Source organism: Triticum urartu, chromosome 7A (assembly GCF_056163025.1).
Source record: "Triticum urartu cultivar PI428250 chromosome 7A, HENAU_Tu73, whole genome shotgun sequence".
Lineage (NCBI taxonomy): Eukaryota > Viridiplantae > Streptophyta > Magnoliopsida > Poales > Poaceae > Triticum > Triticum urartu.
The window spans coordinates 39,328,941-39,401,029 of record NC_141879.1 but is presented as its reverse complement, the minus strand read 5'-3'; the positions used below and the strand labels follow the sequence as shown (position 1 = coordinate 39,401,029).

At 44.7% G+C, this 72,089-nt stretch overlaps 2 protein-coding genes and 1 long non-coding RNA gene across 7 annotated transcripts; 2 read left to right on the top strand and 1 right to left on the bottom strand.

The window, feature by feature from the left end:
* The first annotated feature begins 35,645 nt into the window (after positions 1-35,645).
* Positions 35,646-43,458, top strand: LOC125529889 (uncharacterized). 5 transcript variants are annotated; one of them, XR_007292759.2, is made up of 6 exons: positions 35,646-35,907; positions 39,265-39,463; positions 39,570-40,807; positions 40,892-40,998; positions 41,854-42,020; positions 42,371-43,458. It is a non-coding gene; the product is annotated as an uncharacterized LOC125529889 (long non-coding RNA). The 5 variants fall into 5 exon arrangements; XR_007292756.2 differs by having other exon boundaries at positions 35,647-35,907; positions 39,570-40,674; positions 42,371-43,457; XR_015610430.1 differs by lacking the exon at positions 35,646-35,907 and adding an exon at positions 39,042-39,165.
* Positions 35,926-38,897, bottom strand: LOC125529888 (wall-associated receptor kinase 17-like). The gene is made up of 3 exons (XM_087534814.1): positions 37,988-38,897; positions 37,727-37,891; positions 35,926-37,625 (listed from the first exon to the last, which is right to left on the bottom strand). The coding sequence occupies exons 1-3, from the start codon at positions 38,895-38,897 to the stop codon at positions 36,565-36,567; spliced, it is 2,136 nt and encodes a 711-aa protein (XP_087390940.1). The 3' UTR covers positions 35,926-36,564.
* Positions 43,459-61,518: 18,060 nt separating the features above from the next.
* On the top strand, positions 61,519-63,821 carry LOC125520256 (acid phosphatase 1). Its single transcript, XM_048685123.2, has 2 exons — positions 61,519-62,033; positions 63,174-63,821. Exons 1-2 carry the CDS (start codon positions 61,576-61,578, stop codon positions 63,556-63,558), a joined length of 843 nt encoding a protein of 280 aa, XP_048541080.1. The 5' UTR covers positions 61,519-61,575; the 3' UTR covers positions 63,559-63,821.
* Positions 63,822-72,089: the final 8,268 nt, after the last annotated feature.

Below are 72,089 nucleotides of genomic sequence, written 5' to 3'. Positions count from 1 at the left end.
AGTGATTGACAGAATTCTCTAGTCACCATCACCAAGTTAGTAGAACTTCGTGATGAACTATGATATGCAAGGGATAACGGAAACGATTCCCAAGCTCTTCGTAATGCGGAAATTGACGAAGGTAGAAATCGAGAAAAACATCAAGTGTTGATGGTAGACAAGACCACTAGTTTCAAGAAAAGGGCAGAGGGAAGAAGGGGAACTTCAAGAAGAACAGCAAGCAAGTTGCTGCTCAAGTGAAGAAGCCCAAGTCTAGTCCTGAGCCTGAGACTAAGTATTTCTATTGCAAAGGGACTGGTCACTGGAAGCGGAACTACCCCAAGTGATTGGCAGATAAGAAGGATGGCAAAGTGAACATAAGTATATTTGATATACATGTTATTGATGTGTACTTTACTAGTGTTTATAGCAAACCCTCAGTATTTGATACTAGTTCAGTTGCTAAGATTAGTAACTCGAAACGGGAGTTGCAGAATAAACAGAGACTAGTTAAGGGTGAAGTGACGATGTGTGTTGGAAGTGGTTCCAAGATTGATATGATCATCATCGCACACTCCCTATACTTTCGGGATTAGTGTTGAACCTAAATAAGTGTTATTTGGTGTTTGCGTTGAGCATGAATATGATTTGATCATGTTTATTGTAATACGGTTATTCATTTAAGTAAAAGAATAAATTGTTGTTCTGTTTACATGAATAAAACCTTATATGATTACACACCCAATGAAAATAGTTCATTGGATCTCGATCTTAATGATACACATATTCATAATATTGAAACCAAAAGATGCGAAGTTAATAATGATAGTGCAACTTATTTGTGGCACTGCCGTTTAGGTCATATTGGTGTAAAGCGCATGAAGAAACTCCATGCTGATGGGATTTTGGAATCACTTGATTATGAATCACTTGATGCTTGCGAACCATGCCACATGGGCAAGATGACTAAGACTCCGTTCTCCGGAGCGAGCAACTGACTTATTGGAAATAATACATACTGATGTATGCGGTCCGATGAGTGTTAAGGCTCACGGCAAGTATCGTTATTTTCTGAACTTCACAGATGATTTGAGCAGATATGGGTATATCTACTTGATGAAACATAAGTCTGAAACATTTGAAAAGTTCAAAGAATTTCAGAGTGAAGTGGAAAATCATCGTGACAAGAAAATAAAGTTTCTACGATCTGATCGCGGAGACAAATATTTGAGTTACGAGTTTGGTCTTCAATTAAAACAATGTGGAATAGTTTCACAAACTCATGCCACATGGAACACCACAAGATAATGGTGTGTCCGAACGTCATAACCGTACTTTATTGGATATAGTGCAATCTATGATGTCTCTTACCGATCTACCACTATCGTTTTGGGGTTATGCATTAGAGACAGCTGCATTCACGTTAAATAGGGCACCATCTAAATCCGTTGAGACGACACCATATGAACTATGGTTTGGCAAGAAATCTAAGCTGTCGTTTCTTAATGTTTGGGACTGCGATGCTTATGTGAAAAAGTTTCAACATGATAAGCTCGAACCCAAATCGGAGAAATATGTCTTCATAGGATACCCAAAGGAGACTGTTGGGTACACCTTCTATCACAAATCCGAAGGCAAGACTTTTGTTGCTAAAATCGGAAACTTTCTAGAGAAGGAGTTTCTCTTGAAAGGAGTTTGAGGAAAGTAGAAAACTTGATAAGGTAATTGTACCTTCTCCCTTATTGGAAATTAGTTCATCACAGAAATCTGTTCCTGTGACTACTACACCAATTAGTGAGGAAGCTAATGATGATGATCATGTAACTTCAGATCAAATTACTACCAAATCTCGTAGGTAAACCAGAGTAAGATCCGCACCAGAGTGGTACGGTAATCCTGTTCTGGAAGTCATGTTACTAGATCATGACGAACTTGCGAACTATGAGGAAGCGATGATGAGCCTAGATTCCGCGAAATGGTTTGAGGCCATGAAATCTGAGATGGGATCCATGTATGAGAACAAAGTATAGACTTTGGTTGACTTGCCCGATGATCGGGAAGCCATAGAAAATAAATGGATCTTCAAGAGGAAGACGGACGCTGATAGTAGTGTTACTATCTACAAAGCTAGAATTGTCGCAAAAGGTTTTTCGACAAGTTCAAGGTATTGACTACGATGAGATTTTCTCACTCGTATCTATGCTTAAATCTGTCCGAATCATGTTAAATCTGGCAAATGGATAAACAAAATTGCATTCCTTAATGGATTTATTAAAGAAGAGTTGTATATGATACAACCAAAAGGTTTTGTCAATCCCAAAGGTGCTAACAAAATATGCAAGCTCCAGCGATCCATCTATGGACTGGTGCAAGCATCTCGGAGTTGGAATATACGTTTTTGATAAGTTGATCAAAGCATATAGTTTTATACAGACTTGCGGTGAAGCCTGTATTTACAAGAAAGTGAGTGGGAGCACTACAGCATTTCTGATAAGTATATGTGTATGACATATTGTTGATCGGAAATAATGTAGAATTATTCTGTAAAGCATAAAGGAGTGTTTGAAAGGAGTTTTTCAAAGAAAGACTTCGGTGAAGCTGCTTACATATTGAGCATCAAGATCTATAGAGATAGATCAAGACGCTTGATAAGTTTTTTCAATAAGTACATACCTTGACAAGATTTTGAAGTAGTTCAAAAATGGAGCAGTCAGAGAAAGAGTTCTTGCCTGTATTACAAGGTGTGAAGTTGAGTAAGACTCAAAGCCCGACCACGGCAGAAGATAGAAAGAGAATGAAAGTCATTCCCTATGCCTCAGCCATAGGTTCTATAAAGTATGCCATGCTGTGTACCAGATCTATTGTATACCCTACACTGTTTTAAGCAAGGGAGTACAATAGTGATCTAAGAGTAAATCACTGGACAGCGGTCAAAATTATCCTTAGTGGAATAAGGAAATATTTCTCAATTATGGAGGTGAACAAAAAGGTTCGTCGTAAAAGGTTACGTCGATGCAAGTTTTGACACAGATCTAGATGACTCTAAGTCTCGATCTAGATACATATTGAAAGTGGGAGCAATTAGCTAGAGTAGCTCTGTGCAGAGCATTGTTGACATAAATATTTGCAAAATACTTACGGATCTGAATGTGACAGACCCGTTGACTAAAATTATCTCACAAGCAAAACATGATCACACCTTAGTACTCTTTGGGTGTTAATCACATAGCGATGTGAACTAGATTACTGACTCTAGTAAAACCCTTTGGGTGTTGATCACATATCGATGTGAACTATGGGTGTTAATCACATGGTGATGTGAACTATTGCTGTTAAATCACATGGCGATGTGAACTAGATTATTGACTCTAGTGCAAGTGGGAGACTGAAGGAAATATGCCCTAGAGGCAATAATAAAGTTATTATTTATTTCCTTATAATCATGATAAATGTTTATTATTCATGCTAGAATTGTATTAACCGGAAACATAATACATGTGTGAATACATAGACAAACAAAGTGTCACTAGTATGCCTCTACTTGACTAGCTCGTTAATCAAAGATGGTTATGTTTCCTAACCATGAACAATGAGTTGTTATTTGATTAACGGGATCACATCATTAAGAGAATGATCTGATTGACATGACCCATTCCATTAGCTTAGCACCCGATCGTTTAGTATGTTGCTATTGCTTTCTTCATGACTTATACATGTTCCTATGACTATGAGATTATGCAACTCCCGTTTACCGGAGGAACACTTTGGGTACTACCAAACGTCACAACGTAACTGGGTGATTATAAAGGAGTACTACAGGTGTCTCCAAAGGTACATGTTGGGTTGGCGTATTTCGAGATTAGGATTTGTCACTCCGATTGTCGGAGAGGTATCTCTGGGCCCTCTCGATAATGCACATCACATAAGCCTTGCAAGCATTACAACTAATATGTTAGTTGTGAGATGATGTATTACGGAACGAGTAAAGAGACTTGCCGGTAACGAGATTGAACTAGGTATTGGATACCGACGATCGAATCTCGGGCAAGTAACATACCGATGACAAAGGGAACAACGTATGTTGTTATGCGGTCTGACCGATAAAGATCTTCATAGAATATGTAGGAGCCAATATGGGCATCCAGGTCCCGCTATTGGTTATTGACCGGAGACGTGTCTCGGTCATGTCTACATTGTTCTCGAACCCGTAGGGTCCGCACGCTTAAGGTTACGATGACAGTTATATTATGAGTTTATGCATTTTGATGTACCGAAGGTTGTTCGGAGTCCCGGATGTGATCACGGACATGACGAGGAGTCTCAAAATGGTCGAGATGTAAAGATTGATATATTGGAAGCCTATGTTTGGATATCGGAAGTGTTCCGGGTGAAATCGGGATTTTACTGGAGTACCGGGAGGTTACCGGAACCCCCCGGGAGCTATATGGGCCTTAGTGGGCTTTAGTGGAAAGGAGAAAGGGGCAGCCCAAGGTGGTACGGAAATCCTGTTCTGGAAGTCATGTTACTAGACCATGACGAACTTGCGAACTATGAAGAAGCGATGGTGAGCCCAGATTCCGCAAAATGGCTTGAGGCCATGAAATCTAAGATGGGATCCATGTATGAGAACAAAGTATGGACTTTGGTTGACTTGCCCGATGATCGGCAAGCAATTGAGAATAAATGGATCTTCAAGAGGAAGACGGACACTGATAGTAGTGTTACTATCTACAAAGCTAGAATTGTCGCAAAAGGTTTTCGACAAGTTCAAGGTGTTGACTACGATGAGAGTTTCTCACTCGTATCTATGCTTAAGTCTGTCCGAATCATATTAGCAATTGCCGCATTTTATGAAATCTGGCAAATGGATAAACAAAACTGCATTCCTTAATAGATTTATTAAAGAAGAGTTGTATATGATACAACCAGAAGGTTTTGTCAATCCTAAAGGTGCTAACAAAATATGCAAGCTCCAGCGATCCATCTATGGACTGGTGCAAGCATCTCGGAGTTGGAATATACGCTTTGATAAGTTGATCAAAGCATATAGTTTTATACAAACTTGCGATGAAGCCTGTATTTACAAGAAATTGAGTGGGAGCACTACAACATTTCTGATAAGTATATGTGAATGACATATTGTTCATCGGAAATAATGTAGAATTATTCTGCAAAGCATAAAGAAGTGTTTGAAAGGAATTTTCCAAAGAAAGACCTCGGTGAAGCTGCTGACATATTGAACATCAAGATCTATAGAGATAGATCAAGACGCTTGATAAGTTTTTTTCAATGAGTACATACCTTGACAAGATTTTGAAGTAGTTCAAAATAGAACAGTCAAAGAAAGAGTTCTTGTCTGTGTTACAAGGTTTGAAATTGAGTAAGACTCAAAACCCGACCACGACAGAAGATAGAAAGAGAATGAAAGTCATTCCCTATGCCTCAGCCATAGGTTCTATAAAGTATGCCATGCTATGTACCAGATCTATTGTATACCCTACACTGATTTTGGCAAGGTAGTACAATAGTGATCTAGGAGTAGATCACTGGACAGCGGTCAAAATTATCCTTAGTGGAATAAGGATATGTTTCTCGATTATGGAGGTGACAAAAAGGTTCGTCGTAAAGGGTTAAGTCGATGCAAGTTTTGACACTAATCCAGATGACTCTAAGTCTCAATCTGGATACATATTGAAAGTGGGAGCAATTAGCTAGAGTAGCTCTGTGCAGAGCATTGTTGACATAGAAATTTGCAAAATACATATGGATCTGAATGTGGCAGACCCGTAGACTAAACTTCTCTCACAAGCAAAACATGATCACACCTTAGTACTCTTTGGGTGTTAATCGCATAGCGATGTGAACTAGATTACTGAATCTAGTAAACCCTTTGGGTGTTGGTCACATGAAGATGTGAACTAATCACATAAAGATGTGAACTATTAGTGTTATATCACATGGTGATGTGAACTAGATTATTGACTCTAGTGCAAGTGGGAGACTGAAGGAAATATGCCCTATAGGCAATAATAAAGTTATTATTTATTTCCTTATATCATGATAAATGTTTATTATTCATGCTAGAATTGTATTAACCGGAAACATAATACATGTGTGAATACATAGACAAACAGAGTGTCACTAGTATGCCTCTACTTGACTAGCTCGTTAATCAAAGATGGTTATGTTTCCTAACCATGAACAAGGAGTTGTTATTTGATTAACAGGATCACATCATTAGGTGAATAATCTGATTGACATGACCCATTCCATTAGCTTAGCACCCGATCGTTTAGTATGTTGCTATTGCTTTCTTCATGACTTATACATGTTCCTATGACTATGAGATTATGCAACTCCCGTTTGCCAGAGGAACACTTTGTGTGCTACCAGACGTCACAACGTAAATGGGTGATTATAAAGGTGCTCTACAGGTGTCTCCAAAGGTACATGTTGGGTTGGCGTATTTCGAGATTAGGATTTGTCACTCCGATTGTCGGAGAGGTATCTCTGGGCCCTCTCGGTAATGCACAACACATAAGCCTTGCAAGCATTGCAACTAATGAGTTAGTTGCGAGATGATGTATTACAGAACGAGTAAAGAGACTTGCCGGTAACAAGATTGAACTAGGTATTGAGATACCGACGATCGAACCTCGGGCAAGTAACATACCGTTGACAAAGGGAACAACGTATGTTGTTATGCGGTCTGACCGATAAAGATCTTCGTAGAATATGTAGGAGCCAATATGAGCATCCAGGTTCCGCTATTGGTTATTGACCGGAGACGTGTCTCGGTCATGTCTACATTGTTCTCGAACCCGTAGGGTCCGCACGCTTAAGGTTTCGATGACAGTTATATTATGAGTTTATGAGTTTTGATGTACCGAAGTTAGTTCGGAGTCCCGGATGTGATCACGGACATGACGAGGAGTCTCGAAATGGTCGAGACATAAAGATTGATATATTGGACGGCTATATTCGGACACCGGAAGTGTTCCGGGTGATTTCAGAGAAAACCGGAGAGCCGGAGGGTTACCGGAACCCCCCCGGGAGAAGTAATGGGCCATATGGGCCTTAGTGGAGAGAGAGAGGGGCAGCCAAAGCTGGGCCGCGCGCCTCTTCCCCCCGGGTCCGAATTGGACTAGGAGAGGGGGGCGGCGCCCCCCTTTCCCTCTCCCTCCCCACTTCTTTCCCCCTCCTAGTAGGAGTCCTACTCCTACTAGGAGGAGGACTCCTCCTTGGTGCGCCATAGAGGGCCGGCCGGCCTCCTCCCCTTGATCCTTTATATACGGGGGTAGAGGGCACCCCTTGACACACAAGTTGATCCACGTGATCATATTCTTAGCCGTGTGCGGTGCCCCCTTCCACCATAGTCCTCGATAATATTGTAGCGGTGCTTAGGCGAAGCTCTGCGACGGTAGTACATCAAGATCGTCACCACGCCGTGGTGCTGACGGAACTCTTCCCGACACTTTGCTGGATCGGAGTCCGGGGATCGTCATCGAGCTGAACGTGTGCTAGAACTCGGAGGTGCCGTAGTTTCGGTGCTTGATCGGTCGGGCCGTGGAGACGTACGACTACATCAACCAAATGCTTCTGTTGTCGATCTACAAGGGTACATAGATCACACTCTCCCCTCTCGTTGCTATGCATCACCATGATCTTGCGTGTGCGTAGGAAATTTTTTGAAATTACTACGTTCCCCATCAGTAACAGGGAAGTGCATTCGGACGGACGAGCAATTGGAAATACCAGTCACGAGGCTTCAGCACTATATCGAAGCAGCGCAGCAAGGGACGTTCGTTCCAGAGAGAGAGAACGACGAGCTCACGATGGCCCTCGCGAATCCTGAGCACCCTGGACGGACACGAGGCACGCCAGGCTCCATTCCGTGGAAGGCTGGGTTTCCGGACGCAGGCGGTTACAAATGCCCCGAGAGGAGGAAGAAAGTGGAGCAGACCCAACTGCAGGCGCTGCACGCTAGGGTACAAGCGATAGAGGAACGAGAAGCAAATCGCAGCAAACGAACTGCCGAAGCTTCCCCCGAAGCTACCCCGCCATCTCAGCGGAGAAGCAGCGTGGCTTCCACCGAGCTGCTTCAGCCGGAGCATGTCTTGACGGCTCCTGCCAGCTATCCTGTGGATGCTATCACGGAGTCTCAAAATTGTCACCTTATGACGCAATGGATTAATATGAAGGTCAAGGCGGCTGTTGGCTATGTTTTTCCTACTGAACCCGGCGCAACTTTTCACTGCCGGCCGATTCCAGAAGGATATGCTAGGGTGATGGTGGATGATATAACGGAGGGATTTGAGGACCTCCAGCTTGACCACCCTACCGGTGAAGGGGAGACTCGGCTGGGTTCTGCTCTGAAGACTCCATGCCTATGGCGGAAGGAGCTCATCAACCTTCCGAACTGGACGCCTCCGCCTCCTCTTCCTCCGGCGAGTAAGGGCACTCTGCCTCCTCCACCGCCTCCTCCTACGGCGAGTGATGATCAAGGCACTCGGCCGGCTCCTTCTCCGGCGCGTGGCGGCACTCCGCCTCCTTCTCCGCCTGCGCCGGCGCGCCCGAGCAGCCAGCCTCCTCCTTCTCCGCCTCGTCAGCAAGGGCGGAAGAGACCCGCCGCTACTCCGGCTGCTCTCGCGCGTCGTAGTCCTTCTCCTCCGCCTCATAAGCAAGTAAAGAAGACAGCCTCTTTGTCTGCTCTGCCGGCGTCTAGCAGTACAGCCAGAGGCGGGAGGACATACAGATTCGGTCCTTCTCTGAAGACTCCAGAGAAGTTACCATACGAGATGACCCCGGAGGAGAATGCGAAGATCGCGCGAACTGAAGTGAAGGACTGGTTTCAAGGGTTGAAAGCACAGAGACATCCACCTCCGAAGGTGAAGGTAAATCCGGTGAAAGCAAAGCGCACTCCGGCTGCCCTGGCAAAACCACCCAAGTCTCCGCCGAAAGGCAACTATGAGCACATTACTGGAAAGGCATTTGTCAAAGCGGAGCGGTCGGGAAGTACAGTCAGTGATCAAAGGATGAAAGAACGATGAGCTGCCCATCTCGGCAAACAAGGGAATCAATCGTGCCCCCCGCTCAAGGTGCCTAGCGACATCGTCGATCCGAGGATGGTGCCCGGTTATAGCAATCTTGGAGATTACCTGCCCGACGATGTACATTATGATTTTGTGGAGGTGCAGATACACAGATACGAGTACGGGAAGCCTCTCGTCAAAGATGAAAGATCTCTATCAACGATGATGCGAAGATTGCATGATTGCTACTTGAAAATCTGTAGAGAGTCTGGGGGGAGGAATACTTTGTATGTGAGAGTTAAAAAGGAGCATGACCTCGTTGGAATTGAACTCTTGCCTATTCCATTTGAGGAGTTCTATCAGCTTTTCAATCAATTGGCCCTCGATAAAGCAACGGTCACCTGCTACTGTCTGTAAGTAGTACTACTTCTGTCATTAAGTCTCTCTATATAGCTCAGCTCTTTCATTGCATGTATTTATAATTATCCTCACTATATTATGCAGATTGAAGATCGTCGAATTGAAGAAAAGACAAGTCGGTGATATTGGGTTCATTAACACATACCTCACAGATGCAACTGAGGTTAAGTTTCATGCCGCAGATACCGAGGCCAACTTGCTACGATCGTTGGTAATAAATGAAAACAAAGATATAATACTCTTTCCTTACAACTTCAAGTGAGTGTTACTGTCTTGTGCATATTCGATTTCCCTTATATATTAGTCAAGGTTATAGTAATGTAATTGATGAGTTATGCATGCGTGCGCAGGTACCACTATATTCTCCTAGAGATTAAGCTTGAGCAGGGAGTAGTAACTGTCTTGAACTCTAAACGAAAAGATCCCTAGGAGTATGCGGATATGACTCAAATGCTCGAGAAGTAAGTTAAATCGATCATTATCCACCATATCAGCAACTTTGTTCATTTCTGATATCAAGTAATTATTTTCTTTGTCTGGCAGGGTTTGGAGAAAATTCACCAGAAAAGCTCCGGGACTGCCGAAGAAGCTGGAATTTAGACACCCGAAAGTAAGTACTATAGTAGCATGTTCCGCGCATCTCCTAGTGATTCAAGCGCTAGTTTCATCAATACCATTTGGCATTCTTGCTTATCAGTTTGATTGACCTCTATTTCTTGTAAAGTGGTTGTGGCAGGCACAAGGGAATGATTTCTGTGGATACTACATTTGCGAGTCCATCCGCCACACGACCTGTGAGCGGGGCTACTCTGACAAACAACATGAAGTGCGTAAATAACAATATTCACAATTTTATTTTATTACCATCATTTGTGTTGAGTTTCATTCATTCATATATATATATGTATTGACCCCCTTCTTCAAATTAGATGTTTCGGATGCGGGATGAACTCCTAGCACCAGATCGCATGCGAGCAATTCAAGAGGAATTGGTGGCATTCTTTCTTGACCACGTGATCACTGAAGACGGAGAATACTATGTGGACCATGCGTCCGTAGTTTAGGAGATTATATTTATAAGAGATAATTATTGTATATATGTAGCCGGTAGTGTCGGATAGATATACGAGAACTTGTTGTTCGACCAATCTCTCGGAGAAGGAGAGGTGATCGATATCACTTCTCTCTGTATGCATATATGTTCATGACGATCTTCTGTTTCCTTCGTTTGCTTACTAGCTAGCTAGCGTGTCTAGTCCTCTCTATACGTATGTATAGTACGTAGCGTCGACCAAGCACGCACATAAGAGAGGACACTTCTCTCTATTAATTAGCTAGCTAACACAATATATGAAATGCCTAAATTAACCCCCCAAAACCCCCAACCTCCCCCCCCCCTTCAAAAAAAACAAAAATCCAAGCCACAGAAATGCTGACGTGTGGATGCCTATTGGTACCGGTTGGTACCACCAACCGGGACCAAAGGCCCTCCTGCCTGGGCTCAGCGCACAGGCCACGTGAAGGCCCATCTGTCCCGGTTCTGGTTAGAACCGGGACTAAAGGGTCAGGGTATTAGTAACGACCCTTTAGTACCGGTTCAGAAACCGGGACAAAAGACCCTTACGAACCGGGACAAAAGATCCTTATGAACCGGGACAATAGACCCGTTTTCTACTAGTGCTCCACGCAGCAATCTGGTTCCGTTCGACAACTAAATCAGCTTCCCATCGCGATTTTGGGCTGGGAGCAGTTGTTGGGTTGTCTAGGACTATACTGAGCCGGCTGGAACAAGCCCAAGACGCCTGTCGAGGGGAGATATTCCTAGCGATGCGTGGTTGTCGAGGGCTGAATCAGTTTCTTTTGCGTGGCTGAGAGAACCATTATGTTTGGCGGTGGCATTTTAGCTGTAATATGGGTGAACCTCAGATTCTTGTTTCGGTGGAGCTGGGTCTTCCTCGCTCCAGATTTTTGCACTACAACCGATAACAACTTCCTGAAGCTAGCTTCTTAGGGATATTTCGTTCGGCTCTGCTCCACTCTAGAATTTTGTGAAGCGTGGAGCGGGAGGAGATCAGAACACACCCTAAGTAGCGCAAGCCCTAACAAAAACAATCTTACATACATTGAAAAACAAAGTTAAATTCTTGAGAGTGCTGAAGTTTTGTTCCTCCAGCATCCACGGTGGCGCGCCCAGCCTAACCCAATACCTCCTCCGGGCCTCCATCAGAGTGGAGCAAATTAGTTGAAACCCACGACCTTGGATAAGCAGTGGCAGGGAAGTTGTCAATCTATGACAGACGATAGTCGCAATCTGTGTAACAAATCACCGCCCCGGTCCAGCCAACAAACTTGGCGAACACAAATCTGATAATCACCATGATGAGGCCGCGACTGGCAACCTCGGTCGAAACTATGTCGACGTGCCGAAACGCATACCCACATTGTGTGCACCCAGGACAACGCTACCTCGAAAAACCTACTAAAAAAGGACAGACCCGGAGAACCAGATCTGCGAACACACAATCTTTCACACGCTTCATCTCACCACTGTCGCTGAGAGACCAAACCCAAGCAGTACGTCCGTGATGAGAACAAATCATGGGATGCACATATGGTTAGGAAAGTGAAATGAAGATAAAAAAAATTCATCATAATTGAAACAACCACATAGCCACCTTCATGCCTCCCAGATGGGTTGCTTCTTTTTCAGTTCTAGACAACCTTATTCCGGCCGATCATTGCTGAAACTTTATTTGCCAGTGACGACCTATCCAGCTCCAGCTCCTGCCAATAAGTGCATCTATCCAGCTCCTGCCAATCTTGGTCGCTTCCTTCCCGTCTATTGTAAAAATATGTTACACTGTGCTGCATATTTGCACATAATCGTCAGATGTACAATGTCAACAGCTTGGTACAGTGGATCTAGATACATCATGCCCGAATTGGTCTATTGTTACCCTGGTTGCTAGCAGTGTGTTTTACAGTCAAATTTTTGTGATATGCGCACCACTCGGGTAGGGATCAACAGGATGGTCCGCATCTTCTTTCGGTTTCTTCTAGTGTCTCAGCTCTTCAAAGAGGCACATCAAAACTGAAGCATTGAATCTTGTTCAACACCTCGTGGTATTAAAACAACGGAAGGCAAGTGAACCAAACACAAGAATATATATAGCAAATGGTCTAGAGATATATAACAGGCCTGAGTAAGTGACGCCCAAAACCTTTGTTAAATAAATCACACAGTAAGTATGATGTTGCAGAATATTGCAACTCATTACTTGTGAAGTAGCAGTAACAAGCGTCGCCCACTCGGGCGACTCGGGCGGCGACTAGGGTTTCGAGCGCCGCCACCTACATCTCCTCTACCCCTCCTTGCCGCTACCCGAGGAGGGCGCCGGGCAAACCCGTGCGGCCACCAGTGACGGTGGCGGCGAGGCCTTCGTCGTCCCTTTCGCGGAGATCCGGATCCACGGGGCGGCGGCCCCTGCTGGTGCGGCGCCGCCGTTCGCGCCCTGGACGGTGTGCGCGGGGACTTTGCCCGGCATCCTCGACCGCTCGGGCGGTGGGGCGTCGGCGCTTGGCGGCGGTAGTTCGGGGGCCTTCGTCCTCGCCAGATCTGGAGGCCTGCTGTTCCCTCGTTCCTGCTCCTTCCCCTTTGCGCTTGATGCCGGCGGCTGCTGCTGGATCCGGTGCTTCTGGGGATGGTGGTGCAGATTGGGACCGGGGGAAACCCTAGGCCGGCTGGTTCGGCTCGACAGCGGCGTCAGCTTCGGGCGACGCATCCTTCCTGAAGGCGGTGTCGTGGTCCCTATTCTTGCCACCTCCGGTCCTCTCCCGGGTGAAAACCCAAAATCCGGCCTGGATTGGGCAACGGTGGCGCCATGGGCGTCATCCCCTCCTTGGAGGCGTTGCCTGGGGAGCTAGGATTCGGGTGTGGGTTGATGAAGGTGGGGGCTTTGGCCGTCGGCTGGCTCTCTGCAGCTGCTCGCGGCGGCTTTCCTGCTGTGCAAAGTGCCCCTTGTATCTTTAGGGCATTTCCTGTTTTTGGTGGTCGCGTCGGAGGAGCGGCGTGGCATCTGGCACGTCGACAACGGCAGGTCTTAGCGGCATGGTGCAGTGGGGGTCTCGCCGGTGGGTGATGATGGACGAGCGCAGGATGGTGGCGCTGTCTGGCGTCGTGGTGGCGTCGATGGCAGAGAGACCTGGCACGGTTCATGCAACAGTACAGCTCTGAAGATGGATTGATGGCACGTGGCTGCGGCGGCCTCATACCCGGCAAGCGTCCTGGTTGAGGAGTGCACCGGACTGGTAGGTGCCCCATACCCGGCAGGCGTCCTGGTTGGGACCTCAGGTCTTAGATGTTTAGGTTTGGCTGCGATGTCTGTTTGGTATTAGGCCCAAACTATTTGCGCCCCTTCATCAGTTGGATAGGTGTAGCGACAGCTGTTGCTTAGACGGTGGCTTTAGTCTTACTGTTATATGGCTTTGTAAGGTCTTGTGAGAATAATAATAAAGTGGCCGTATGCATCGCCCAGATGTAGAGACCGGGGGTCATCCTCCTTTTCTAAAAAAAGCAGTAACAAGCATGAGCAGTTGATCATAATGCAACAAGGGCATGTTATACTGCAGGGCACTGCTGGTGTGAGCTTAATTAATTTTTTGGGCTTGTAAATCTTTTTTACCCGTAAAAAAAAGATTTACAAGCCCAAAAAATTAATTAAGCTCCTGACCAATGTGCACGGTTAATCGGGATCTACTGATATATCACGTACTCTGAGTAAGTGTTGACGCTCAAAAGTGGCACGATCATAAAGAGTAGCTTGATATGTTCCTAGAGAAAATTGTGTTGAAAGATGTTAGTAGCAATGATGCGGATTGGATCCGTGATCTGAGGTTTATCCTCATTGCTTCACAGAAGAATTATGTCCTTGATGCACTGCTAGGTGACGGACCTATTGCAGGAGCAGATGCAGACGTTATGAACGTTTGGCTAGCTCAATATGATGACTACTTGATAGTTTAGTGCACCATGCTTAATGGCTTAGAATCGAGACTTCAAAGACGTTTTGAACGTCATGGAGCATATGAGATGTTCCAGGAGTTGAAGTTAATATTTCAAGCAAATACCCGAGTTGAGAGATATGAAGTCTCCAACAAGTTCTATAGCTAAAAGATGGAGGAGAATCTCTCAACTAGTGAGCATGTGCCCAGATTGTCTGAGTACTACAATCGCTTGAATCAAGTGGGAGTTAATCTTCCAGATAAGATAGTGATTGACAGAATTCTCTAGTCACCATCACCAAGTTAGTAGAACTTCGTGATGAACTATGATATGCAAGGGATAACGGAAACGATTCCCAAGCTCTTCGTAATGCGGAAATTGACGAAGGTAGAAATCGAGAAAAACATCAAGTGTTGATGGTAGACAAGACCACTAGTTTCAAGAAAAGGGCAGAGGGAAGAAGGGGAACTTCAAGAAGAACAGCAAGCAAGTTGCTGCTCAAGTGAAGAAGCCCAAGTCTGGTCCTGAGCCTGAGACTAAGTATTTCTATTGCAAAGGGACTGGTCACTGGAAGCGGAACTACCCCAAGTGATTGGCAGATAAGAAGGATGGCAAAGTGAACATAAGTATATTTGATATACATGTTATTGATGTGTACTTTACTAGTGTTTATAGCAACCCCTCAGTATTTGATACTAGTTCAGTTGCTAAGATTAGTAACTCGAAACGGGAGTTGCAGAATAAACAGAGACTAGTTAAGGGTGAAGTGACGATGTGTGTTGGAAGTGGTTCCAAGATTGATATGATCATCATCGCACACTCCCTATACTTTCGGGATTAGTGTTGAACCTAAATAAGTGTTATTTGGTGTTTGCGTTAAGCTTGAATATGATTTGATCATGTTTATTGTAATACAGTTATTCATTTAAGTAAGAGAATAAATTGTTGTTCTGTTTGCATGAATAAAACCTTATATGGTTACACACCCAATGAAAATAGTTCTTTGGATCTCGATCGTAGTGATACACATAATCATAATATTGAAACCAAAAGATGCAAAGTTAATAATGATAGTGCAACTTATTTGTAGCACTGCCGTTTAGGTCATATTGGTGTAAATCGCATGAAGAAACTCCATGCTGATGGGATTTTGGAATCACTTGATTATGAATCACTTGATGCTTGCGAACCATGCCTCATGGGCAAGATGACTAAGACTCCGTTCTCCGGAGCGAGCAACTGACTTATTGGAAATAATACATACTGATGTATGCGGTCCGATGAGTGTTAAGGCTCACGGCAAGTATCGTTATTTTCTGAACTTCACAGATGATTTGAGCAGATATGGGTATATCTACTTGATGAAACATAAGTCTGAAACATTTGAAAAGTTCAAAGAATTTCAGAGTGAAGTGGAAAATCATCGTGATAAGAAAATAAAGTTTCTACGATCTGATCGCGGAGACAAATATTTGAGTTACGAGTTTGGTCTTCAATTAAAACAATGTGGAATAGTTTCACAAACTCATGCCACATGGAACACCACAGCATAATGGTGTGTCCGAACGTCATAACCGTACTTTATTGGATATAGTGCAATCTATGATGTCTCTTACCGATCTACCACTATCGTTTTGGGGTTATGCATTAGAGACAGCTGCATTCACGTTAAAAGGGCACCATCTAAATCTGTTGAGACGACACCGTATGAACTGTGGTTTGGCAATAAACCAAAGTTGTCGTTTTTTAAAGTTTGGGACTGCGATGCTTATGTGAAAAAGTTTCAACCTGATAAGCTCAAACCCAAATCGGAGAAGTATGTCTTCATAGGATACCCAAAGGAGACTGTTGGGTACTGAAGGAAATATGCCCTAGAGGCAATAATAAAGTTATCATTTATTTCCTTATAATCATGATAAATGTTTATTATTCATGCTAGAATTGTATTAACCGGAAACATAATACATGTGTGAATACATAGACAAACAAAGTGTCACTAGTATGCCTCTACTTGACTAGCTCGTTAATCAAAGATGTTTATGTTTCCTAACCATGAACAATGAGTTGTTATTTGATTAACGGGATCACATCATTAAGAGAATGATCTGATTAACATGACCCATTCCATTAGCTTAGCACCCGATCGTTTAGTATGTTGCTATTGCTTTCTTCATGACTTATACATGTTCCTATGACTATGAGATTATGCAACTCCCGTTTACCGGAGGAACACTTTGGGTACTACCAAACGTCACAACGTAACTGGGTGATTATAAAGGAGTACTACAGGTGTCTCCAAAGGTACATGTTGGGTTGGCGTATTTCGAGATTAGGATTTGTCACTCCGATTGTCAGAGAGGTATCTCTGGGCCCTCTCGGTAATGCACATCACACAAGCCTTGCAAGCATTACAACTAATATGTTAGTTGTGAGATGATGTATTACGGAACGAGTAAAGAGACTTGCCGGTAACGAGATTGAACTAGGTATTGGATACCGACGATCGAATCTCGGGCAAGTAACATACCGATGACAAAGGGAACAACGTATGTTGTTATGCGGTCTGACCGATAAAGATCTTCGTAGAATATGTAGGAGCCAATATGGGCATCCAGGTCCCGCTATTGGTTATTGACCGGAGACGTGTCTCGGTCATGTCTACATTGTTCTCGAACCCGTAGGGTCCGCACGCTTAAGGTTACGATGACAGTTATATTATGAGTTTATGCATTTTGATGTACTGAAGGTTGTTCAGAGTCCCGGATGTGATCACGGACATGACGAGGAGTCTCGAAATGGTCGAGACGTAAAGATTGATATATTGGAAGCCTATGTTTGGATATCGGAAGTGTTCCGGGTGAAATCGGGATTTTACCGGAGTACCGGGAGGTTACCGGAACCCCCCGGGAGCTATATGGGCCTTAGTGGGCTTTAGTGGAAAGGAGAAAGGGGCAGCCCAAGGTGGCTGTGCGCCTCCCCCCTTCCCCTAGTCCTATTAGGACTAGGAGAGGTGGCCGGCCCCCTCTCTCTCTCTTTCCCCCCTCAAGGAATCCTATTCCAACTAGGATTGGTGGGGGGGGTCCTACTCCCAGAGGGAGTAGGACTCTCCTGGCGTGCCTCCTGTGGCCGGCCAGCCTCCCCCCTCCAGTCCTTTATATACAGAGGCAGGGCACCCCAAAGAACACACAAGTTGACCCACGTGATCTATTCCTTAGCCGTGTGCGGCGCCCCCAGCCACCATAGTCCTCGATAATACTGTAGCGGAGTTTAGGCGAAGCCCTGCTGCTGTAGTGCATCAAGATCGTCACCACGCCGTCGTGCTGATGGAACTCTTCCCCGACACTTTGCTGGATCGGAGTCCGGGGATCGTCATCGAGCTGAATGTGTGCTCGAACTCGGAGGTGTCGTAGTTTCGGTACTTGATCGGTTGGATCGTGAAGACGTATGACTACTTCCTCTGCGTTGTGTCAGCGCTTCCGCAGTCGGTCTGCATTGGGTACGTAGACAACACTCTCCCCTCTCGTTGCTATGCATCACATGATCTTGCGTGTGCGTAGGAAATTTTTTGAAATTACTATGAAACCCAACAGTGGCATCCGAGCCAGGTTATTTATGTTGATTTATATGCACGAGTAGAACACAAGTGAGTTGTGGGCGATATAAGTCATACTGCCTACCAGCATGTCATACTTTGGTTCGGCGGTATTGTTGGACGAAGCGGCCCGGACCGACATTACGCGTACGCTTACGCGAGACTGGTTCTCCCGACGTGCTTTGCACATAGGTGGCTTGCGGGTGACAGTTTCTCCAACTTTAGTTGAACCAAGTGTGGCTACGCCCGGTCCTTGCGAAGGTTAAAACGGAGTCTATTTGACAAACTATCGTTGTGGTTTTGATGCGTAGGTGAGATTGGTTCTTGCCTAAGCCCGTAGCAGCCACGTAAAACTTGCAACAACAAAGTAGAGGACGTCTAACTTGTTTTTGCAGGGCATGTTGTGATGTGATATGGTCAAGACATGATGCTAAATTTTATTGTATGAGATGATCATGTTTTGTAACCGAGTTATCAGCAACTGGCAGGAGCCATATGGTTGTCGCTTTATTGTATGCAATGCAATCGCGATGTAATGCTTTACTTTATCACTAAGCGGTAGCGATAGTCGTGGAAGCATAAGATTGGCGAGACAACAACGGTGCTACGATGGAGATCAAGGTGTCGCCGGTGACGATGGTGATCATGACGGTGCTTCGGAGATGGAGATCACAAGCACAAGATGATGATGGCCATATCATATCACTTATATTGATTGCATGTGATGTTTATCTTTTTATGCATCTTATCTTGCTTTGATTGACGGTAGCATTATAAGATGATCTCTCACTAAATTATCAAGAAGTGTTCTCCCTGAGTATGCACCGTTGCCAAAGTTCGTCGTGCCCAGACACCACGTGATGATCGGGTGTGATAAGCTCTACGTCCATCTACAACGGGTGTAAGCCAGTTTTGCACACGCAGAATACTCAGGTAAACTTGACGAGCCTAGCATATGCAGATATGGCCTCGGAACACGGAGACCGAAAGGTCGAGCGTGAATCATTAAGTAGATATGATCAACATAATGATGTTCACCATTGAAAACTACTCCATCTCACGTGATGATCGGTTATGGTTTAGTTGATTTGGATCACGTGATCACTTAGAGGATTAGAGGGATGTCTATCTAAGTGGGAGTTCTTAAGTAATCTGATTAATTGAACTTAAATTTATCATGAACTTAGTCCTGGTAGTATTTTGCAAATTATGTTGTAAATCAATAGCTTGCGTTGTTGCTTTCATATGTTTATTTTGATATGTTCCTAGAGAAAAATTGTGTTGAAAGATGTTAGTAGCAATGATGCGGATTGGATCCGTGATCTGAGGTTTATCCTCATTGCTGCACAGAAGAATTATGTCCTTGATGCACCGCTAGGTGACAGACCTGTTGCAGGAGCAGATACAGACATTATGAACGTTTGGCTAGCTCAAAATGATGACTACTTGATAGTTTAGTGCACCATGCTTAACGGCTTAGAATCGGGACTTCAAAGACGTTTTGAACGTCATGGACCATATGAGATGTTCCAGGAATTGAAATTAATATTTCAAGCAAATACCCGAGTTGAGAGATATGAAGTCTCCAACAAGTTCTATAGCTAAAAGATGGAGGAGAATCGCTCAACTAGTGAGCATGTGCCCAGATTGTCTGAGTACTACAATCGCTTGAATCAAGTGGGAGTTAATCTTCCAGATAAGATAGTGATTGACAGAATTCTCTAGTCACCATCACCAAGTTAGTAGAACTTCGTGATGAACTATGATATGCAAGGGATAACGGAAACGATTCCCAAGCTCTTCGTAATGCGGAAATTGACGAAGGTAGAAATCGAGAAAAACATCAAGTGTTGATGGTAGACAAGACCACTAGTTTCAAGAAAAGGGCAGAGGGAAGAAGGGGAACTTCAAGAAGAACAGCAAGCAAGTTGCTGCTCAAGTGAAGAAGCCCAAGTCTGGTCCTGAGCCTGAGACTAAGTATTTCTATTGCAAAGGGACTGGTCACTGGAAGCGGAACTACCCCAAGTGATTGGCAGATAAGAAGGATGGCAAAGTGAACATAAGTATATTTGATATACATGTTATTGATGTGTACTTTACTAGTGTTTATAGCAACCCCTCAGTATTTGATACTAGTTCAGTTGCTAAGATTAGTAACTCGAAACGGGAGTTGCAGAATAAACAGAGACTAGTTAAGGGTGAAGTGACGATGTGTGTTGGAAGTGGTTCCAAGATTGATATGATCATCATCGCACACTCCCTATACTTTCGGGATTAGTGTTGAACCTAAATAAGTGTTATTTGCTGTTTGCGTTGAGCATGAATATGATTTGATCATGTTTATTGTAATACGGTTATTCATTTAAGTAAAAGAATAAATTGTTGTTCTGTTTACATGAATAAAACCTTATATGGTTACACACCCAATGAAAATAGTTCATTGGACCACGATCTTAATGATACACATATTCATAATATTGAAACCAAAAGATGCGAAGTTAATAATGATAGTGCAACTTATTTGTGGCACTGCCGTTTAGGTCATATTGGTGTAAAGCGCATGAAGAAACTCCATGCTGATGGGATTTTGGAATCACTTGATTATGAATCACTTGATGCTTGCGAACCATGCCACATGGGCAAGATGACTAAGACTCCGTTCTCCGGAGCGAGCAACTGACTTATTGGAAATAATACATACTGATGTATGCGGTCCGATGAGTGTTAAGGCTCACGGCAAGTATCGTTATTTTCTGAACTTCACAGATGATTTGAGCAGATATGGGTATATCTACTTGATGAAACATAAGTCTGAAACATTTGAAAAGTTCAAAGAATTTCAGAGTGAAGTGGAAAATCATCGTGACAAGAAAATAAAGTTTCTACGATCTGATCGCAGAGACAAATATTTGAGTTACGAGTTTGGTCTTCAATTAAAACAATGTGGAATAGTTTCACAAACTCATGCCACATGGAACACCACAGCATAATGGTGTGTCCGAACGTCATAACCGTACTTTATTGGATATAGTGCAATCTATGATGTCTCTTACCGATCTACCACTATCGTTTTGGGGTTATGCATTAGAGACAGCTGCATTCACGTTAAATAGGGCACCATCTAAATCCGTTGAGACGACACCATATGAACTATGGTTTGGCAAGAAATCTAAGCTGTCGTTTCTTAAAGTTTGGGACTGCGATGCTTATGTGAAAAAGTTTCAACATGATAAGCTCGAACCCAAATCGGAGAAATATGTCTTCATAGGATACCCAAAGGAGACTGTTGGGTACACCTTCTATCACAAATCCGAAGGCAAGACTTTTGTTGCTAAAATCGGAAACTTTCTAGAGAAGGAGTTTCTCTCGAAAGGAGTTTGAGGAAAGTAGAAAACTTGATAAGGTAATTGTACCTTCTCCCTTATTGGAAAGTAGTTCATCACAGAAATCTGTTCCTGTGACTACTACACCAATTAGTGAGGAAGCTAATGATGATGATCATGTAACTTCAGATCAAATTACTACCAAATCTCGTAGGTAAACCAGAGTAAGATCCGCACCAGAGTGGTACGGTAATCCTGTTCTGGAAGTCATGTTACTAGACCATGACGAACTTGCGAACTATGAGGAAGCGATGATGAGCCTAGATTCCGCGAAATGGTTTGAGGCCATGAAATCTGAGATGGGATCCATGTATGAGAACAAAGTATAGACTTTGGTTGACTTGCCCGATGATCGGGAAGCCATAGAAAATAAATGGATCTTCAAGAGGAAGACAGACGCTGATAGTAGTGTTACTATCTACAAAGCTAGAATTGTCGCAAAAGGTTTTTCGACAAGTTCAAGGTATTGACTACGATGAGATTTTCTCACTCGTATCTATGCTTAAATCTGTCCGAATCATGTTAGCAATTGCCGCATTTTATGAAATCTGGCAAATGGATAAACAAAACTGCATTCCTTAATGGATTTATTAAAGAAGAGTTGTATATGATACAACCAAAAGGTTTTGTCAATCCCAAAGGTGCTAACAAAATATGCAAGCTCCAGCGATCCATCTATGGACTGGTGCAAGCATCTCGGAGTTGGAATATACGTTTTTGATAAGTTGATCAAAGCATATAGTTTTATACAGACTTGCGGTGAAGCCTGTATTTACAAGAAAGTGAGTGGGAGCACTACAGCATTTCTGATAAGTATATGTGTATGACATATTGTTGATCGGAAATAATGTAGAATTATTCTGTAAAGCATAAAGGAGTGTTTGAAAGGAGTTTTTCAAAGAAAGACTTCGGTGAAGCTGCTTACATATTGAGCATCAAGATCTATAGAGATAGATCAAGACGCTTGATAAGTTTTTTCAATAAGTACATACCTTGACAAGATTTTGAAGTAGTTCAAAAATGGAGCAGTCAGAGAAAGAGTTATTGCCTGTATTACAAGGTGTGAAGTAGTAAGACTCAAAGCCTGACCACGGCAGAAGATAGAAAGAGAATGAAAGTCATTCCCTATGCCTCAGCCATAGGTTCTATAAAGTATGCCATGCTGTGTACCAGATCTATTGTATACCCTGCACTGTTTTAAGCAAGGGAGTACAATAGTGATCTAAGAGTAAATCACTGGACAGCGGTCAAAATTATCCTTAGTGGAATAAGGAAATATTTCTCAATTATGGAGGTGAACAAAAAGGTTCGTCGTAAAAGGTTACGTCGATGCAAGTTTTGACACAGATCTGGATGACTCTAAGTCTCGATCTAGATACATATTGAAAGTGGGAGCAATTAGCTAGAGTAGCTCTGTGCAGAGCATTGTTGACATAAATATTTGCAAAATACTTACGGATCTGAATGTGACAGACCCGTTGACTAAAATTATCTCACAAGCAAAACATGATCACACCTTAGTACTCTTTGGGTGTTAATCGCATAGCGATGTGAACTAGATTACTGAATCTAGTAAACCCTTTGGGTGTTGGTCACATGAAGATGTGAACTATTAGTGTTAAATCACATGGTGATGTGAACTAGATTATTGACTCTAGTGCAAGTGGGAGACTGAAGGAAATATGCCCTAGAGGCAATAATAAAGTTATTATTTATTTCCTTATATCATGATAAATGTTTATTATTCATGCTAGAATTGTATTAACCGGAAACATAATACATGTGTGAATACATAGACAAACAGAGTGTCACTAGTATGCCTCTACTTGACTAGCTCGTTAATCAAAGATGGTTATGTTTCCTAACCATGAACAAGGAGTTGTTATTTGATTAACAGGATCACATCATTAGGTGAGTAATCTGATTGACATGACCCATTCCATTAGCTTAGCACCCGATCGTTTAGTATGTTGCTATTGCTTTCTTCATGACTTATACATGTTCCTATGACTATGAGATTATGCAACTCCCGTTTGCCAGAGGAACACTTTGTGTGCTACCAGACGTCACAACGTAAATGGGTGATTATAAAGGTGCTCTACAGGTGTCTCCAAAGGTACATGTTGGGTTGGCGTATTTCGAGATTAGGATTTGTCACTCCGATTGTCGGAGAGGTATCTCTGGGCCCTCTCGGTAATGCACATCACATAAGCCTTGCAAGCATTGCAACTAATGAGTTAGTTGCGAGATGATGTATTACGGAACGAGTAAAGAGACTTGCCGGTAACAAGATTGAACTAGGTATTGAGATACCGACGATCGAACCTCGGGCAAGTAACATACCGATGACAAAGGGAACAACGTATGTTGTTATGCGGTTTGACCGATAAAGATCTTCGTAGAATATGTAGGAGCCAATATGAGCATCCAGGTTCCGCTATTGGTTATTGACCGGAGACGTGTCTGGGTCATGTCTACATTGTTCTCGAACCCGTAGGGTCCGCACGCTTAAGGTTTCGATGACAGTTATATTATGAGTTTATGAGTTTTGATGTACCGAAGTTAGTTCGGAGTCCCGGATGTGATCACGGACATGACGAGGAGTCTCGGAATGGTCGAGACATAAAGATTGATATATTGGACGGCTATATTCGGACACCGGAAGTGTTCCGGGTGATTTCGGAGAAAACCGGAGAGCCGGAGGGTTACCGGAACCCCCCCGGGAGAAGTAATGGGCCATATGGGCCTTAGTGGAGAGAGAGAGGGGCAGCCAAAGGTGGGCCGCGCGCCTCTTCCCCCCTGGTCCGAATTGGACTAGGAGAGGGGGGCGGCGCCCCCCTTTCCCTCTCCCTCCCCACTTCTTTCCCCCTCCTAGTAGGAGTCCTACTCCTACTAGGAGGAGGACTGCTCCTTGGCGCGCCATAGAGGGCCGGCCGGCCTCCTCCCCTTGATCCTTTATATACGGGGGTAGAGGGCACCCCTTGACACACAAGTTGATCCACGTGATCATATTCTTAGCCGTGTGCGGTGCCCCCTTCTACCATAGTCCTCGATAATATTGTAGCGGTGCTTAGGCGAAGCCCTGCGACGGTAGTACATCAAGATCGTCACCACGCCGTGGTGCTGACGGAACTCTTCCCGACACTTCGCTGGATCGGAGTCCGGAGATCGTCATCGAGCTGAACGTGTGCTAGAACTCGGAGGTGCCGTAGTTTCGGTGCTTGATCGGTCGGGCCGTGGAGACGTACGACTACATCAACCAAACGCTTCTGTTGTCGATCTACAAGGGTACATAGATCACACTCTCCCCTCTCGTTGCTATGCATCACCATGATCTTGCGTGTGCGTAGGAAATTTTTTGAAATTACTACGTTCCCCATCAGTAACAGGGAAGTGCATTTGGACGGACGAGCAATTGGAAATACCAGTCACGAGGCTTCAGCACTATATCGAAGCAGCGCAGCAAGGGACGTTCGTTCCAGAGAGAGAGAACGACGAGCTCACGATGGCCCTCGCGAATCCTGAGCACCCTGGACGGACACGAGGCACGCCAGGCTCCATTCCGTGGAAGGCTGGGTTTCCGGACGCAGGCGGTTACAAATGCCCCGAGAGGAGGAAGAAAGTGGAGCAGACCCAACTGCAGGCGCTGCACGCTAGGGTACAAGCGATAGAGGAACGAGAAGCAAATCGCAGCAAACGAACTGCCGAAACTTCCCCCAAAGCTACCCCGCCATCTCAGCGGAGAAGCAGCGTGGCTTCCACCGAGCTGCTTCAGCCGGAGCATGTCTTGACGGCTCTTGCCAGCTATCCTGTGGATGCTATCACGGAGTCTCAAAATTGTCACCTTATGACGCAATGGATTAATATGAAGGTCAAGGCGGCTGTTGTCTATGTTTTTCCTACTGAACCCGGCGCAACTTTTCACTGCCGGCCGATTCCAGAAGGATATGCTAGGGTGATGGTGGATGATATAACGGAGGGATTTGAGGACCTCCAGCTTGACCACCCTACCGGTGAAGGGGAGACTCGGCTGGGTTCTGCTCTGAAGACTCCATGCCTATGGCGGAAGGAGCTCATCAACCTTCCGAACTGGACGCCTCCGCCTCCTCTTCCTCCGGCGAGTAAGGGCACTCTGCCTCCTCCACCGCCTCCTCCTACGGCGAGTGATGATCAAGGCACTCGGCCGGCTCCTTCTCCGGCGCGTGGCGGCACTCCGCCTCCTTCTCCGCCTGCGCCGGCGCGCCCGAGCAGCCAGCCTCCTCCTTCTCCGCCTCGTCAGCAAGGGCGGAAGAGACCCGCCGCTACTCCGGCTGCTCTCGCGCGTCGTAGTCCTTCTCCTCCGCCTCATAAGCAAGTAAAGAAGACAGCCTCTTTGTCTGCTCTGCCGGCGTCTAGCAGTACAGCCAGAGGCGGGAGGACATACAGATTCGGTCCTTCTCTGAAGACTCCAGAGAAGTTACCATACGAGATGACCCCGAAGGAGAATGCGAAGATCGCGCGAACCGAAGTGAAGGACTGGTTTCAAGGGTTGAAAGCACAGAGACATCCACCTCCGAAGGTGAAGGTAAATCCGGTGAAAGCAAAGCGCACTCCGGCTGCCCTGGCAAAACCACCCAAGTCTCCGCCGAAAGGCAACTATGAGCACATTACTGGAAAGGCATTTGTCAAAGCGGAGCGGTCGGGAAGTACAGTCAGTGATCAAAGGATGAAAGAACGATGAGCTGCCCAGCTCGGCAAACAATGGAATCAATCGTGCCCCCCGCTCAAGGTGCCTAGCGACATCGTCGATCCGAGGATGGTGCCCGGTTATAGCAATCTTGGAGATTACCTGCCCGACGATGTACATTATGATTTTGTGGAGGTGCAGATACACAGATACGAGTACGGGAAGCCTCTCGTCAAAGATGAAAGATCTCTATCAACGATGATGCGAAGATTGCATGATTGCTACTTGAAAATCTGCAGAGAGTCTGGGGGGAGGAATACTTTGTATGTGAGAGTTAAAAAGGAGCATGACCTCGTTGGAATTGAACTCTTGCCTATTCCATTTGAGGAGTTCTATCAGCTTTTCAATCAATTGGCCCTCGATAAAGCAACGGTCACCTGCTACTGTCTGTAAGTACTACTACTTCTGTCATTAAGCCTCTCTATATAGCTCAGCTCTTTCATTGCATGTATTTATAATTATCCTCACTATATTATGCAGATTGAAGATCGTCGAATTGAAGAAAAGACAAGTCGGTGATATTGGGTTCATTAACACATACCTCACAGATGCAACTGAGGTTAAATTTCATGCCGCAGATACCGAGGCCAACTTGCTACGATCGTTGGTAATAAATGAAAACAAAGATATAATACTCTTTCCTTACAACTTCAAGTGAGTGTTACTGTCTTGTGCATATTCGGTTTCCCTTATATATTAGTCAAGGTTATAGTAATGTAATTGATGAGTTATGCATGCGTGCGCAGGTACCACTATATTCTCCTAGAGATTAAGCTTGAGCAGGGAGTAGTAACTGTCTTGAACTCTAAACGAAAAGATCCCCAGGAGTATGCGGACATGACTCAAATGCTCGAGAAGTAAGTTAAATCGATCATTATCCACCATATCAGCAACTTTGTTCATTTCTGATATCAAGTAATTATTTTCTTTGTCTGGCAGGGTTTGGAGAAAATTCACCAGAAAAGCTCCGGGACTGCCGAAGAAGCTGGAATTTAGACACCCGAAAGTAAGTACTATAGTAGCATGTTCCGCGCATCTCCTAGTGATTCAAGCGCTAGTTTCATCAATACCATTTGGCATTCTTGCTTATCAGTTTGATTGACCTCTATTTCTTGTAAAGTGGTTGTGGCAGGCACAAGGGAATGATTTCTATGGATACTACATTTGCGAGTCCATCCGCCACACGACCTGTGAGCGGGGCTACTCTGACAAACAACATGAAGTGCGTAAATAACAATATTCACAATTTTATTTTATTACCATCATTTGTGTTGAGTTTCATTCATTCATATATATATATATATATATATATGTATTGACCCCCTTCTTCAAATTAGATGTTTCGGATGCGGGATGAACTCCTAGCACCAGATCGCATGCGAGTAATTCAAGAGGAATTGGCGGCATTCTTTCTTGACCACGTGATCACTGAAGACGGAGAATACTATGTGGACCATGCGTCCGTAGTTTAGGAGATTATATTTATAAGAGATAATTATTGTATATATGTAGCCGGTAGTGTCGGATAGATATACGAGAACTTGTTGTTCGACCAATCTCTCGGAGAAGGAGAGGTGATCGATATCACTTCTCTCTGTATGCATATATGTTCATGACGATCTTATGTTTCCTTCGTTTGCTTACTAGCTAGCTAGCGTGTCTAGTCCTCTCTATACGTATGTATAGTACGTAGCGTCGACCAAGCACGGACATAAGAGAGGACACTTTTCTCTATTAATTAGCTAGCTAACACAATATATGAAATGCCTAAATTAACCCCCCAAAACCCCCAACCTCCCCCCCCCCTTCAAAAAAAACAAAAATCCAAGCCACAGAAATGCTGACGCGTGGATGCCTATTGGTCCCGGTTGGTGCCACCAACCGGGACCAAAGGCCCTCCTGCCTGGGCTCAGCGCACAGGCCACGTGAAGGCCCATCTGTCCCGGTTCTGGTTAGAACCGGGACTAAAGGGTCAGGGCATTAGTAACGACCCTTTAGTACCGGTTCAGAAACCGGGACAAAAGACCTTTACGAACCGGGACAAAAGATCCTTATTAACCGGGACAATAGACCCGTTTTCTACTAGTGCTCCACGCAGCAATCTGGTTCCGTTCGACAACTAAATCAGCTTCCCATCGCGATTTTGGGCTGGGAGCAGTTGTTGGGTTGTCTAGGACTATACTGAGCCGGCTGGAACAAGCCCAAGACGCCTGTCGAGGGGAGATATTCCTAGCGATGCGTGGTTGTCGAGGGCTGAATCAGTTTCTTTTGCGTGGCTGAGAGAACCATTATGTTTGGCGGTGGCATTTTAGCTGTAATATGGGTGAACCTCAGATTCTTGTTTCGGTGGAGCTGGGTCTTCCTCGCTCCAGATTTTTGCACTACAACCGATAACAACTTCCTGAAGCTAGCTTCTTAGGGATATTTCGTTCGGCTCTGCTCCACTCTAGAATTTTGTGAAGCGTGGAGCGGGAGGAGATCAGAACACACCCTAAGTAGCGCAAGCCCTAACAAAAACAATCTTACATACATTGAAAAACAAAGTTAAATTCTTGAGAGTGCTGAAGTTTTGTTCCTCCAGCATCCACGGTGGCGCGCCCAGCCTAACCCAATACCTCCTCCGGGCCTCCATCAGAGTGGAGCAAATTAGTTGACATCCACGACCTTGGATAAGCAGTGGCAGGGAAGTTGTCAATCTATGACAGACGATAGTCGCAATCTGTGTAACAAATCACCGCCCCGGTCCAGCCAACAAACTTGGCGAACACAAATCTGATAATCACCATGATGAGGCCGCGACTGGCAACCTCGGTCGAAACTATGTCGACGTGCCGAAACGCATACCCACATTGTGTGCACCCAGGACAACGCTACCTCGAAAAACCTACTAAAAAAGGACAGACCCGGAGAACCAGATCTGTGAACACACAATCTTTCACACGCTTCATCTCACCACTGTCGCTGAGAGACCAAACCCAAGCAGTACGTCCGTGATGAGAACAAATCATGGGATGCACATATGGTTAGGAAAGTGAAATGAAGATAAAAAAAATTCATCATAATTGAAACAACCACATAGCCACCTTCATGCCTCCCAGATGGGTTGCTTCTTTTTCAGTTCTAGACAACCTTATTCCGGCCGATCATTGCTGAAACTTTATTTGCCAGTGACGACCTATCCAGCTCCAGCTCCTGCCAATAAGTGCATCTATCCAGCTCCTGCCAATCTTGGTCGCTTCCTTCCCGTCTATTGTAAAAATATGTTACACTGTGCTGCATATTTGCACATAATCGTCAGATGTACAATGTCAACAGCTTGGTACAGTGGATCTAGATACATCATGCCCGAATTGGTCTATTGTTACCCTGGTTGCTAGCAGTGTGTTTTACAGTCAAATTTTTGTGATATGCGCACCACTCGGGTAGGGATCAACAGGATGGTCCGCATCTTCTTTCGGTTTCTTCTAGTGTCTCAGCTCTTCAAAGAGGCACATCAAAACTGAAGCATTGAATCTTGTTCAACACCTCGTGGTATTAAAACAACGGAAGGCAAGTGAACCAAACACAAGAATATATATAGCAAATGGTCTAGAGATATATAACAGGCCTGAGTAAGTGACGCCCAAAACCTTTGTTAAATAAATCACACAGTAAGTATGATGTTGCAGAATATTGCAACTCATTACTTGTGAAGTAGCAGTAACAAGCGTCGCCCACTCGGGCGACTCGGGCGGCGACTAGGGTTTCGAGCGCCGCCACCTACATCTCCTCTACCCCTCCTTGCCGCTACCCGAGGAGGGCGTCGGGCAAGCCCGTGCGGCCACCAGTGACGGTGGCGGCGAGGCCTTCGTCGTCCCTTTCGCGGAGATCCGGATCCACGGGGCGGCGGCCCCTGCTGGTGCGGCGCCGCCGTTCGCGCCCTGGACGGTGTGCGCGGGGACTTTGCCCGGCATCCTCGACCGCTCGGGCGGTGGGGCGTCGGCGCTTGGCGGCGGTAGTTCGGGGGCCTTCGTCCTCGCCAGATCTGGAGGCCTGCTGCTCCCTCGTTCCTGCTCCTTCCCCTTTGCGCTTGATGCCGGCGGCTGCTGCTGGATCCGGTGCTTCTGGGAATGGTGGTGCAGATTGGGACCGGGGGAAACCCTAGGCCGGCTGGTTCGGCTCGACAGCGGCGTCAGCTTCGGGCGACGCATCCTTCCTGAAGGCGGTGTCGTGGTCCCTATTCTTGCCACCTCCGGTCCTCTCCCGGGTGAAAACCCAAAATCCGGCCTGGATTGGGCAACGGTGGCGCCATGGGCGTCATCCCCTCCTTGGAGGCGTTGCCTGGGGAGCTAGGATTCGGGTGTGGGTTGATGAAGGTGGGGGCTTTGGCCGTCGGCTGGCTCTCTGCAGCTGCTCGCGGCGGCTTTCCTGCTGTGCAAAGTGCCCCTTGTATCTTTAGGGCATTTCCTGTTTTTGGTGGTCGCGTCGGAGGAGCGGCGTGGCATCTGGCACGTCGACAACGGCGGGTCTTAGCGGCATGGTGCAGTGGGGGTCTCGCCGGTGGGTGATGATGGACGAGCGCAGGATGGTGGCGCTGTCTGGCGTCGTGGTGGCGTCGATGGCAGAGAGACCTGGCACGGTTCATGCAACAGTACAGCTCTGAAGATGGATTGATGGCACGTGGCTGTGGCGGCCTCATACCCGGCAGGCGTCCTGGTTGAGGAGTGCACCGGACTGGTAGGTGCCCCATACCCGGCAGGCGTCCTGGTTGGGACCTCAGGTCTTAGATGTTTAGGTTTGGCTGCGATGTCTGTTTGGTATTAGGCCCAAACTATTTGCGCCCCTTCATCAGTTGGATAGGTGTAGCGACAGCTGTTGCTTAGACGGTGGCTTTAGTCTTACTGTTATATGGCTTTGTAAGGTCTTGTGAGAATAATAATAAAGTGGCCGTATGCATCGCCCAGATGTAGAGACCGGGGGTCATCCTCCTTTTCTAAAAAAAAGCAGTAACAAGCATGAGCAGTTGATCATAATGCAACAAGGGCATGTTATACTGCAGGGCACTGCTGGTGTGAGCTTAATTAATTTTTTGGGCTTGTAAATCTTTTTTACCCGTAAAAAAAAGATTTACAAGCCCAAAAAATTAATTAAGCTCCTGACCAATGTGCATGGTTAATCGGGATCTACTGATATATCACGTACTCTGAGTAAGTGTTGACGCTCAAAAGTGGCACGATCATAAAGAGTAGCTTGAAGCTATGTCAACATTAATTTAAACTTATTATTGAAAGTCACCATGGGATGGCTCTCTTCGAGAGATCAAGATGGATATGAAGATGATCAAAAACGGAGCTTGGATGCAAAAGTTATGATAAGTACAGAGATGCTCATGTTGACACCAGATTAAAGAATGGCTTGAAACACAATTAAAATTGCCTCAAATGAAAGAAGTTTCAACATGAAAGTTGTGCATCTCGTCAAAGCGGCTGATTTTCATGTAAAAAACGTCTCAAACCGAGTTCGTATGCAAAAGTTAGTGCCGAAAATGCGCGGTTGCATCAGGATGGTCGGACACTCCGAAAATAATCAAGGTTTTGAATTTCTCCGGTGATAGCCGGACACTTCGGGGATGTTCGTCCGGGTTTTTGGATTTCTCTGCTGCAGACTTCGGAAAACAACCGAAAACCCTATCAAGATGGCCTCTGATAAAAAAACATTCAACATGAAAGTTGTTCGTCTCGTTGAAATGGTCAAGATTGCTTTTGGGCTCGTTTCCATTTGAGATTATTTACTGCCTCAAAAGTGACCCATAAGGTGCAGCCAGTTGTAAACCAAACAGTTTTGCATAGTTTGGATTTGGAGTTGGACCCAAACTAGAGTTTTAAACGTGAATTCTAACCTTTTCTTGCACGGGAAGTCCATCCGCCTCTTATATACCTAAGGAGTGACGGCCGATTAAACAACATACAATCGATCAATTCATTTACCAGTTTTTACCTTTACTTTTATCTTCTCCCTTTTCTTCTTCTTCTCGTTCTTTTTTCGTTCTTCTTATTGCATGGCAGCAAACATCGAGGCCCTAGGGGCTATCAAGTCGATTTAGGGAAGCCCATAGCTATCGCGCGCCCTGACGGGGTCCCTTCCGGGCATGTGGGGTTTCGGGTCTACAAAAGCGTCTGCCGGATTGCTTGCGTACCGCGCTTTCGGACGGGTCTCCTTCAACGTGAGCTGCGGTGTATCACCCCCGATGTTGAGGGTACATGATGACGTGTTTGTGTGCAAACAGTTATGAGCCATAGACCGAATCTCTTAGTTCAGTCAACAATGAACCACTGGCCAACCATTACCATGATCCAAGTAAGACGTCCGTGATGAGAAGAAATCATTGCATGCACATCTGGTCTGTGAAGTGAAATTTAGGATCAAAGAAACTCATCACAGCAAGGTGTGCTAGACTTTGTTTCTCGTCTTACAGTGTGCATGGTCACTCAAGTCTCGAATGCTACACACAAATTGTAAGTGTACACGTACGTATGTTTCAAGTTCTTTATATTTTTGTTTCCTTTTTGTATTTCGTGTTTGCAAATATTTTCTCTATATAGTTGAAAAACACCCAGGAGTTTTAAATGCATTGTAAAAATGTTCAAGATTTCATAAAAGATATTTACGGATTAAAATATTCTTCAAGATTTTTCTTTTAAAAACCAAGCATTATTTTTCTGAATTTTATATTTTTAAAATTTGTTCACAAATTTTTTAAATGTTACCGCATATAAAAATTGTTCACGTTTCTTATAAATTTTCGTGAATTGTAAAATTTTCCAAATATTCACATTTTTTGAAAAAGGTAAACTCTTACAAATGTTCAATAATGAAAAGAAAAAACAAAGACCAAATGAAAAACTAGAGAAAAAAATCTAAAAGAAAAACCTTCTTGTAAAGTAAGTTGGGCCTCCGAAACCTAGAGAAAATAATGAAATGGGCGCTAGCGCTTCCCTGCCAAGTAGACACAATGCTTTCTATAGGGTAATACCTGGGCATATGTCGGGCTGGGCTGAAAAAGGCCCGGCGCTGAAAACCTAGGCCCGAGCCCGACCCGGCCTGACCGTAATAAATCAAGCTCAAGTCCGGCCCGAGCCAAAAAAAGGCCAACATGGACCGGTCGGCCCGACCCGACTACGGCTAAAATCTATTTTTTTGCAAGCCCGAGCCCGGCCCGATCTGCCCGTCGGGCACATTTTCCAGGCCTGAGCCCGACCCAATGACACACGCAGGCCATCCGGGCCGAGCTTCCCATGGCCAGGTATAGTATAGGGGCACTCCATAAGATCACTAATTAGAGGGTGCCCCCTTGCATAGGTCACTCCTACCTTCTCTCGTGGTGACAAGTGACACACTGCATGTGTGACACTTGTCACAACCGGACAGTTTTGCATTTTCCATCGTTGGCTATCTCACATCGAGACCTTCAAGACTATAACCCAGTTGAAAGGTTTGAATGAGCTTTTTTACTTTAAGAAACAGGAAATCGAAAAAGCCCGAAAACAAGAATAAACACAAAAAAATTGGATAAAAACCATAAATAGAATAAAACCGGAGACATAGAAAAAAACAAAAGGCGAAAGAAAAAAATGTAAGCCCAAGAAAAAAAAGAAAGGACAGTTGTGCTTTTCACTTTTCTTGAAGCACATATGTATTTTTCACTTTTCGGGAAGCACAACACACAATTCTGACTCGCGAAAAACACTGGTGTGTTTCATTTCACTTTTTGAGAAGCACAGTTCTTCACCAAAAGCACAACTGTGCTTTTCACTTGCAGGGGAGCACATTTGTGCCTCGCGAAGAAAACACTGTTGTGCTTCATTTCACTTTTCGAGTAGCACAGTTGTGCTTCTTTTGGTCGCACAATTGTACTTTTCACTTTTTGAAAAAGCACAATAGTTGGAAGCATAGATGTGCTTCACGCTGTTGCGTAGTTGTGTTTTTCACTTTTGAGAAGCACAGTAACAAAAGTCATGAAAACCACAAGCAAAACACGAAAACCCATTTTTTTGGGAAAACCCCAAAAGGTGTGCAAAAAATTAAAAATCGAGATCCCACAAGTGCGCCAACTGCTCGACATGTGGTGCCAGCTAAACACACCAAGTGACACGCTCCCGGTCCATCAAAAGTGTCCGCTGGGTTCCTCCAAAGATGTACCCTCTCATTAGTTTTGCACCAAATAGTAGCCAATTGGTACATATCACACACCTTTCCAGCTTTAATTATTTATGTGGGCCAGCCCATATAGTTTTTTCTTTTAGTGGTTTTGGGAACCTTCTGGAAAGTATTTTGCAAGTTTTTCAACTTGATTTTGTTCCTTTTTAAAATTTTCATTTACTTTGTATCATCCATTTTAAAGGAAAATCATGAACTTTTAAAAATTTCTGATTGTTCTAAAATTCATTATTTATATATATTCTTGTGAATATTTTAGTTTTTTTTGACATTTTTAAAATACATATTTTTAAAAAAAATACGAAACTTAAAAATATAGGAACATATTTCGAATTCATGTTTTTTTCTCAGAAATCATGAACTTTTCGAAAACATGTGAATTATCTAGAATTTCTAAATATATTTTAAAATACCTGGTAATTATTTTAAAATCAAGAAATAATTTCTAAAAAATTTGAACATTAAAAAATATGGTTTTTTAGAAATCTCGTCACTTTATTACTCAATAAGAATATTCATAGGTACACGGTTCGGGTCATGAGGAGTGCCCAACCAAACCTACCTAAGCCTAGATTATAGGCCGATTTGACGAGATTATGAGCTTCAAAATTGTGGTTCCTACGCTCATGAAGAAAAAGAACATAAAGTAAACCTATTGCTACGCTCTATTATTTCATGTACTATTGCCGAATGAAGGCCCCTTGTTCCAGCGTCAATGACCTTCACCACACCCAGTCTATCCAATGCAACCACCACCCTCTGAATATTTAGATCATCTGCTAGTGCCAATGCTTCACTGCAAGCAAAAGTTTTCAGTATCATCGAGTCATTGATGCCTCGAACCAGAACAGCCGAAGACCCAAGGTATAACCCTGTGTGGTCTCGGCAAATGGCGGCCACTACTTCTCCTCGTTTGTTGCGCAATACCGCTGCATCTAAGTTCATCTTCGCCACTCCCACTGGTGAGGCTATCCAGGACTTGGGAGAATGTTGGGCAGCACCTGGAACTTGCCTCGGCACAACAGGCACCAGCTGGCCCAGCTCATTCATGTACGATGTCACGAAAGATGATGTCTACTGTGGAGATTGAAAGATTCGTTCGCGTATTGCCTTCCTCCTTGCGTACCAAATGGCCCAAAGTGTGATAACCATTGATGTAAACGAGTAGTCATCCAAAGTTTCACTTAACTCGGAAAGTCAATTCTTCGCCCGTGGTTTCACATTATCTGCCATCTTTGACACTACCTCTGGCTCCGCGAGAGCCCATCTACTCCTTGCCATGGTGCGGCAAATCATCTTAAAAGCTAAAGCCCATCCTGCGAACTAACCGTCCTAGTGGGCCCAGTTCTAGCCTCGCCAGTTCCTCATCTGATTCTAAAAAAAAAAGAAAGAAAAGTACCACTAGTTCCTCATCTTCCCGTGCGCATCGGCGACGAGGGAAGGGGGCGAGGGAGCCGCCGGAGAGTAGGAGAACGAGGAGGGAGGCGCGGCCGTCCTCCCCCATGCCGGCGGTTCGCGTGGCAACGAAGGGCCATGTGCGGCGGAGCGGAGGGGATGCGCCGGCGGCGGCCACTTAGGTAAGATCCAAATCCAATGTGCCACCGCTGAAATCCGTTTAATCGTAAAACTGAACTGTGTTCCTCCGCGCATTGAAATTACTTGACTTCAATAATTACTTCCGCGTAGGGGAAGAAGCCTGGTAGCAATAATTCCTTAAATTGTTTTCTTGTAAACGATAAGATGTTGGTTGTTGAGAAGGGTGTTTCCTTGAGCCAATTCAATCTGGAATTTTTAGATAAAAATTAGTAAATTGACAAACACTTATTTCCCATTATGACCTGTTTAGTGTTTATATTTTAAGAAATACAGCCAAGGAATGATGTATTCACCTTCTAGCACCACTGCACCAGGTAAACTCTTGTCTCCTGCATACTTACAGTTACAGGATAAACAAAAGATGAATTTGCTTGGTGTTGTCTAACCATGCAATGTTGTTCATTCTGTAATTTATAGGATGTACTTTGTCTTTCGTCTTACTGGAAAGCCATATGCAGGCCACTAACTACTACAACAGCTAGCTTAGTTCATGAACAATATTCATTTCCTCATCGCACCGAGACTCCGTAGATGAGACTCTTAGTCGCTCGGTCTTGTGTCCACATCCTTGCCAAATCAATATACTTACTGAATCATAAATTGTAAAGTCTAGCAAGTCTGGTACACAACACTCTTGTTCACTCTTCAGAATTGACTATGCAGTGTTGTTTCATTAGTCTTCGCAGCGCTTCAAGTTCGACTGCAATCTCTACCATCCTTGGCCTCTCCTCACCTTTCAGCCTTAAGCAACGCAAGGCCAGCTGTGCCACAGTTTTAACATGTCTAGCCCCAGCTTCCTCGTCTACCTGAGGATCTACAATTTCGGACAACCGGTTCTCATGGAATAGTATACTGAAATGCAATGCTAGGCTTCTCACCTCATCCATCTTACCGCCAAATATTGGTTTCTGCCTTGTCAATAGCTCGATAAGTACTACACCAAAGCTATAGACGTCACTTCTCTCTGTCAGTTGGCTTGTCTGGAAGTACTCAGGGTCCATGTACCCCAGTGTCCCCTGCACTAAGGTCGTCACATGGGTCTGATTATGGGCCATTGGCCTCGAAGCACCAAAATCGGAGACCTTCGCCGTGAAGCTCTCGTCAAGGAGTATGTTTGACGACTTGACATCTCTGTGAATAATTGGCATTTCTGTGGCCATGTGCAAGTAGGCAAGTGCTGTCGCAGTTTCCACTGCAATCCTTAGGCGTTCCTTCCACGACATCGGGGCTGATGTGTTGTGGAGGTGGTGAAAAAGGGCCCCGTTGGTGATGAATTCATAAACCAACAATGGAACTTCTGACTCGAGACAACAACCAACTAGCTGGACCACATTCTCATGGTTCACTTGTGAGAGAATGACCATCTCATTAACGAATTGTTCCACCTGGCTCTGATCAACTCGCTGCGCCTTCTTGATCGCCACAACCATTTGATCAGATAGTATGCCTTTGTAGACCGTTCCAAACCCACCTCGGCCAGCTATGTTGTCATCACTGAATCTGTTGGTTGCCTTTTCAAGCTCGCTAGAGGTGAATATCCTCAACGGCGCCCTCTGAGAAAACATCTGCTGCTTCAGGAGCATGCCACCATTCTGCAAAAAGTATTTCTGTCTTATCTTCGCAAGCTTTCTCTTCGTGAAAAGCCAGTGGGTCCAGAATCCGAGCATGAGGAGGACAAGCAGCAAAGGCAGGCCTCCACCTAAAAAAGAGAGTAGGAACTTTCATGAATAAGTGCTCGTTCATTCAGATTGAGCAGATCATTTCAAAAGGGAAAATTTTATAAGACCATGTGAAACTTGCCTGCAGCAATCAGTAGCGTTGTATCTCTTTTGCACCCAGTGCCCTGCTTCTTACCATCCCCCGTCATGCCCATGGGGCATGCACAGTTAAAACCACCAACTGTGTTGATGCACTTGTGCCTGTGCGTGCAGGGATACTTATTTTCGTCTTTGCATTCATCAATATCTTGTAGAGAAAGGGAAATCAGAATAAGGCATATATTCTAAGTTAGTGGCAATCAAAGCATAAAGGTGTCATCTATTGCAAACATGAATTTCTCACCTTGGCATCCCAGATAAGGGTTCCCAGTGAAACCTTCAGAACAGTTGCAGCGGTATGCAGTGTTATTTGCCACGGTATAACAATCGGTGTTCTCCTTGCACATGTAGGTCTGAGGCGCACTACGCGCCTCTGAGCAGTTGCCGCCGGATATAGACCAGTCAAGTACCATTGGCAGGTTTGTCAGGTTTCTGTCCAAGTGATCCCTGGAGAACACATAGGAACCTTGGTCCACAATGAACGCCTTGCCGCACCATGCGCTACTGCTTTTACTGATGTTCCCCAAAGATCCGGAGGACTGCAGGAGCTGGCTCCGTATGCTGGTAAACTCTAACTTCAGTACCTTGAGTTCCTCGGGCACTGAAGCTTGACAGCAGCCCACCCCAGAGCATGCGCCACTGGTGATGCTTCCCTCGGAAGCGCAGAACGACACGCAGCCTCCCCTGTACCGACTCGTTACGTCCGGGCTTTGTATCATGGCCATGGAGTCACAGCCAACGACGGTGAACTTGTTAAGTGTGTGTGAGAAGGTGAAAGGCGTGCCCCGAAGGTCAATGAAGTTTGTGGTCACCGGGCCAGCGTTCTGCTGGCACTGGGTGTAGACGGTGTGACCGGTTACACGTACATAGCCCTGGAGCAGCGAGATGCCCAGGACCCTGTTCTGCTTGCGACCGAGCGATATCATTGGCCCTGTTGATTCACATGATATGTCGAAGCCTGGATTCCTCGAGATGCTCGAGTTGTCAGGGATGTTGAAAGGGGATGGGATGTTGACGGAGCTGCCGGGGCATTTGGTAAGGCTGGATTGGGCGGAACCGGTGCAGAATAAACACAGGCAGAGAAGGAGCAACTGCACGAGAAATATATACGGAGCTGTGGCACAAGGATTACCTTGCGCCCTGAATATCTTCATCCTGATCGATCGATCAGTTTATGCAGGTAGGATGATTGCTTAAGGGTGCTAACATCTGTGGGTTGCTGGCAAGCCGCACTGTACCGCAAAGCAATCCTCCTCTGATATTCCGGGGAGATAGATGATTGATAAATGCGCACTCGGTGCAGAGTTATAGGTGTTTCCTGCTCACCGCGTCAGTAAATTGTGTTTCTGGTCAAGACTTTTCTTGCTTCCTTCAGTCAAATCCTTTTGCCGTGCCACTCGTGGAAGGAAAATGATGGCCCAAGTAAGACGTGCAGTTTCTACTCAAAACAGACCTGGAAGAGAAATTAAGTGCTCCAGAGGCTTGTCCACATAAATCTTATTTGTGCTATATTCTTTTCAGCACTGGACAAGTTGACGCTGAATGGGTCAAGTCAAAGTCCATGAAAAGTTGTGGCTATGGCTTCGGCTGCGTACATGGAACTTAAAGACATGGATTGCTTTCCACATTCTGTCTCTTTCAAAGCTAGTGTATCTTGGCACGCTCGTAATGCTTGTACGTCAGTTAGGCTAGTCCAACAACTACAACATATCGTTTGAAGGTACTACACGCATACCCGATCGCCACTGAACTCGTGATCCTTTTCGGCATTCTCGCACTTGATTTTAGAAGCTCACCTGTATAACTGTTTCTACTATATGGCACAGGGAACTTGAATTGCTTGGCCCAAAGAGGCAGAATGGCCTTGGCTTCGTTCCTGTACTGGCGTCGCTAGACAACCAAGATCAGCATCGGTAACATGGCAGTTGTAGCTGGTGAACGGTACTGAATATACATATGACAGCTATAGCCGGTGAACGGTACTGAATATATATAGAAGATAACTCAAGACAGTGGGCAGTAAATGGCGATGGGATGCTTTTGCTTAAACTGATTCTCTGATTCTAAAGTACTCTGTATAACAGCATTTGTTTGCTGCAGAATAAGTTAACTGCTTTGAATGGAAGAAATTCAGGGGAAAGAACTGTGGTGTTGCAAAGCTAAGATGAGGAAAGGCTGTATTCTTGTGTTGAGTCGAGACAACGAGGATGCACACGGATGTTTGACATTCTCTCTCGTGATTAGCTTCATGCTACAGTCATGGCCGTCACAATATGACACATCTGGGAAGAGAGGAATGATGTGCTCAACAATGGTGCATCTCGTGATCCGAGACAGTTGCTGGAAATCTGAGCCTATGTTCAATTGGTCGTGCAAAAGTGCTCGAAGCCCGGGCCTGCTCCTAGGCGTGAGTCCTTGTGGTGAACTCTCCAATGGACTGAACCGCCAGTAGGTATGGTTGCAGTCAATGTTGATGCTGCCCTGTTTCCCTTAATTCGTCGGATGGGCATTGGGGTTATGGTCAGGAACCACATTGGGGACTGTTTTGTTGCTTGCAATGATTGCTTCAGGGTGCTAGTATCTGTGAGTTGCTGGAAAGCTGCACTCTGTAGCGCATTTCGTGCAGAGTTATAGGCCTTTCCCTTCATCGCGTTGGAAAATGGTGTTTCTGCTGCAGAGTTTTTCAGCCAAATCCTTTTGCCGTGCCATTTTGGGATGGAAATGATTGCCCAAGTAAGATGCAGTGTCTACTCAAAACGGAGACCAGGACAAGAAATTAAGTTGTCCAGAGACCAGTATTATTCTTTCCAGCACCGGGAAAGTTGACGTTGAATGGCTAAGTCAAAGTCCAAGAAAAGTTGTGGCTATGGGTTCAGCTGAGTGCATGGAAAGCCATGGACTGATCTTCATGTTGTTTCTCATTCAAAGCTGGTAAATTTTGGCATACTGGCAATACTTGTGTGTGAGTTAGGCCAGTCCAACAGCTACAGCTATAAGATGAGCCTGGACCATCTCTTAGCCTTGCCACATATGGCTGAGAATTTGATGGAAACATATTAACACAGTCGGTCCTAGGCGAAAACTTCATTTGCAGATGTAATTGCTTTTTCGAGGAGCTTTATAAAGTAATTCTCTCGTTCCATTTCAGGACAAACAATGGAAAGGTGGGGCAGAAGCAACAGCAGCAGAAATTTGACTACTGGCCTGCTGGTTTGGAAGGACTTAATGGCCTGCCAATCAGGATGTACAAAAGAAGTAAGCTTTCTGCTCTATGTCTTTTAGTTTGCGCATGAGTCTTGTGGAAATTTGAAAGCCTCCTTGGTCAGTTGTTTGCACATGAACCTTGAACACGGCGGCCTTTTTTGCCGAGTAACTGCTTCACTCTTCAGGGACAGTGTAGATGCTTTTAACACCATGCATGCTGATGATATCAGGATGTGGAGAGGGAGGAAGAGTTGACATCTTTTCCCTCTATAGAACGCATATGCACATGTCAAAACAAAGGACCAACCGTCCATTTAAGATCTTTGTTAGCTTTCATCACCACAACAATTTGAGTATGAGCTTTTTATCTATAATGTTGCTTGTCTCCCTGAATCCCCTGTACTTTTATTCTTTCTTGAGAAGAAACATAAATAAGTTTTTAACTGTTCTGTTATTCTCATCAATCCTGTGCATGATTACTTTTTTTGCTTGTTTGCTCACACTTCACTAAAATTTTCCAACTGAACAGAAATAGCCTTTTCATTTCCTAACTTCTATGCTAGTGTTGACACTTTCAAGTGTGACAAGTAGTAAACTGAACAGTCATTTTTCTTTTAGAACTGCAGAACAAATATACCTTACCTTAATCATGCCATTCATCTTAGGATGACTAATCATGTCCTAATATGGAAATTACATTCGTTGGCAAATAGTTTACATGTATATCGTTTCACGGTACAGTATTTGCAAAGTCAGTATTACAATCATATCCTATTGCCACTTAACTCATGACTTCTTAATCCTTTTCGACATTCTGGCACTTGACTTCAGAAGCTCACATTTATAACTGTTTCTACCATATCTTTCGCAAGAAAAAAAAATCAAACTGTTTCTATTATATGGCAGAGGGAACTTCAACTACAGAGCCCGAAGAGTCACAATGGCCCTACAAATACTGTCACTGATTGATAGCCAAGACCTACCAATGGACCTACGAATACTGTCATGGTACAGCATCGCCAACATGACAGTACGGTCATGACAACCAGAACCACCTTATCGGGACTCTACAGGTTATCAGGGCATACTGTGATACTCCTACTTTTGTGTTACAATGAACTTACAATTAGTACAATCATGTTAGATAAACAACACGTGCATGCTGGTTGACAATCTTATTTATTTTAAAATGTGAAAACATGTTGACATGTATATTTTGTGTTGCACTAATTAGCCGATTGAATGATATTTTTGTTACCATGGTATATTATAATGTATCATCCAAGAAAAAAAAAACTATCTATTTCCTAAATAAATCAGACTATATCATTTAGGAAAATGTTCTTAGGATTCAGCAGTAAACTCATAGTTCAGTTATTGTAAGTTTGATACTGACATTATTGTTTACTTTGTTCCCTGGCAGAACATAAACCGGTTATTACTGATCATCTGTTGGAAGTGTAAGTAAGGAAACTCAAGTTTGGACACCACAGACTTTCCATGGTAGGAAAAGTGCGACGGAGTTTTTTTTTACGCATCTGAATCCACCGGGGTTTCCCCCTCCAGTAATTTGGCGTTGGGGAGTGGGGTTACTGGGATTCCCCCACCGTAGCTTGTGAATTCCTAAACAAAAGAACAAAACAGGGACTTGTCTTAAGTTCATAAAAACAAAACGATGTAAATACACCGTTGGTGCTTGAACTTGTCACGGATGTTCACTTTAGTACCTAAACTTGAAAAATACATTGAACTAGTTTCATAACTTGGCATGAGCGTGCAAATACAGTTCAAATCTCTTCTGCATACTCACACGATGCTGACAAGGCATTCCGGGGTGGCATGGGGCCCGCTGTCAGCTACTGAATGGCAGGGCGTGCGGCCTATTTTTTGGAAAACCCCTTAAAACTATTTTCTTAGAAATAGGACCTCATAGATAAACGACTGAAATAAAACTGAAAGCTAGACTGGTAGGGAATCGAACCAGTGAACTACTGTTAGCTCGCGGCTAGCCAGTCAACCGCAGCACAGTTGTATAGTCAAAACTGGATTCATGACCATTATGTACACTAGGCGAAACAACATAAATTAAAGGAATTTAATAATCCAGCAAAAAATAGTGTCGGGTCTGTGATCCAAACATCCGACAAAATGTTATATATCAGCCTTGGATACCAAAAAGGTCTCATGTTTCTAAAGTATAATTAATATTTATGACTACACAACAAACATGATTTCAAAAAGAATTTAAATTTTACATGCCATTTTAAAAATAATTCATGTGTTATTTTAAAACATATACATACAATTTAAATATTTACGAATTATAAAAATGTCTATTTTATTAAATATTATTCATGTGAGGATCTGCAATCTGAGGGCGCACAAGGTTCGCTTTTTTATAAAACACACAAACTTTTATATATTATATAAACTTTTTAAAACAAGACTTTTTTTCTTAAAGTATGAACGCTTTTATGTACTACATAAATATTTTATTTATAACGTGGAAATTTTTAGAATTATATGGGAATCTATTTAAATTACAAAACTTTCTTAAATTACTTTAATACTTCATTAAAAATGTGAGCACTTTTAGAAATTGTAAATTATTTTCATTTAATACTTAATATTTTATTTTTTAAAATTATTTGTGGAGATATTATATTAAATCATATGAATTTTTAATGTACTTTAACTTAATTATATATATATCATTTATAACACACAATTATAATTTACATAGTTTTACAAAAACTGGAATCAACTGAAATGTTGAAAATGGTCCATTTTACCCACACGAGCGCATTATGTTATATAAAGAGAAATTTATCCTTTGTAAAATTACATGTTCTTGGTTGGAGTGGTATTTGTGGCCGCTATATAGTATTAGGGTGCAGGTTCAAATAATTGACCCGGCACTATTTTTTTTCGAATAAATTAATTTGTTTATGTTGTTCAACCTGCTGTATAAAAAGCGTGTGAATATATATATGACAACAAATTTCACCTTGTCTGCTGGTTAGCCACTCCCACATGAGAGGTACAGGTAACAGGTTCAATCCCTCACCCAATTAGTAATTTTAGTTTTGTTGTTTCTCATCGAGGTCTTTTATGTAAGGAGAAAACAATTTCAGGGGTTTTTCCACATAAACCAGGACACTTGGGGTGCCTCGTCAGGGCCGTGGACGTATACATATAAGATGTGAACCGTATTTGCACGTCCATGTTAAATTATCGAACCAGTTCAATGTATTTTTCAAGTTCAGGCACTAAAATTCACATTCGTGGCAAGTTCAAGCACCAGTGGTGTAATCACCTCAAACAAAACACAGGGACTTGTCTTGACGACAATGGAGAGCTTCATCTTCAGCAAGCAAATCGGCGTTGCCGGCTGCTGCCTGCCTGAGAAAATGGAGCTTCATCTTTAGCAAGAAAATGTAAGGCGTTTTTTGACACTACATTTCGGGACGGAGGAGGTAAATATTAATTTCTCCAAGCGGATGCCGGAGCTCGCCCATCTGATTATGCTTGCCACGTCGGAGCCAATTACAACAAGCGGGTGCTCGTGCTCGCCGACCCACAACAATGAGGTGGACAGCGTCAGCGTGTTCACTCAACTCGATTCACTCGGGATGGCCGGCAAGATCCAAAATCAGAGTGACTGGATCAAAGTTGCAGGAAGATTCTTTTTTGGAAGGTTCAAGCTTGTCCATCGAGAGGGAGGTGAGGAGAGGGCACACTGGTCGAGGATGAGGTGGAGAATGAGGCTAAGGTGGAGGCCAACTTGAAGCTTGCAAGATCGACGGCCATATGGCCGATTGTTCCTCAATGTCCGTCTATTCTTCCGGGTCTCGGCAAAACGAGATGGCATTGAGCTATGGAGGGCAGCCACCGATGCAACCAGAGCGTCGACATGAGGTGGTGGAGTGATGGCGGTCATGGCCCGGAGTTGGCTTTAGAGAGAGGGAGAGTGAGAGACGAGGAAATTTGTCCACTAGTTGGGTGGCTTTTATTTTTGGCCCAGGGATATCACAGGGATGGGGCGAATATTTCCTCTCCTCTGATCCGACCAAATGCCCGGCGCAAGTTTCCATGGGTGGGAGCTACCCAGGAATTGGATCCTGCCCTTTTCCCTGTGCACCAAACAAGCCCTTATGGATTATAATTAAACAGGATGTGCTAACATAGATGAAAAAAAAGATGAGAACTAAACTAGCTCGGTGAGAGCACTCTTTGAGATGATGCTTTTTTTTTTCATGTACATCTGGTGTTGGATGTTGCCTTCACCTCCTCGTGTTAGAGCGACGGTCGCTCCTGGTCACGTAGCTCGATATATTGCTACCGGCCGGCTGCAACATGCCAGTGTTGCGTCGGTGGTTCACAAGCATTCTCGACCGGTTCATCTCATGCACTGAATGAGCCTTTGTAAATTCTAATGGTTCACTAGTAGTAAAAAACTGAGAGAACCAGATCTGGATGCATGCAGTGGCCTTATCGACACCAAAAATGGCCCGAGGCCTACTGTCCACACATGTAACGGGGGATCCACCACCCTCACCAATACACGATGCATGCATGCACGAATGGCAGTGCCATGCAGAACAGCAATTATCGTTGGCCACCCGCGTCCTTCTCATCGGGTCACGGTCCCTCCCTCCCGGTTTGGAGACATATCAACGTGCCCCTCGTGTGACAGCGCCCCACCCCAATAATTCACCCATGTCACCTCCCCTACACGTGCGGACCGCCACACACAATACCTAGATAACCCAACCCCATCTTTCGTTGATTGGTTCGTGTTGCTTATCAACGGCTGCCATGGCCACGCGATAACCTTTATCGTCGTCTCCCTAAAGAAAACCTTTATCATCATCTACTGTCGATTGTTGGTCTAAGGTATCTAATCTTTTCATGCCGATCGATGCGTCACGACGATCTTAACCCCCATCTTTGATATTGATAACAGTGCTGATTATAAATGAATTGTAGCAAAAAGACAAAAATTCATTTTTGGCATTTTTAGGTATAAACAATAAAAGCCCATCCCACTGGATCTGTGTGGTAAGAAAAAACTGGTAAGGGCGTCTCCAACGCGGACACTTCAACCACCCACAACCGTCCGGACTTGCCGGTCCGGACGCGATTTGCATCCAATGCGGTACTCCACGGACCGGTTCAAACATCTTTTCTTGGCAAACCGGAAGCAAATCCAGGGGATGGGGCAGGGGGGATTGCAAGCTTCCGGACCACTGCCACGAACGCATCGGATACTCCAAACTCACTCGAAAACCTCTCCTGTGGGAAGCGGTTGCAACGCATTCATGCCGGTCAGCGCCGCGCTAGAGTGCTAGTGCGGCATTCATGCTCGGTCAGAGTGTACGTGATCTCTCACTGGTGCCCCCATTGAAGCAGCGTGTCATTCGAGAGCATGCCGTCCGTCGGTTGGCAGGGCCACACTAGTGCAGAACTGGGCAATAGCCCCGGTTCGTAAGGCCCTTTAGTGCCGGTTCGGTAACCGGCACTAAAGTGTGGGCACTAAAGGCCCCCCCTTTAGTACCGGTTCAGCACGAACCGGTGGTAAAGGGCAACCACGTGGCACGAGCCAGCTCCAGGGGCAGGGAGCCCTTTAGTACTGGTTGGTGACACCAACGTATTAAAAGGTTGGGGGGGGGGGGGTTGGGTTTATGATTTCTTTTTCATTTAATTTTGTGTTTTCCATTTAATTCTTTTTCGTTTGCTGGTATTTTACGATACTACACATTGTACACGTTATGCATATATATAAATAGAATTTCTAGTAGAACCGATCATATATATATCATCAAATGTCTCACAAACCACCATATTAATTCACACATACACACATGTATATATATATATATATATATATATATATATATATATATATATATATATATATATATACAATTAGCTAGCTATATACAATTTCTCCTACATGTTGCCTTCGGAGCCAGTGGCATTAGCCTAATTGGTGCCTTCGGAGCATGATGACAATTGGAAGTGGTTCAAGGGGGGCGGTAGCGGGTAATGGTATTCTCCGTTCGGATCTATGACCTGGTCGAGCAAAAATCCCGCTATTTCCTCTTGAAGTGCTTGTACGCGCTCCGTTGGTAGGAGCTTCTCCCGCACCTCTGTGAACTGTTAAGAAGGAGATCAATATGCATGTGTATTAGTTGTGTGACTAGATATCGATAATGGTGTAAAAATTGTAAATAGTGTTCTGACAAACGTACCCATTCCTGTCTTTGAGATCTGCTCCTTTCGGACGCCATCATGCGAATGTTCTCGTAAACGCAGTATGCACACAGATCAGTCCCCTGTGCCTGCTCAAGGGCCTTTACGAGAATGGAATTTGATAAGATAATAATTAATCAAGTATAATAATTAAAGAGATGGCAGCTAGCTAGCAAGCTAGTACTACTTAATTACTTACCTTGGGTCGATACCATTTCAGTTTTGTTTCCATTGGCCTGGAGTGACGCTGATGAACCTTGCCCAAGCCCTGCCCGCCGACAAAGAAAATGAATAAAGGGGTTATTAAATAGTTCATATCAGGAAATGACGAACTAAATAGGCCGAGATATATAGTTAATAATGATTGAAATTACCTGTTGACTATCCCAAGCAAGATGTTGTAGTCAGTTTTTTTGAGTAGTGAGTCCAGTACTTCAACTGTTCCTTCATCAACTTTAATGATACACAAGATCCAGTGAAATCTGCATGCACACACGTTTGCATGTCTTAATTAAGCGGGCATATGTAAGCAAAAACATGTAGCTAGCTAGTAGGCAAAAACAGAATTTGTAGTACAAGACAGTGTGACTCACTCGAAGTTGTAAGAAAGTGTATATCTTCATTGTATTTGAGGCGCTTCAAGAACTCTAGCATGCTTTCCTCTACACTTCTTTCATAATATGCATTTAATTTCCATGTGTATTCATTAACGGTATTTGGGTCAATGAACCCAATGCCATAGCGTCCACCTTTTTTCATTTCATACATCTTCATCTTGCATAATATCACAGAAAAAATATAGTGAGGATAATTACAGGTAATGATTGATCAAAATGATCACTACAGCTAGCTTGAGACTTAAATTATAGAAAGAAATCACTTATAGACAATAGCAACTGACGATAGATTTGTCGAGTGCGTCTTGATTGTATAACTGAAATAGTTCTGAATACTCAACGGACACAGCTTTCTCATGGTAGTAATGATCCTTGTTGACATTCACCATGAGGGACTCTCGATTGGAAATCTTGGTAATGTTCATGTACCATTGATGCAATTCATACATTCTCGTTGGGAGCTTCTTGACCTCGTCTGGCTCGACCAAAGGTTGGCCCCGGACATATTTCCGTTTTATTTCCTCCTCTCTAAGCAGAGGCATGGGCTCGATCTCGAGGAGTTGTCCAATAGTGATCTTGAGGATTTCAGCCTGCCTTATATGCTCCTCGGTTATTACCACATCGCCCAGCTGGGGAACGTTAACGGCTTGCCCACAATAATATTGGGCGCGTGTACTCTCATGTGTTGTTGGCACAACAAGCGGGGGGATTGATTGCACCGCCTGTTCTCCCAGCCGGGGAACAGTTTTACCACATTTTTTGCCAATTGATTTGCTCGAGCTCGAGCTCGCCTCTTTCTGTAGACGTGCTCGATTTAACTTCCTGAGGTGGCGCTCATAGTCTGTGTCAACAGGCTTGGGAGCTGGTGGTCTAGCCATATGAATGAAGTGGTCAATCTTTTCCTCAGGCACTTTCTCCCTTGGCGACGGTGGCGGTTTCGGTGCAAAATGGGCTTCCACCTCGGCCTTCGATATGGCTGCGTTTTCCTCCTCAGACTTGTCGTAAGGCCTCTGCGGAAGAGGCGCGAGGCTGCTTGGACCATATTGAAATCGCTTGCCTCCGCCTGTACCTCCCGTACTACCTTGACTTGTACTGCTACGCACCATAGCTGCGGCGGCTCTCTTCCGTGATTGCTGAGGCGGCGGAGACGGCTGACGTGGTTGAGTTGGACGAGGAGGAGTGGCCTGAAGCTGTGCCGGACTTGGAGGAGGAGTGGCCTGAAGTTGTGCCGGACTTGGAGGAGGAGTGGACGTCTGACGCTGTGTCGGACTTGGAGGAGGAGTGGCCTGACACTTTGCCGGACTTGGAGGAGGAGGAGTGGCCTCACGCGTTGGTGGACTTGGAGGAGCGGGAGTCTGCTGACTCGGTGGCGGACTTCGACGAGGAGTCGGGTGACGCGGTGACGTGGCCTTCGAAAGACGATGCAGTCCTTTCTCCATAGGATGATACGATGTATAGCCTCTCCCAATGTGTGCTCGTCGTCACCTCCAGAAATGTCAAGCTGTAGCCCCGAATATGGGTCCACCACCCCATCAACCAAGACACGAGCATAGGCCGCTGGAATCGAGTTGCAATGGAAGGTTGCCTCGGGGGGATTTGTAAAAGGAACGGCGTCCGCCACCTTCATGGATATGTTCTTCATTTTGAAGTGTAGCTCGCAGTTAGTGTTCTCCATGATGTCATCCACGGGGTATCTATCCAGCATTGCATCGCCCGGGGCGGAACCCACGCTGCTTCTTGGCATGGATGGGGCGGTGCTATCCAATGCTGGATCATCCGCTTGCTGCTGCAGCTGCTGAGACCCCCTTTGCTGGCTAAGTGAGTCGATCTGCTGCTGCTACTGGAATTTGAGTGCCAAGTCCGCGTGCCTTGCTTCTAGGCCTTGAAGGCGTTCATAGTCCAGCTTCCTCTGCTCCTCCTCCATCTTCCTCTTCTTCTCCTCCGCAATCTTCTTTCTCGCACGGGTTCTGTAGTCGGCGTTCCAGTCCGAAAACCCCTCATACCACGGAATAACGCCCTTGCCTTGTGTTCTTCCCGGGTGTTCAGGATTTCCCAGGGCACGCGTAAGCTCGTCGTTCTCTCTGTTGGGCTGGAACACCCCCGATCGAGCCTCTTCTATTGCAACAAGTAGATTATCGCCGGCTCCGTTCAGACATGCCTTCGTCGAAACTTTGCCTGTCTTCGGGTCCAACTCCCCCCCATGCGCATAGAACCAAGTCCTGCACCTGGGGGGCCAGCTCCTAGTAACCGGAGTGACACCTGCATCCTCCATCTCTTTCTCAGACTTATCCCACTTAGGCATTGCCACCGCGTAGCCACCTGGCCCCAGCTTATGGAACTTATCCTTTTTTTCGGCATTCTTCTTGTTTATTCTCGACCGTTCCTTAGCTAATTCCGAATCCTTGAATTTCACGAAATCGTCCCAATGAGCACTTTGCTTCTCTAGTGTTCCCTCGAATACTGGAGTCTTCCTTCCTCCCTTGACGTACTTGTCCCATACACGATTCTTGTGGTTGTTGAATGCAACCGCCATCTTCCTAAGAGCAGCGTCCTTGACTTTTTCCACATCTGCATCTGTGAAATGATCTGGTAGGGTGAAATGTTCCATGAGAGTTTCCCAAAGCAGACCTTTTTGTCTGTCGTCGACAAAAGTAACATCTGGACGTGGCTTTGCTGGCTCTCTCCATGCTTAAAGGGAGATCGGGAGTTGGTCCTTCACAAGAACTCTGCACTGACGAATGAACTTGTCCGCAATCTTCTTAGGCGCTAATGGTTCGCCATTAGGTTTGATAGCCTCAATATTGTACTTTACGCCCTCCTTCAACTTTTTGTTCGGGCCTCGTTTCCTGTTGCCTGAAGATTTGCTCGATCCGGATGGCTGAAAGAAGAAAGATCGATTCGTTAATATATCTTCAAGTCATTTAAAACATGTGATGATCACCAGATGCCTGCTATATAAATATATATACCTCGCCGGTCTTTGTTGTTTCAAGATCAACATTTTCTTCGTCATCATCATAATCATAGTTCATGACTTCATCAATTCGGTCGTCGCGATCGAATATCATATCACCCTCCCCGGTGTTGTCTAGAAATTCGGAGCCGTCATAATCTTCTTCATTCTGATCATCATCTGGCCCACGAGGATGGCGTATGATATCGAACAGGGCCTGTTCTCCCTCTCTGCCGGTATTGTCCACCATAGCTTTTATTTAACTAATCCAAAAGAAATATAAAACAATTTAGTATTCAAATTACAATGCATGGATGCAATCAATTAATAAGGGAAAACTGAATCAATCATAGTACATAATAATCATCATCGAATATAATCTCGAATACATCGTCTCGAATAATAGATATAATCTCGAATACATCATCTCGAATAATATATATAATCTCGAATAAATCATCTCGAATATTATATATCGAATACATCACTAGCTAGCTAGCTATCTAGCAGCTAATAAAGATCGAATACTAAAGAGTAATCTAGGCCACTCGCGGTTCCTGAGGCGCGGGCGGTGGACAACCAAAGTGAAGGAACCATCACTGGATCATAGCTCGGGTGATCTCCCCAAAGAACCTGCCAGGTATTGGAGAACCTGACGTCCATAGCAGCCATGTAGCGATGGACGTGCTCGTCCTCCTTCCTGACACGGCGACGTACCACCTCCGGCGGGGCCGGCTCCCTCCGCACCGAAAGTGGCCCACGCGAATGCCACCAAAGGAGATGAGGGTCGACGACGGGACCCGGGGCCGGGTTCCTCACCAAGCATCGCGCCCCTGAAGGTAGCACCTCCCAGTGCCAGCCCGGCGGAGCCCAGACCCGGACATGGGTCCTCTGAAGTAGGACATCGTCGCGAACGGGGCGACGGCGAGGATGCGGGCCGGGCATCGTCGACAACAAATACTATATGCCACAAAAGTAAAGTAACATTTTTTAAATGATGGATTGTGATTTCATATATGCAAATTCTAAATTTTATAACTAAAAATATAAGAAACTAAAAAAACATCGATCATCGTCTAACAATTTGAAATTAATCTAATTCATCTAACTAAAACTAACATTTCCAAAATTTCTAACATTTCTACATAACTAACATTTCTATAACATTTGTATAAAAACAGAAAAAACCTTTGACATTATATATATTATAACTAACATTTCTATATACTATTTGACATTAATCTAATCTAATTAATTAATTCATCTAAAACTTTGTATGAAAAACAAAAAAACAGAAAAAACTAAAAACTAAAAACAGAAAAAGTGTGTGTGTGTGCGCACGTAGTGTGTGTGTGTGTGCATATAGTGTGTGTGTGTGTGCGCGCGCGTGTGTGCGCTACGGCCGGCGCCGGTGCGCGCGGTGGCTTTGTTCGATTGGAGGGAGGAGAGGGGCCGGGGGAGGGGCTCACAGCGCGCGCGGGCGAGGTCGAGGCGACGGCGACGGCGAGGCGAGGTCGATCCAAGGCGACAGCGGCGAGGCGAGGGGACGGCGACGGGCCGGTGCGGCGACCGGGACAGGCCGGCGACGGGGGCGCCCCGGAGTCGACGGGGACGACGCGACAAGGACGGGGGCGTCGCGGAGTCGACGGGGACGGCACGACAGGGGCGGCGACGGCGCAGGACGGGGCGGCGGAAGAGAAAAGTGGGAGATGAGAAACTGAAATTTTTCGAAGTGTTTTCATATATAGGGGACACCTTTAGTACCGGTTGGTGCCGCCAACCGGTACTAAAGGTCTGTTTTGGCCAGGCCAAGCGGCGGGAAGCGCACCCCTTTAGTACCGGTTGGTGGCACCAACCGGTACTAAAGAGGGGTCTTTAGTACCAGTTGGTGCCACCAACCAGTACTAAAGGTGGTGCGCTGGCGCGGGTGCGGTGCGGCAAGTTTAGTCCCACCTTGCTAGCCGAGGGGCTCCCACACTGGTTTATAAGCCCCAGTGCGGTAGCTCTCTCGAGCTCCTCTCTTAAGCAGGCCTTCCGGGCCTACGTCTACTGCTATGCCCTGATGGGCCTATTGGGCTAGCGGGCCTGCATCCTGGCCCAATTATAATTTGGGTTTTTAGTCGTATGCAGGCCGCTGTGGCCTAGTAGGTGGGCTTTTTTCATTTAGTTTTTTCTTTTCTTCTTTATTTATTTTGTTTTATTTACTTTTAGTTGTTTTTTGCTGTATCTGGAGTTTCTTTGTGAATATTTTTGCTTTAGGTACAAAAATTAGAAACTTTCAGTTAGTGCCGGTAGTTTTCAAATTTGAATAGTTTAAATTTTGAATTATTTGAAATTTGTGTGAATCACTAGTTTGTGAATAACTTAACTTTAAAAATACATTTTTCAGTGATTCTTTTTTATTATGTTTAATATTAATGTGTTTTATTATTATATTCAATTTAGCTGAAAAAATCAGTAAAGGCATGAAAGAATTTGTTTGCACATAAAATTTCTTCGCGTTTCAAATGCCAAAACACATAACTACCCTAACTATTACAGAGATTCCCCCCTGGGTGTGAAACACAGAAGAAAGTGATGAAAGTGAAGCCGATCACATCCCAGATCTTTGGGTGTGAAACTTTTTCTTCGCGTGTGTCCCTTTGCGCCGTAACCATGGAAAATCTTCATCATTTAACGGGATGCTCGGGTCAATATTCACTGTGAATGGAGCAATTTCATCAAACTTTTCATAATCTCCTGACATGTCTGTCTTGTCATCCACTCCCACGATGTTTCTTTTCCCAGAAAGAACTTTGTGCCGCTTTGGCTCATCGTACGATGCATTCGCTTCCTTATCTTTTCTTTTTCTCGGCTTGGTAGACATGTCCTTCACATAGAAAACCTGTGCCACATCATTGGCTAGGACGAATGGTTCGTCTACATACGCAATATTGTTGAGACCCACTGTTGTCATTCCGTACTGCGGGTCTTCCGTTACCCCGCCTCGTATCATATTGACCCATTTGCACCGAAACAAAGGGACCTTCAAACCACGTCGATAGTCAAGTTCCCATATGTCCTGTATATAACCATAATATGTTTCCTTTCCCGTCTTGATTTCTGCATCAAAGCGGACACCACTGTTTTGGTTGGTGCTATTCTTATCTTGGGCGATCGTGTAAAATGTATTACCATTTATCTCGTACCCTTTGAAAGTCATTATATTCGAAGATGGTAACTGGGACAACAAGTACATGTCATCTTCAATAGAGGCGTCATGCATGGTACGTGTCTGCAACCAGCTGGCGAAACTCCTGATTTGTTCACGTGTAATCCAGTCATCAGACTGCTTCGGGTGTTTGGAGCGTAGCAAATTCTTGTGTTCATCCATATACGGAGCCACCAAGGCGGAATTATGTAGAACTATGTAGTGTGCTTCAGTGAGAGAATGTCCGTCCATACATATTATTTGTTCCCCTCCTAGCGTGCCTTTTCCATCCAGTCTGCCCTTATGGCGCGATTCAGAAACACCAATCGGCTTAAGGTCAGGAATAAAGTCAATACAAAACTCAATGACCTCCTCATTTTCATGGCCCTTGGAGATGCTTCCTTCTGGCCTAGCACGGTTATGAACATATTTCTTTAAGACTCCCATGAACCTCTCAAAGGGGAACATATTATGTAGAAATACAGGACCCAAAACGTTAATCTCTTCGCATAGGTGAACTAGGACGTGCGTCATGATGTTGAAGAAGGATGGTGGGAACACCAACTCGAAACTGACAAGACATTGCACCAAATCATTCTCTAACCTTGGTATGATTTCTGGATCGATTACCTTCTGAGAGATTGCATTGAGAAATGTACATAGCTTCACAATGGCTAATCGAACGTTTTCCGGTAGAAGCCCCCTCAATGCAACCGGAAGCAGTTGCGTCATAATCACGTGGTAGTCATGAGACTTTAGGTTCTGAAACTTTTTCTCTGCCATGTTTATTATTCCCTTTATATTCGACGAGAAGCCAGACGGTACCTTAATACTGAGCAGGCATTCAAAGAAGATTTCCTTCTCTTCTTTGGTAAGAGCGTAGCTTGCATGACCCTGATGTTTGCCGTCTTTTCCGTGCATACGTTGCTGGTCCCCCCGTGCCTCAGGTGTATCTTTTGTCTTCCCATACACGCCCAAGAAGCCATGCAGGGTCACACAAAGATTCTTCGTCACGTGCATCACGTCGATTGTGGAGCGGACCTCTAGGTCTTTCCAATAGGGCAGGTCCCAAAATTTAGATTTCTTCTTCCACATGGGTGCGCGTCCGTCAGCGTCATTCGGAACAGGTTGTCCACCAGGACCCTTTCCAAAGACCACCTTCAAATCCTTGACCATATCATGTACATCAGCACCGGTACGGTGGCGAGGCTTCATCCGGTGATCCGCCTCACCTTTGAAATGCTTGCCTTTCTTTCTTACGGGATGCCTGCTCGGAAGAAATCGACGATGTCCCAGGTACACACATTCTTCTTATAATTAGCCAAATATATACTGTCGGTATCGTCCAAATAGTGCGTGCATGCGCGGTATCCCTTGTTTGTATGTCCTGAAAGGTTACTGAGAACAGGCCAATCATTGATGGTCACGAACAGCAAAGCCTTTAGGTCAAATTCTTCCCTCATGTGCTCATCCCATGCACGTACACCTGTTCCATTCCACAGTTGTAAGAGTTCTTCAACTAATGGCCTTAGGTACACATCAATATCGTTGCCGGGTTGCTTAGGGCCTTGGATGAGCACTGTCATCATAATGAACTTCCGCTTCATGCACAACCAAGGAGGAAGGTTATACAAATATAGAGTCACATGCCAGGTGCTATGGTTGCTGCTCTTCTCCCAAAAGGATTAATGCCATCTGCGCTTAGACCAAACCATACGTTCCTTGCATCATCTGCAAACTCCTTCCGTACTTTCTTTCGATTTTTCTCCACTGCGACCCGTCAGCGGGTACTCTCAACTTTCCGTCTTTCTTACGGTTTTGTCTGTGCCATCGCATCGCCTTGGCATGCTCTTTGTTTTGGAACAAACGTTTCAACCGTGGTATTATAGGAGCATACCACATCACCTTGGCAGGAATCTTCTTCCTGGGGCGCTCGCCCTCAACATCACCAGGGTCATCGCGGCTGATCTTATAGTGCAATGCACCGCATACCGGGCAAGCGTTCAAATCCTCGTACTCACCGCGGTAGAGGATGCAATCATTAGGGCATGCATGTATCTTCTGCACCTCTAACCCTAGAGGGCAGACAGCCTTCTTTGCTTCGTACGTACTCTCAGGCAATTCGTTGTCCTTTGGAAGCATATTCTTTATCATTACCAGCAAGTTTCCAAATCCCTTGTCAGATACACCATTCTCTGCCTTCCATTGCAGCAATTCCAGTGTGGTGCGCAGCTTTTTCTTGTCACCTACGCAATTCGGGTACAATAATTTTTTGTGATCCTCTAACATACGCTGCAACTTCTTCTTCTCCAAATCACTTGCGCAGTTTCTCTTTGCATCGGCAATGGCTCGACCTAGATCATCAACGGGCTCATCTGATGCCTCTTCTTCAGCTTCTTCCCGCATTGCCGGCTCAGCTTCTTCCCGCATTACCGGCTCAGCTTCTTTCCCCGTTGTTGTATCATCGTATTCTGGGAACCCATGGCCAGGATAGCTGTCGTCGTCCTCTTCTTCTTCATTGTCTTACATCATAACTCCTCTTTCTCCGTGCTTGGTCCAAACATTATAGTGGGGCATGAAACCGGACTCAAACAGGTGGACGTGAATGGTTCTTGACGTAGAGTAATTGTGACCATTCTTACAGCCAGCACATGGACAAGGCATAAAACCATCCGCCCGCTTGTTTGCCTCAGCCGCAAGCAGAAAAGTATGCACGCCATTAATGAACTCGGGAGAGCATCGGTCATCGTACATCCATTGCCGGCTCATCTTCAATACACATCACCGAAAACACCAAATTAATACAATACATAAAGTTCATACAACACTTAAATGCAACAAACAAATAACTCTCTAGCTAAAGCATTTAAATGCAACAATAAATGCGATCCAGATCACAACTAAGGTAACAATTGATCCAACTGCATAATGATACCAAGCCTCACTATCAATGGCATATTTTCTAATCTTTCTAATCTTCAAGCGCATTTTCTCCATCTTGATCTTGTGATCATCGACGACATCGGCAACATGCAACTCCAATTCCATCTTCTCCCTCTCAATTCTTTTCAATTTTTCTTTCAAATACTCGTTTTCTCTTTCAACTAAATTTAACCTCTCGACAATACAGTCGGTTGGAATTTCCGGTTCACATACCTCCTAGATAAAAATATCTATGTCAACTTGATGGGCATAATTTGTCATAAACACGAAATGCAACAAATAGTTTTAAAAGAGAATATACCACATCCGAATCATAACAAGGACAAGGGCCGACGGGGACGGATATCAAAACCATGGCAGTATGTACAACAAACAACGTACGGGTAAGATAATTATACGAGTAACTATATATCCAAATCACACAAACATCAATTTTTTTAATAAAATTTCATGAACAAGAGGCTCACCACAAGGTGGTGCCGACGACGGGACGGTGCGGGTGATCGACGGTGGTTACGACGGAGATTTAGAAGGCGCTAAGTAAATCACACCTACATATGCAAACTAAGTGTTATTTTGACCTCAATTTGCATATAAATCAAATACTACCACATATAATTCCTTCCAAATTACTAAAACCCACAATTAATCACTATATAAACCAATGCAAGAGCTAATCTAGCAATGAGAGATGAAAGGACAAAGTTGCTAACCTTTGTGATTATTTGAATGGATGGGGGCCTGCAAATCTTGACAAATTTGGGGCAAATTTTGTGATGAACTCGAGAGGAAGAAGGAAAGAACAGAGGAGAGGGAGAGGGGAAAGGGGGAAGAACAGAGTGCTGGTGGACGAAGGGTTTATATAGGACGACCTTTAGTACCGGTTCGTGCCACGAACCAGTACTAAAGGTGTTGGAGGGGCCCCTCTCTGACAACATCCTGCCACCACTTTCATTAGTACCGGTTCGTGGTACGAACCAGTGCTAAAGGTTCGCCACGAACCGGTACTAAAGAGCTCCTCCCGCCTAGCCGTTGGAACCGGCACTAATGTGTCTCACATTTGACCCTTTTTCTACTAGTGCCACCGTGCGCGGCGGATAGAGGCAGGCCTGACAGCCAGCTCGTCGAAGGTCTCCGACGTTGGAGGAGGCCTTCAACAGTGAGCCGGCGGCCGTACCTGTGCCGTTCCATGCTGGCTTGACCATGGAGCAGGCGCAGGCACACTACGACGTTGTCATAGAAGATGATTAGCTAACGCTGGAGCCATTGTTAGGGTTCCGACACGCGCAGAAGTAACAACGCTATAACCTCGACCTCCTTGCACATCACCAACTTGCAGAGTTTTAGATATATAGCGAGTTCACGAACGAGGATGCCATGGCGATCATGGCGGCGGAGAACTCGAACTTCGTCGAGGAGGAGCGGGCGCCCTATGAGGCTATGCGCAACGCTCACATGGCGGCCTCGGATGCCTAGACGACGCAGGTGGACGCTAACGCCAATGGTGCCAGCTACGCACCATTGGCACCACTTCGACGACGAGTCCAGTCCACGCCCATCGTCGACTTCACCTCCACCGGCAACGGGCAAGGCGTGGACGCCGACAAGGAAGAGTAGGGCATGAGAGATGGCGGTGCCTCGTATCTAATGTGGGCCAGTATGTGTCCCATGTCCTACTCTACCTCGTCGATGACCGCACCTTCACTTTTCAGGGCTCACGGACGCCGGATATGGACCAGACGGGGAACAACAAGGACTTGGAGTTAGGACTCTTGCTGGGCCTCACGGCTGCCAGCGAATATTTACACTAGGTTAACCTACGGACGCTTTTATTTAGTTAAAATGTGTCCATAATGTAATAAATTTGGTTCGGTTTAAATAAAAAATCGTCCGGTTTGCACAAGGTTGTCAGAATCACAATTTTATTGTACGATTCTACGACTTTACGATCCAAGCTAGCCCCACCGATTCTATGATTTTGATTCGTAGAATCCACATTTTTATGATCCTGGTAGTTAAGATTCTATGATATGCGATCCTACCATCAAAGCTCCGGTCCGAGTTAGAATCGCAATTCTGACAACCTTAGGTTTGCATGAATATCATCCAATTCATTCAAATCTGTTTTGAAATGTATGCAGGCAGGCAATCTCTCCACTACTTTCTGTCCATATATTGACACAGGAAAAAAACATGAATGAACGGCAACACTGTGAAGAAAAGTTGTGCAGTGATTTGCATCGTACGGATGTTGCCGCTTCTCTCGATTGGATCGCATCGTCCACAGCTAGCTTATCCTGTCCTGTCCAATCACAGCTGTGCATTCCCACAAATTATCTCCCCAACGTGTTCCACGCTCGCCCTGAGACAGACCCCATGGATGACACCAACCTGCTTGTCCTTTTTTCCCTAAAAAAAACCCCTGCTTGTCCTTTTTGCGACAGAAATTTTCTTACTAGCACATTCGTCGTTTAACCTCTTGTGCCATTTGTAGTCCTTAACTTTATAAAAATTAAAAAGTATATCAAAAAACATAATCCCTCTATCCTGGAATATAAGACCTTTTTTGACACTATTATTGTCAAAAAAACGTCCTATATTTTAGGATGGAGGGAGTACATCACACGATTCAAGTCATCACAAGATCTTGGCAAGTCTGTCCACTACACAGAATGGAGGGAATTACATGTGATAATTATTATTTTTCACAACTTATGACATAATTTCTGAACGATAATGGATTGCTACCAACATGGACCTTTATGACAGTAAGGATTTTCCTCAAGCTAGCACACCATGTAGGATATAGCTTCCCTACAACAAACTAGCCACAACACACTTTGCAAGTTTGCAGTGCACCTTATGAAGCACCAGGGGAAGCTAGCGCGCGCACACACACAATAAAATGCCCATGGCTAGGATGCTCGTCCTCGTCATGGCAATGACAATGTGTGTTTTCTTCTGTTGTTCAAGTGCAATGTGCATTCTACCATATATAAAAAATCGGGTTTGCTAAACATCATGAACATGGAAAAAATTGTGCATCAGTCACTTTTGCCACTTCGCGCAAAGCAGAAGGAGGGGATAACGTGAAGAGCGATAGCGGCGAGAATGGACCACGGTGAGGCCGATCCAGTACCTTGCGGGAGATGGGCACAATGCTATGAGCAGGCAGTGAGTTGTGGCAGTCGAAGCAGGTAAGGTACCAGGTTGACAATGCGGGTTGAAGGGGAGGGGCTTAGAGGGATGGTCATGATGGTGGGGTTGGGGGAAGGGTGGCTGCTGGTAGGGCAGGGCGGCTCATGGTAGTGCATGCCAGCTATGGCGGTGGAGATCGGCGATTACGGCTGGGTCGAAGGGTGACACATGGATGAAGAAGAAAAGGAGGAAGAAGATGAACAATAGGGCAATCCTGGCAGTTGGTTGGACATCTGAGGGCCCGAAAATTTGACTTACAACAACTTCTTTATGTGCCTTATGAATAGACGGTGCACAATAAAACACTAAACATGGATAGGCTAGAAAAAAAGAGCATTCACAGATTAACACTGACTATTGGGTGCAAAATATGAAATTATGAATGGTAAAACTATACATGGTAAAGCAGGAAAAAAAATGCATCACATCGCCGCCAGCAAAATATCGCGCCCAGCGTGTTCCACACCCTGCTGTCCTGCATCACTTAATTTCTCTCAAGCTCACACACCACGTAGGACGTAGCTTTCCTACTGTATTTAACAATCTATTTTTTGGGTGGAATTTCTGTCAATATATGTTGCTAATTGTGCAGTACATCTTGCCATCAGTTGGGGGTGGTGGAGGGGTGGTTGCTGGTAGGGCGGGGCAGCTCGCAGTAGCGCATGCCAGCTGCGGGCGGTGGAGATCGGCAATTAAGACTGGGTCGAAGGGTGACACATGGATGAAGAAGAAAAGGAGGAAGAAGATGAACAATGGCGCAATCCTGGCAGTTGGATGGACATCTGACGGCCCGAAAATTCAACTTACAACAAGTTTTTGTATGTGCCTCCTGAATAGACGGTCCCCAATAAAACACTTAACATGGATGGGCTAGAAAAGAGAGCATTCACAGATTAATCCCTTGACTGTTGGGTGCAAAATATGACACTATGAATGGTTAAACTGTATATGGTAAAGCAGGAACATAATGCATCACATCGTCCCCAACAAAATATCGCGCCCAGCGTGTTCCACACCCTATGAATGAGCGAAAATACTACACGCACGGATCTTTATGGGACTGCAACGGACCTCTTCCATCTTACTGTTAACCCCCCCCCCCCCCTCCCTCCTGATTTTCATGGGGTGGGGCCTGCTTCACCTCTTCTTTCCAATCACGTCTTTCCACGTCAGCACGTCCTGTAAACATCCGTGAAATATGTCCGTGTGTGTAGCAAAGCTCATGAATGAGACCACGCCCCTGCTGTCCTGCGTCAGTTAATTTCTATCAAGCTCACACACCACGTAGGACGTAGCTTTCCTACTGTCTTAACAAGCTATTTTTCTAATGGAATTTTTGTCAATATATGTTGCTAATTGTGCAGTACATCTTGCCACCACCGGAACGGAGTTCTATTTAAGAAGCCACCCACCACACACACTTGGCAGTGTACCTCAATAAGTAGAGCACCACAGGGTAGCTAGCAGTAACAATGGCGATGGCAAGGGTGCCCATCCTCATCGCGGTAGCTCTCGTGGCTGCAGCGGCCTCCTGCAGCGCATGGGAGCCCACCATCCGTATGCCAACGGCCGAGGCTGCAGCTGCTGCGGTCGACGACGCGGTGGCGCCGCTCATCCACGCACTGCGCCCGCTGCTGGGCTCCAGCGGAGAGCTCGGCAGCCGCGGCGGCGTGCCGTGCGACAGCTGGAGGCTGGGCGTGGAGGCGTACAACGTGCGTGACTGGAAGACTGTCCCCGCCAACTGCGAGGGCTACGTGGGGCACTACATGCTCGGCAGCCACTTCCGGCGCGACTCCAAGGTCGTCATCGACCAGGCCATTGCCTACGTCGACAGCCTCAAGCTCGACGGCAACGGCAAGGAGGTGTGGGTCTTCGACATCGACGAGACCACGCTCTCCAACCTCCCTTACTACGCCACGCACGGCTTCGGGTACGTACTTACACACATTATGCATCGTTGAGGATCATCTCCATGCAATTTTGCATTTCTCGACAAATATAATCTGCACGACTGTCTATCCGTACGTACGTGCATATTGTACTTGATATTTGTTGCAGGTGCATTTGAGCAGAGACTTGGACTTGTCTGTTCGTTTAGCTAAAGTATGAAAAACCAACCCACTAGAAAACACCAGTAACACCATGGCATCATATGGGAGTGGATTTGTTTTCTACCATGCATGCATACTATATGCCATGTACTAATCAACCGTCAAATGTATTGAAACTGCGTAAAATTATTGTAATATACTTTTAAGCGACAAAAAAATCCGACGAAAGATGACAATTTATTTTGAAAGAAGAAAGACATAGCGAAAAAGTAGAAAATGTTGCACGAATATCTGAGCAACGATGGACAGTGGATGTATGCACTGTAGTATATACGACACTGAGCCCTTTATTTTGTTTCAGTGAAAATACTATTTGTATACCTTAAAAAATCTGAAAAAAGTATACACATAAGGATATATTGTATATAGACGTACAAATTTTCATGAACATGTATATGTTCATATCCGATGTACCCAAAAAAGACAAATAGATAGATTAAAATGTGATTAATTGATGCAACTTTACAAATAGTTGAAGAACGTGTATATGCATTTATAGATTTTATAAATATATTTTTGGCAACTTTTAAGTATATTTTGATCTTGTTTTTTGAAAAATGGGGCTCCCTGTAGCCCGTCCCCTATAACGCATCACTATATGTAATGTAGAAGGTTGGCACCATAAGTTCTCTAATAATAATGAAAGGGGAAAACATAGATGAAAAAGTGGAAATAAAAGGGCATATATGCGTTGGACGTGTTTGAGTTGGGCATCATTGTTGGTCATCTCCAGTCCAATCATAGACACAGCCTGCAGGACCATGGCCATGTGCCGATTGATGAGCAAAACATGCTATGCTATGCCAATTAGATATAGTGGTGTGATGTGCATGTGATGGTCGGAGTATGTAGGCCCGAATCTATTGTCCACTTGGCTACTTTATATCTACCGTTCCTATCAACAAATTTACGCAGCGTAGATGCGCTTCCATTCACCCCTTGGTTTTTAACGTGTGCAGGGCTAGGCCATACAACGCGACGAGCTTCGACGCGTACGTGCTGGAGGGGACCGCGCCGGCGCTGCCGGAGAGTAAGCGGCTGTACTACAAGCTGCTCAAGGTGGGCATCAAGCCGGTGTTCATCACAGGCCGGACGGAAGACAAGAGGGCCATCACCGTCGCCAACCTCCGCAGCCAGGGCATCTCCGGGTGGATGAACCTGACGCTCAAGCAGCCCGGGTTCCATGGCTCCGCGATATCCTACAAGTCCGCCCAGAGGAAGAAGCTGCAGGACGCCGGGTATGTCATCGTTGGCAACATCGGCGACCAGTGGAGCGACCTCCTCGGCGCGCCCGAGGGAGCTCGTACTTTCAAGCTGCCCGACCCACTCTACTACATCGGCTAGGGCTGCCACCATTGATTGCTCGAATGCTCGTGGTCCACGAATAAGCCTATGCTCTTAATAATTATCTGCACGCTCGATGCATCTCTCAATAATAATAATCCACTCTGCCCTTGTTGCTTACTAGTTGATATGAATTGCTACTGCTCCATGGGCTACTGTTTTTTTTTTCTTTTCTTTAGGAGGCCACGGGTTATTGTTGCTTGATGTGTTGTTATCTGTCATAATTTCTTTCTTGACAATTGCATGACATATCGCTCCTTTCACTGTGATTGTCGTCCTATAAACAACATTGCTATCAAAAATCGACTACACTGGTAGAAAAATGGTCTAATATGAAGCACATTTGTCCCGGTTTGTAGCTGAACCGGCACGGATAAGGCCAACCTATGCCGACGGTAAAACCGTCAGCATAGATTGCCATGCCACGTGGCACCCTATGCCGACGGCTATGCCATCGGCACAGATAGGAGGTTAGCAATTTTAAAAAATAGTCCCACCTCACCCAAAGACAATCAAGATGACCTGTTTAAATAGTTCACTAATTCATACATCATAAGCTCCGGTATTCATTAGACTTCTGTTAAGAAAATGGACAATTACGGTGAAACTTTCAGTGGCTGGCCCGTTGCCCGGGCACTGAAGGTTTCACGGTGATAGTCCGTTTTCCATGGTGGATGCCGGTGTTTTTCATAAATTCAGTTATTACTTTTTTACCTTTTTAGTTTACCATGTGTATGAGGACTCGGTGTGATGCCCGTGACACGGCGGCGGTGACGCCCGTGAGGGGGGACACACCCTGGAGCCGTGTGCCGGGTTTTTGTGCCTGCCACCACGCTTCCACAAGCGTAGGAGGGGCCACCGCAACACTTGGAGGCATTGCTACCCCCAGGTACCCCGTCCCGCATAACCCTGACATAAACGACCGCCGGATCTAGTCCTTTGACTTTCGCCGGACGGGGTTTGACCGGTGGACTTTTTCACCGGGTTGTCATGGCCCAGTCTATAGCTACACTCCCGAACACCGTCGCGGCCCAACCCACCCCAAGATTCCCTCGGTGTCGGCCCGGCATGGCCGTTTCCCCCCTCCGTGACACGACGACAGCGACGCCCGTGAGGGGGGCACACCCCGGAACCGCGTGTCGGCTGCCTATGCCTGCCAACACGCTTCCACAAGCATAGGAGGGCCCACCGCAACACCTGGTGGCATTGCTACCCCCCCCAGGTACCCCGTCCCGTCTAACCCTAACACACACGACCGCCGGATCAAGACCTTTGATTTTCGCCAGACGGGGTTTGACTAGTGGACCTTTCCACCGGGTTGTCATAGCCCAGCCCCTAGCTACACCCCTGAACACCGTCCCAGCCCAACCCACCCTAAGATTCTCTCTGTGTCGGCCTGACATGGACGTTTCCCCCCTACGTGACACGACGGCACACCTCGGAGTCGCGTGTCGGCTACCTACGCCTGCCACCACGCTTCCACGTGCGTAGGAGGGCCCTCCGCAACACCTGGCGGCATTGCTACCCCCAGGTACCCTGTCCCGTCTAACCCTGACACAGACGACCGCCAGATCTAGCCCTTTGACTTTCGCCGGACGGGGTTTGACCGGTGGACCTTTTCACCGGGTTGTCATACACTAGTAGAAAAAGGGTCAAATGTTCAGCTCATTAGTCCCGGTTTGTAATTGAACCGGCACTAATGTGACCATTAGTGTCGGTTCCAACGGCTAGCTGGGCCGCTACCATTACTACTGGTTCCAACGGCTAGCTGGGCCACTACCATTAGTACCGTTTCGTGGCGAATCTTTAGCACCGGGTCGTGCCACGAACTGGTACTAATTAAAGAGAGTGGTGGCAGGATGTTGTCAGTCTGAGGCCCCTCCAGCATCTTTAGTACCGGTTCGTGGCATGAACCGGTGCTAAAGGTCGTCCTATATAAACCCTTCGTCCACCCGCGAGCGAGCTCTCTCTATTTTTCCCTTTCCCCTCTCCTCTCTGTTCTTCCCCCTCTACCTCGAGCTCATCTCACATTTTTCCCAAATTTTGTCAAGATTTGAAGGCCCCCATCCATTCAAGTGATCACAAAGGTAAGCAACTTTGTCCTTTCATCTCTCATTGCTAGATTAGCTTTTGCAATGCTTTATATAGTCATTAATTTATGGGTTTTAGTAATTTGGGAGGAATTATATGTGGTAGTTTATTTGATTTATATGCAATTTGAGCTCAAAATAACTCTTAGTTTGCATATGTAGGTGTGGTTTACTTAGTGCCTTCCCGTCTCTGTCCTAACCACCGTCGATCGTCCGCACCGTCTTGTGGCCGACACCACCTTGTGGGGTGAGCCCTCTTGTTCTTATCTTTTTTATATAAAAAATCATGTTTGTGTGATTTAGATATATAGCTACTTGTATAATTATCTTACCCGTACGTTGTTTGTTATTCATAGTGCCATGGTTTTGATATCCGTCCCCGCCGACCCTCGTCCGGGTTATGATTCGGATGTGGTATATTTTCTTTTATAACTATTTTGTTGCATTTCGTGTTTATGACAAATTATGCTCATCAAATTGACAAAATTTTTTATCTAGGAGGTATGTGAACCGGAAATTCCAACCGACCCTATTGTCGAGAGGTTAAATGTATTTGAAAGAGGAAATGATTATTTGAAAGAAAAATTGAAAAGAATTGAAGGGGAGAAGATGGAATTGGAGTTGCATGTAGCCCATGTCGTCGATGATCACAAGATCAAGATGGAGAAAATGCGCTTGAAGATTAGAAAGATTAGAAAATATGCCATTCATAGTGAGGCTTGGTATCATTATGCTGTTGGATCAATTGTTACCTTAGTTGCGTTCTTGATCGCATTTGTTGTTGCATTTAAATTCTTTAGCTAGAGAGCTATTTATATGTTTGCTTTATGAGAATAAGTATTGTATGAACTTTATGTATGAACTTTTATTAATTTGGTGTATTCGGTGTTGTGTAATGAAGATGAGCCGGCAATGGATGTACGATGGCCGATGCTCTCCCCAGTTCGTTGAGGGCGTGCATACTTTTCTGATTGCGGCTCAGGCAAACAAGCGGGCGGATGGTTTTATGCCTTGTCCCTGTGCTGGCTGTAAGAATGATCACAATTACTCTAATGCAAGAACCCTTCACGTCCACCTGTTTGAGTCCGGTTTCATGCCCCACTATATTGTTTGGACCAAGCACGGAGAAAGAGGGGTTATGATGGAACACTAGTGCAGAACCGGGCTATAGCACCGGTTCGTAAGGCCCTTTAGTGCCGGTTCGGTAACCGGCACTAAAGTGTGGGGACTAAAGGTCCCCTCCCCCCTTTAGTACCGGTTACGCACGAACCGGCGCTAAAGGGCAACCACGTGGCACGAGCCAGCTCCTGGGGCGCGTAGGACATTAGTACCGGTTGGTAACACCAACCGACACTAAATGTTTGGGTGTGTTTTGGTTTTGTTTTTTATTTTCACTTTAAGTTTGTGTTTTCAATTTAATTTAGTGATTGTTTTACATTATAATGAGTTGTTAAATCATTAGGTGAAAGTACCGCAGATTAGTTGACTAGATGCATGTGGATCCTAGCTAAGTCATCAAGTATATATATGCCATATCCATATTATACATACTTCATCACCTAATTAAGTGATCGAGGTAATATGGATATGACATATACTTGATCACTTAGCTATAATCCATCCAGTTGAAACTAATCTGCGATTTCTTTCATAAATGATATAATAACTCATCATCATCATATTAATATAAAAACTCTTGCATCATATATATCATCACCAACAACAGTTTTCATAGCTAGCTAAAAATCATCATATAATAGTCGTCTCATTACCACTACTTAATCATCATATAGTCATTACCGCTATCTAATCACCACCAACACTAGCTTAAAGAAGAAACATTCACTTGTACCAGAAGCAAAGATATCATCGAGTTCAACATGGTAATGATATTATAAGCGTTCATAACACCACAAAAGCAAATCACTGTTTGAGATTAAGTTCAGGACGAAGAACATGGACATGAGAGGACAAGTACTAAGAGCATGAACTAGCTAAACACTCCTGCTGCTCTCTCTCAGGTAAAATAGCATAGAACATGTATAGCTTTCCTGATTCATCATATTGGAGCATGCAGATGAACCTGTCTCCTAATCATGGGTTGCGCTTCTGATTGCTACCCCTAGTACTTCTCTGCGATCGTTCACAATTTTGCTCCAGTCTTTTACTATTAAGCATTCCTCGCTATTAGAAAACCTGAATGCACTAAAGTGCATTGTAGCATATCTTGGCCGTAAGCTAACAATATTCATGGTACCTTTATTCTCGATCCAATCAGGCACAACATTCATCGGGAGTCCCTGTTGAAGAACATCGTATAGTAACATACTTAGCAATGAAGTTTAGCTTAAAAAATAATGTATGCAAAAGATGCACTGAGGAGAAATAGTAGAAATCTTATCATCTTTCCTAAATATATGTGACCGTAGTTCAGTACGAACACTATTGGTCGCACGTTTTGAGTACTAACATTTCTAAGTGCAGAAAAAAATTGTCTTGACAGCATCAAGATCCTAAGCCATGAAACATAATGACATGTCTCCTCGCAGTTTAGTTCAGCCCCGGGACAGTGGACAGTCCTGTCTACCAAGCGCCGGACATGTTTGCTTGATTGGAAATAAGCTGTCAATATAAATTAGAGAACCAGAACAAAGCATTAGCACATAGTGAATACATGAACTCGTCAAACTACGGTCATCACCGGTAAGTATCCCGATTATTGTCACTTCGGGGCTAACGGATCATAAAACATAATAGGTGACTATAGACTTGCAAGATAGGATCTAGAACTCTCATATATTGATGAAAACATAATAGGTTCAGATCTGAAATCATGGCACTCGGGCCCTAGTGACAAGCATTAAGCATAGCAAAGTCATAGCAACATCAATCTCAGAACATAGTGGATACTAGGGGCCAAAACCTAACAAAACTAACTCGATTACATGGTGAATCTCATCCAACCCATCACCGTCCAGCAAGCCTACGATGGAATTACTCACGCACGGCGGTGAGCATCATGAAATTGGTGATGGAGGATGGTTGATGATGACGACGGCGACGAATCCCCCTCTCCGGAGCCCCGAACGGACTCCAGATCAGCCCTCCCGAGAGGTTTTAGGGCTTCGCGGCGGCTCCGTATCGTAAAACGCGATGATTTCTTCTCTCCTATATTTTTCTCCCCGAAAGCAGTTATATAGAGTTGAAGTTGGAGTCGGGGGGTCTCCAGGGGGGCCACGAGGTAGGGGGGCGCACCCTAGGGGGGGGGCACCCCCACCCTCATGAGAAGGGTGTGGGCCCCCTGGTCATCATCTTTGGCGATGATTTTTTTATTATTTATTGTAAGATATCCCGTCGAGTTTCAGGTCATTCTGAGAACTTTTGTTTTCTGCACATAAAACAACATCATGGCAATTCTGCTGAAAACAGCGTCAGTCCGGGTTAGTTCCATTCAAATCATACAAGTTAGAGTCCAAAACAAGGGCAAAAGGGTTTGGAAAAGTAGATATGTTGGAGACGTATCAAATCCCCCAAGCTTAAACCCTTGCTTGTCCTCAAGCAATTCAGTTGACAAACTGAAAGAAATAAAGAAAAACTTTTACAAACTCTGTTTGCTCTTGTTGTTGTAAATATGTCAAGCTAGCATTCAAGTTTTTAGCAAAGATTATAACTAACCACATTTGCAATAATTCTCAGGTCTCATGATTACTCATATCAATAACATAATAAACTAGCAAGCCATAATAATAAATCTCGGATGACAACACTTTCTCAAAACAATCATAATATGATATAACAAGATGGTATCTCGCTAGCCCATTCTGAGACCGCAAAACATAAATGCAGAGCACCTTTAAAGATCAGGGACTGACTAGACATTGTAATTCATGGTAAAAGAGATCCAATCGTAGTCACACCCAATATAAATTAACAGTAATGAATGCAAATGACAGCTGCGCTCTCTAGCTAGTGCTTTTTAATAAGAGGGTGATGACTCAACATAAAAGTAAATAGATAGGCCCTTCGCAGAGGGAAGCAGGGATTTGTAGAGGTGCTAGAGCTCGGTTTTGAAATAGAGGTGAATAACATTTTGAGCGCTATACTTTCATTGTCAACATAACAACCAAGAGATGGCGATATCTTCCACGCTACACACATTATAGGCGGTTCCCAAACAGAATGGTAAAGTTTATACTCCCCCTCCACCAACAAACATCAATTCATGGCTTGCTCGAAACAACGAGTGCCTCCAACATACATCAGGTCTCAGGGGGAGTTTTGTTGGCAATTATTTTGATTTAATTTGCATAAAGCATGGGACTGGGCATCCCGGTGACGAGCCCTTTATCTCGTGAGTGAGGAGCGGAGTCCACTCCTCTTGAGAATAACCCGCCTAACATGGAAGATACAGACAGCCCTAGTTGATACATGAGCTATTCGAGCATACAAAATAGGATGATTATTTGAAGGGTTAGAGTTTGGCACATACAAATTTACTTGGAACGATAGGTAGATACCGCATATAGGAAGGTATAGTGGACTCATGTGGAATAACTTTGGGGTTTAAGGGATTTGGATGCACAAGCAGTATTCCCGCTTAGTACAGGTGAAGGCTAGCAAAAGACTGGGAAGCGACCAACTAGAGAGCGACAACAGCCATGTACATGCATTAAAATTAATAAACATTGGATGCAAGCATGAGTAGGATATAATCCACCATGAACATAAATATCGTCAAGGCTAAGTTGATTTGTTTCAACTACATGCGTGAACATGTGCCAAGTCAAGTCACTTAAATCATTTAGAGGAGGATACCACCCTATCATACCACATCATAACCATTTTAATAGCATGTTGGCACGCAAGGTAAACCATTATAACTCATAGCTAATCAAGCATGGCACAAGCAACTATGATATCTAATTGTTATTGCAAACATGTTTATTCATAACAAGCTGAATCAAGAACGATGAACTCGTCATATTTACAAAAACAAAAGAGGTTGAGTTCATACCAGCTTTTCTCATCTCAGTCAGTCCATCATATATCATCATAATTGCCTTTCACTTGCACGATCGAACGATGTGAATAATAATAAGAGTGCACGTGCATTGGACTAAGCTGGAATCTGAGAGCATTCAAGAAACAGGAGAAGACAAGGCAATATGGGCTCTTTTGTTAGATAAACAATAATGCATATAAGTGCCACTTCAACAAATTAATCATGGTCTTCTCCTACTGACCCCCAAAGAAAAGAAAAGAAATAAAACTACTTACACGGGAAAGCTCCCAACAAGCAAAAGAAGAACAGGAAATATTTTTGGGTTTTCTTTTTAATTACTACTACAAGCATGGAAAGTAAAAAGCTACAACTAATTTTTTTGGTTTTTCTTAAGGTTTATTAAACACACAAGAAGAAAGTATGAAAATAAACTAGCATGGATGATACAATGAAAAAGTATGAGCACCGACATTTGGCAATGAGTGTGTGTGAACATAAATGTAATGTCGGTGAGAAATACGTACTCCCCCAAGCTTAGGCTTTTGGCCTAAGTTGGTCTATGGCCACGGCTGGCTTGGCTGATATCCATAATAATAGTTGTTGGGGTCGTACTGCGATGAGGAAGAAGAAGGCTCCGATTGCCACTGGCTGGCAATCATCTCCGGATCCCACTGATAGTTAGATTGTCGTGAAGGATCAAATTGTGGTTCCGGTTCTGCCTCCTCGGCTGGTGTAGGGTTCCGGTAGGCGTGGATAGCCGTCAATGGAACAAGGTACTTGCCTACAGTCAAATCAAACAAAGCAGGAGCAGGCAATGTAATGGTCTCAGGATGATGTTTATTAAAGAACAATTGATATTTAACCTCTCCTGCCCTATTCTTAACAATAAAATCATGTGCAACCATACTTTTATAATCTAAATAAACACGAGGCAACACTTTTTCTTCCTTGTCAGCATGCCTAATAGGAATGTTAAAATGTGCAGCTAGGCGTGTAGCATAGATGCCTCCAAAGATGGGACCCTTAGTACGGTTTATACTTAACCATCTAGCAATAATGCCGCCCATACTAAAAGTTTTATCACTGTATAAACCTTGGAGCAAAATAATAATATCAGGGATACTAAGGTTTCCACAGTTTCCGCGACCAATTAAGCAACGACTAGCAAATAATGCAAAGTAACCTAAGACAGGAAAATGTATGCTAGTGATTCGTGCATCGGAAACCTTCCTAGTTTCCCCTATAGTGATAGTATTAATAAATCCCTCCACATCATCATGTGGTTCTTCTGTCTTGCCCCCAAAAGGGACTAAACAAATTCGACAGAAATCATAAAGTGACATCTCCTTATGCTCATCATATAAATGAAACTCCACCGTAGGTGGTGAGTTCCTAGAATGAAAATGAAAATTTTGCACAAAGGTATTTGTGAGAAAGAG

Coding starts and splice junctions, on each gene's coding strand:
- LOC125520256 (XM_048685123.2), top strand. CDS start 61,576: ATGGCGATGGCAAGGGTGCCCATCCTCATCGCGGTAGCTCTCGTGGCT. Junction 62,034..63,173: donor TACGCCACGCACGGCTTCGG/GTACGTACTTAC, acceptor TAACGTGTGCAG/GGCTAGGCCATACAACGCGA.
- LOC125529888 (XM_087534814.1), bottom strand. CDS start 38,897: ATGAAGATATTCAGGGCGCAAGGTAATCCTTGTGCCACAGCTCCGTAT. Junction 37,892..37,987: donor CCCTTATCTGGGATGCCAAG/GTGAGAAATTCA, acceptor TTTCTCTACAAG/ATATTGATGAATGCAAAGAC. Junction 37,626..37,726: donor AACGCTACTGATTGCTGCAG/GCAAGTTTCACA, acceptor TCTCTTTTTTAG/GTGGAGGCCTGCCTTTGCTG.